Source organism: Parasteatoda tepidariorum, chromosome 5 (genome assembly GCF_982258835.1).
Source record: "Parasteatoda tepidariorum strain Cologne lab strain chromosome 5, Ptep-v5.0, whole genome shotgun sequence".
Lineage (NCBI taxonomy): Eukaryota > Metazoa > Arthropoda > Arachnida > Araneae > Theridiidae > Parasteatoda > Parasteatoda tepidariorum.
Window position 1 is genome coordinate 84,410,810 of NC_141759.1, and position 72,089 is coordinate 84,482,898.

Genomic DNA, 72,089 nt, shown 5'->3' on the forward strand with positions numbered 1-72,089 from the left:
GCTTGATTTAAACCCACTTTTTCTTTACTTTAAATTTAAAAATAAAATTTATTCATGAGCGGTATTTTCGAAGATCTCACGTCTCCTTGAAATAGGTTTGATATTGTTTGAAGAACAAAGGAAAAAAAATACACAGTTCATGCATTTCACAGTTCATGCATGATTCGTATTTCATATAAACAGAAACTCTTAAAGTAAATCTTTCTAGTCAGCTAAATTTTATAAATTTTTAAAGAAAGTTTATGGCCTCTGGGTGTGAATGAAGATTAGTATTGAACCCCATATTTCATTTTTAACCACGCATAGCAACAAATAAGTACATTATTTCGAATGAAATACATTATTTTAAAAGAAATACATTATTTCATCTGAAATATATTGCTTCAAATGAAATACATCTTTTCAAATTAAGTGCAACGTTTTGAAATATGCATTTGTTAATAATTTTTGATTTGTTGAATCGATTAGCTTTTTTATTGGCTTATATACCTTATTAATTGATCTGGCTTTTTTTCTACGTGGAGTAATAAATATAAAATATTTTTCTGATAAAACATTGTTTATTATTACGGAAACATAATTATCCTAGAAAAATAATTTTTTAATTTTAATTTTTAAAATTTTTAGTGTATCTCTTATTATTATTCGATCCTGCATTTCTTAACTGATTTACGTTACTTGAAACATATTCAATTATTAAATTAAAATTGTTAAATTAAATTCATATCAAAAGTGACTTATGGGACACTTACTTTACTTTGAAATTTATTTGTTAATTGTAACTTGATTTAATTTGACGAAAACAATTTCGACTAATAATCAAACAATTATGTGAAGATCTTAATTTTTTTATGAAGTAAAATAATTAGATTATATGTGACTTAACTTATTACAGTTTCGAAAACAAAGAAAAGAAGCAGAAACCAATAGGCTTACCTTAAATGTAAGTATTCTGCGAACTTAATGGTATTTTAATGTCTTTAACTTACACCTTATTATCTCCTAATTTATTTAATTTAATTTCCACAACCTAGTGTGTGAAAAATAAAGTAAATAAGAAATTCAATGCACCACAGTCTTTAAGTGACAGTTACTACCAAACTGGTTTTTCATTGTGTTCACATTCCGTGATGAATCTCAATTATTTTTTGTAATTCCTTTTTAATATTTAAGAAAATGAGTTAGTTGGTGTATAAATTGTTCTCCAATAATTTGATAATAATTACATAATTACATAATAGTACATAATAAAATTATTGATTATTTATATTGGTTAGATTTTGAGAGTTTAAAATTATTATTATTACTATTAAGTACGTAATTATTTCATGAATGCGTTACATGCATTACAAATGCGTTCCATTCCTCATATTTCAGGTAGTGGTAGCTCTGCTTTTGAATATTGCATTGCATTGACTAAATAGATGACTGAAAAATTTAGAAAAAAGTAATAGAAAACTAACAATATTCCAAATACAATGAATGTTTTAAAGATATTGTTATTGTTGGGTGACCGTTTTCCTGTTAATTTCAGCTGCAATTACTTTTTCAGACAGTTATAAGAATCATAGAAATTTTCAAACTGATAATCGATGCAAAATAAAAACTAATAATTATAATACTGCACAATAGAAAACTTTCTTGATTATGTACAATTTGTATACTTTTTGTAAGCTATCATTTCATTATTATTATCCAAGTTTAAATGATCATTATTTTTATATTAGATAAGTATGCATCATTATTCAATACTTTACATTGAAAGAAAATTATAGATTGTATTTATAAAAAACATAGAAACTTTCATATGGATTGAAAAATTATAAAGACTCAAAATCGTAGACTAGAGCAAGTAAAAGTTATACTTTTATAAAATAATAAAAAAGAAGTAGATTTAATTTCACGAAATTACATTTTAATTTCTACGACATCAGCATCGAGTATTTAATCAAAATTGAAAATAAAATTGTCAATATTCAGAGCAAATACTTCAAAAGTTGTTCAAAATACACTCAAGGAATTATCCTAAAAATTCAAAGCTTCAATGCAGCAGCTGGGTTGGTTGTGCAAAACCGTTACATTTTAAATGTAAATTCGTATCCTCAACGGTTCAATCCCTTATCAGGTAGTTTTTTTTACCGTAAAAAAGGAATATAAATCCGAACAAACTTTCACCATATGAGAACAAGTTTTTTTGTTAAACTTATGAAATAAATTTGTACGCCCATGAGATATGAGTATTATGTATCGGTAGAATTTGTATCGATCAATCATCGCTGGGATTTGAACCTCTATCTCTTCATTGAGATTTGCAATCTCTGGCCGCTGAGCCACTGCGGCTCAAATGTTTTATAACGAAAAAAATTGCGAATTCCTTTTTTTGGCAATTTTCAGATAACGTCGAATCACAGTTTTATTTATACGATGTGCAAAGCCTTAAAGAAAAACAAAATATGAGAAAGTATAGAGAATAATCTTAAAATGATTTGAGGAAAGGTAATTACATTACGGAAACCAAAACTGTATGGTAAGAACTAGAATTTCAACAGACGGTTTTAATCCGTTTTTGATTAGGGTAAAAAAAATAGAGAAAAACCGGTTTGTCAATAAAACGGGTTTAAACCGTTAAATATACAGATAAATTCCGAACAACCAGTATTTCTTCCAGCGTAATATAAACTTTGCTGAATTTTTTTGACGTTAGAGTCTATAATACTTTTCATAGCTACTTAGGGATTCATTTTATGGAGAAGAATTCTTAACGTTGAAAAATTTATTTTGATATAAAGTTTCAAAAAATTAGAAATATCATATTTTTCAAAAGTATACTATGGAAAAATGAATTATAAATTGTTGAAATTATAAAATAAAATGTATAAAAATTAAATGTATAATTAAAAAAATTATAAAAAGAATTAAAAGCAAAATGTATAATTATAAAAAACTAAAGCACAAATTAAAATTTTTTAAATACTTCTAAAAATGCTGGTAAGGAAAGTGGAGCTGCAACAGTTAATCATAAATGATGTTTTACTTGTATACCATTAAATAGCTTTGTATTCTGATTTTATAAATAAATGTAACTGAATACAACTGGCTAATATAATGTTTTATTTCGAGAAAGCTTTTAATAATTAAAATTTTTTTAAACGCATCGAATTCTTTTACATTTAATTAATTACCTGATTCGTAAATTTAAGTGAAATCCAAAATTTATTTTCTTTACATATGAAAATAAATCCGTAAGAATTTTATGAGAAATGAATTCAAAATTTCCATAAAAATGATTATAGCAATAAAATAAACTTTAAAATGTAAGGAATCATTCAAACACATTTATGCAGCGAAACTAATTTTAAATATGCAGTTGATGCTTTTGATTACGCTTATAAAAATGAATAGGAAGTAAAATTTTCAAATTAAATCTCAAACTTGGTGACGTATTTATTTTAAACCATATTATTTAGTTGAAATTTTTATAGATTCATTAATTTCTGATAGTATAAAAATGAATATTTGAATCATTATCAGAATCACAATATTTCTTTTTTTTAAATGATATTTTTTTTTATTTTAAAAATTGTAAATAAGAGTACTATATATATTTTTAATACATTTGTGCTTAAAGTTACATATAAAATGAACACCTTAAGAAATTTTGATCTAATTGACGGGTTTTCACATTTTAAAAGCTAATCTTCATGTAGCTAGATTGATTATATAAATGTAGTTTTTTTTTGGTGCTGATGATAATTAATTTGGTGGCAATGAACATTTTTTCAATTGTAAGCTGCAAAGAGTTTTATTCCATTTGAAATACGTGATCTAAAATTTGGTTGAAACTGACGGACTAGTTTGTGTTTTACAGTATAAAAAATGTTTGGTACATACATGCCACCATTGTTGGTTTTAGAGTAAACTACAAATCTATTCTGTGCATTTAGTCACATTTTTTATTTACTTCTTCATTGTTATTTTTTTACTTATTTGTTCATTCATTTTTGATTCTTTATTTACTGACAACTCATACTCTCTCGCGCATTAGAATTAATTTATGACTTCATTGTAAAAACATTTCGTTCAAAAAACAAGCACTTTTTTAGTAATATATTCGGACGAATTCCTTCAAACACTGATTTTTTTGCTAATTTTATATAATTTTATCTATGATAGCAGCATTTCAGTACTTAAAAATGCACTTTACTTCATAATTCATTGTATTTTACTTCAAAAATGGTGACAATTATAAATAAAAAAAATTTTTTTGCAGTGTATTTTTTTTAATTTACATTTAATTCTATCCGAGCAACTTTGATTGAATAAAAAGAATTGCGAATATTTTAAAATCTAAACAAAAACTAAAAACTGTATTTTCCTTCACAATGCACTAAATTCATTTCGGATGATTTCTTTACTATTTATCAAACAGAACTCTTTAGATTCAAAATTAAAATCTATTAAGTTTTATTTGATGATTTGATCTATACTTCCTTCGGCCCGGATGTTCTTGTTGGCAGGGCGCTGTACTCCCGTTCCTGAGAACAGGAGTTCGAATCCAGCCGGCCGTAGACTCTCCGTGTAGTAAATGTTGACTGTCGCACGTTAAATCTGTCGGGTCGCAGGTCCTCCATGTTTTTTTAACAAATTATACCTCTGGGGGTACTAAATTGGAGATTGATTGTTCTCTGGTGCAGGTTTTTTTTGTCCAATGCCCACCTGGATAATGACTTAGGTCATACAGGCACCTGAAGGGCAGATTTGTTGGCCACTCTTTCAGGGGCACCCGATTAGGTGGGCCAACGTTGCTCCCACAGCAACGATAGATAGTACAGAGAAGGAAAGAACATCCATGCCTTGCCCGGGATTCGAACCCAGAACCTTTCTGATGCAAGGGAGGTTCTCTAACCCCTACACAGGCTGTTCGGCATACAGGTCAAAACTACGATTTGAGAATGAATGTAAGAATGGGTGCACCCTATAAGTGGGTATGACGAATGCATGTGACAGAAGTCAAATTCTTGGCAGTAGAGGGCGCAACAGGATAACAAGAACAATAATACCCATCGCCTTCAAGGCCCACGCTAACAGCATTCATATTTTCTTTAAATAAACGATTCATCGTTTGTTCACAATTTCAGTTCTACCCCATTAAAAAGCATTAAGAAAAGATAAATTATTTCTTTCGATACAAGACTTTGATTAAATTCATTTCTAAACTCATCACCAAGAAATTTAAGTAGGTACTGAGCATTTCAGTCATGAGTAAAAGAAAAGAACAAGATAAACAGAGACTAATTTTCCATACATGACACAATTCTTTATTTTTGAAATCACAATAAATTCCGTTTTATGAAATGATACAATCTATAGTTTCTTTGGATAAGTGATGCATCGGATATTCGTGATTCGAAAAAATATAGCTCAGCAACACTTAGTAGTAAGATACCTTAAGAAATGATAAATTAGTTTTATGATCATTTCGAATACATCCAGCACTGCTACTAAACTCATTCCCAGCCACATCACCAAGCAAATTGATAATGAACTGAACATTTCCAACATCTATAAAAGAAAACAAAGCTGATGACTATTATGGGTAAATACTTGAGTGAAAATAGTGCATATGGATGCAAGCTGAGATGTGTGCATAGCCAAGATTTAAATAATTTTAAATCACACACGCAACTTAAATCGGATACATTTCCGAGGTATATAGATTTATATGACTACCTACACCGAGGAAAAAAATTATGATCATAATAACTAGAAAATGGTGAAATTTGCCGTGTTTCTGACTCCATGGAAACTCTAAAAAACACTGTAACTTTTGCCTAAACCGTTGTTGTGAAGTTTGGTAAAATTAATCTTAAAACAATTGTGAGAAAGTTTAATAAATCTGGTAATTTTATTGCGATACCTTAAAACCATTTAGTTGCATTAGCTAACCTTTGATTAATTGTGACATAAGAGTGTACGTTAAATTGGATTTACAACTTATTTTCCAATATATATCGTTTCAGTGTAATTATTTTTTTTTTTTATCTTGCCGAATCTGTAGAACCCAAATATTAAACAGCATTGACTACATAACCAAGTACCATTCTTAAATAACAAAAAAAAAATTGCATTATATAATGTTAAGATTTAATAAAAAAATAAAATTGCAACTACAGTGTTCCATAATTACCATTTTCGATACATATTTTGATAAACCTTTTTAAATTTGCATTAAAAATTATGCATGTAAGGGGCCAAAAAATAATAATTTATTATTTTAAGCAAATGAAACAATAGACATATGTGATACAAAGAATCATTATTAATGATTGCAAGATTCAGAAACATCAAGGGAAAAAAAAGGATTTACCAGGGAAAAAAAAAATTAATGAGAAGATTTTAAAATCAATTCTTCTTCTCAACTTGAATTGATATTTTTGATTTTTCTTTCTTCATTCGTTTTCGCATAAATTATGATGCTTTAATATTTTATTTCTCAATTGCAAGTAGTTTGAGACCTATTTCGAATTTAAATTTGACAAGTTAAATATATGTATAAAGGTTCTGGGATTATGGTACATTTTGTTGTTAAAAAATATCATACTTCTTTATATGCGTAAATAAGGGCTTTTATCTCAAGGTTTAAAAATATATTACACGCTCATAAAATAGGCCGGGTTAGCCTGGTTGGCAAGACACCGCACTTAGGTTCGTGAGAACGAGAGTTCGAGTTCATCTGGTGGAGGACTCTTCGTGTAGTGAATGGTGATTGGTGCTCCTTGAATCTGTCGGGTCACAAAGTCTTCCATATTCCAGTAACAAATTATACCTCTGGGGTCAATGAATCTGATATTGATCGTTCTCTGGTTCAGGACAAAATAACGATTTGTGGATGAATGAATGGATATATGAATGTGTCCACCGTATGGACGGGTGTGTCGTATGAGTGCGGCAGAATTCGAGTTATTGCCCATAGACGGCGCCACTGGAAAACAGAAACAATCGCATCCCTTTCCTTAATAGCCTACGACAACAACAACGCTCATAGCATGCTTTAGGTACCATTGATTAAATTTTTAATTCAGCAAATCATAAGATATATTTCCAGTTTAATATATTATAAAACACACAAATAAAGTGCATTTTAAATTTCATTAACTACTATTATAAAATATGCTTTTTCTGAAAAACCCTTAGAAATGAATTATGAAAAAAGTGACTATTTTTCATGACATACCTGCAGTTTCGGTTGATATGTGTGCCTTTTTACATGAAATCTTTCGAATGAGATAGACAAATCAATAGTGAGTAGCCTAATGAATAAAAAATTTACTTATCAATAATAATTACTCAAATATCTCTGATTACTCGAAAAATTGAAGTAAGGCAATTTTTTTGGACTTTAGCTCTAAAATCGACTTGAGAGCCAGCAGTGAACCATGAAGACAAATATTTTGATGAGAGTGCATACATGGGAGGACGCTCGGTGGCTGAGCGGTAGCGCTTCGCGCTGTCGTGCCACAGGTCCCTGGTTCGATCCTCGGGCCGAGCAAGGTTGACTCAGCCTTTCATCCCTTCAGTGGGTCGCTAAATGAGTACCAAGCATGCTTGGGAACTAAACACAGGGGGTTTCGCGCTCGGCTGACCACCTAACCGGAACATCTGCTCCTACACCCCTGAGCCCAAAGGTCAAGAAAACTGAGATGGGCACAGTAGGCCTTGGCCCTATGTGGGCTGTCTCGCCGCTGATCTTAGTAGTAGCATACATGGGAGAAGTGCCCAAAAAATCTAGTTATGTGCGGGCAACGTTTGGCGTGACCTTAAAATGGGCGCTAAAGAATCATGAAACTGAAATTTGCACTGATTTCAATATCGCTAATTGCAATTCCCAAACTTAAACAAGTATGAAATTTTCTGAAAAAAAGAGCTTTATATTTGCTGCAGATATTAAATAAAGTAATAGGTCTATGATTACTAATTCAAATTTTATATGATATAATTTGAACTGTGATTTCCTTCCCTATGATATAATTTGAACTGTGAATTCCTTCCCTATGATATAATTTGAATCGTGAATTCCTTCCCTATGATATAATTTGAACTATGAATTCCTTCCCTATGATATAATTTGAACTGTGAATTCCTTCCCTATGATATAATTTGAACTGTGAATTCCTTCTCTATGATATAATGATAACTATGCTTCCCATCACTAAGTAATTGAATGTAGAAATAGTTGTGGAGCGAAGTGAATTATGTAAAAATTATTATTTAGAATCAATGTGAATATCTGATGTGAAAGAACCTCCCTCACTTCTTAAAAATGTGGAAAAAAAGTGTTAAACTGAGCTTGTATTAAATTTGACTGATACATATATTATATGCACAAAATATACGCTGTTTTCTAAATATCGAATTATTTTGAGAAATTAATGCTTCTTTTATTGAATTTTCGGAAATCATATTACAGATTATCTGAAACAATTTGTTTATGATGAATACAAAAAACTATCAGCATGGCAAACTTTCTGCAATTTTTGATTATTTTCCATTTTTGGGTAAAAAAACATTTAGCTGCAAGAATGCTGCATGAAAATAAAAAAACAACAACTTTTTTTACATATTTTTAAAGCTTTACACTTCAACTATGAGTTATACTTCCTCCTTTTTGAGAACTGATTCTTCGACACATTATTTATTGAAATATATACTTTTATGGTTCACTGTTGGCACAAGCACACAACGAATAAGAAATGTGGTCAAAGCTATCAGAATATGGTAAAAGTAATCCACCTTCTGGTTCTTTGGAAACACCAAAAAGCATGGTAGTTTTTACCAAAGTGATGACTTTTGATAAAATTTGTGATAAAATATATGATTACCTTACTGTTTAGTAGTAAATGTGGTAAATTTTGGTATGTTTAAACAATAACTTGATAATTTAACAGTACTTGTATAATTTGAAATGACGCAAACATTTTCACTTTCATAATCTTTTTTTTTTGTTTGTTAAATACTTTTCAGTTTTGGTTTTTGTCATTAAATTGTTTAAATAATTAAAATGGCACTTAATTCTCATTCTCTGAAGGGATTTGAATCCCATCCAGATTGGCACGTACTAGTTTGTTTAGATGTACAGGCAGCTTGTGCGCATACCTGAGCTCTGACGATATTATCATTATGCTAGATATGTAGTTAAATTTTATAACTTAAAAAAATTTTCATAACTTATATAATTATATAACTTATATAAATATATTACTTATTTATAAGCTATTGCTTCATAATATTTATTTTCTTATTATTATTAAACTTTATAACTTAAGTATTTTAAAACTGTAAATTTTTTAAACTAAATATATTTATCAAGTTTCAAAAAAACATCTAATAATCTGTATTTAATAAATAAAGAATTAAAGGAAAGAAAACAATGATATTAGCTGAATTCAGTTGGTGAACTACTTACATACAACCTGCTTGGTTTCCCATTGAATATTGACACTGTAAAGTAAAATTACTATAAGTATAGCATTCAATTTTACTTGATAATTATACTCTGATTTTCAACATTTTCACTGATAACAATATTTAAAAAAATTATAATTGTGTATTTTTAGTTTACAAGATTAAAATTTAAAAAAATAAATACATCTACATAATAAATATTTCTTAATTTTAACTTAAATTTTTAAAACAAATGGAAAAAAATTGTTTTGTCTGTTCAAAATCTTTTAATATCTTTAAACATATTTTTTGATTTAAAGGAAAAATAATACTTTTAAAGAAAACTGTTAAAGTCAACGAAAATAGTAAAATGTTCTCTTTATCATTCTTTTATTTTATATTAACAATATTTATTATAGGATTGAACCAATAAATTTAAGTTACACACTTTAAAATCACAATATTTTCTTAATTTTGAATATAGTAATAAGATGTAGAAATAAACTTCAACTATGTAATGTCATATAATCTTACGTTGATAATTTAAAACAAATAGAAAATATCAAATCAAATCAAATAAATATAAAATTTTGCATAATAAGGAAATTTTAATGCTTTTTATTGTTAGTAAAGAAACTGAATTTTGTCGTTAATGTATACGAAAAAAAACACATGTTGCTTAGAAATAACAGACACTCGAGTGTTTTTAAATTTTTAATTTTTTAATTCATAGCAGTTTCTATAATTATCAAATTATCAAACACAAAACAAAAATATATACGTAACTCATAATACAAAGCTCCACGAATCAAAAGTTCCTAACAATTCTTAGCAAATTACCGAACTTAAATTACATATGTTTTATGGTGTATTTTTCCCCATTTATATGTTAAGCAATTTTTATGAGAAAAAAATATCTTTGACGTAACTTTTTAATTACTTTGCGTCTTTATTCTAATAAAAGTAGCCATCTAATTATAAAATAAATATTCATTTGATATCGATTAAAATTCTTTTAAAGTCTGAAAATCTATAAAATGCAAGGAATTGAACAAAATACTTACATTGAGATTCTGCCTACCCACTTTTACATATTTAACTTCATATGTAGATTCACTAAAATTGATTAAGACTTATGATTATTTATGATATGATTATTTGACATTTATGATTATGATGAAAGGTAAATTATGATTGAATTATATTCAATAACTTTAACTGTCATTTTTGTGACATTAAGTGTAAAAAATAATAGAAATGCTTGAAGAATAAGAAAGAGCTATAACCCTTCAAAGGATTTAGTCAGCTAAAAATAATGTTTAGGGCTGGGAATTTAAAAAAATGTTCACCGTGAATAACTTTTGATCAAATGATCGGAGCTGCACTTACTTTCAATGTTTACAGGTCCTAACTTTAAATATACAAATAATTTAGTGCAGGGGATACAAGTTTTGAATTCAGATGCAATAAAAAGAACTTTTCTAGCAATAAAAAGAACTTTTCTCTCCTTTTTTTTCTCGACTGATTTTGATTTTTTTATCTTCAAAACAATAAGGGGGAACCCGTAATCTAAAAATTAATTGTGCCAGTGGTTGCCAATATCGAATGGTTATCAAAAGTTTGAACCCCGTTTTTAATAAACAAAACACATGATCTCTAAACGACAAAGTTTAATTTATATGTTTTAAATCCTTTTAATATTGCTGTCAAAAAAGTACTGAGTAAAAAATTATCATTTAAACTGGCAACTAAACCTAATGACTCAGTAAAGTGAGTGACGGATTTAAAAGCATCGAAACAAGCTGGATTGGCAGAGAAGGAAAAATGAAAAATAAATTGAGATTATCAGAGACACCTTTATAACTCATCAGGAAATCAAATTGGTTTTGACATTTTTTTTATCCCTTTTACACATAATTGTTCCGATACACTTCATTCGCGTTCTCATTTTTTATAGCTTAAATATTGGTTCGGAACTTAACTTACGAAGTGTTTTGTTTAATTTTTTTATAATACTTATAAAGATATCAGATTATCATTATGGAACACTATATTCACTAGTATGATAAATTAATATGAATTATTCGCCATAGGTGGAGCCACTGGAAAACAAGAACAATCGCACCCCTTCTGCCTAAATGGCATACGTCAAGAAACATATATTAATATACTTACTAGCATGCAGAAGGGCACTCTTGGTTGCAAGTGTTAATAACGTCATGTGTCACTGATTCTTCACCTCTATAGTCTAAAACATATTTTTCTATGAAATGTCAAAAAAAACTATTTCACGTTGATAATTGAGATCACTATTATGAGCTGTTACTAAACATTTTCTGTTTATTTACTATTTGTAAGATTATTTTATTATATTATTATTTTTCTTTTATTTAAATATTTATAAAAAATACATTTTAGTAAGTTTAAAAATATTGAAAAATGATGCTTTTACATATAAATAACGTTGATACTAAAAACATGATTACATGATTTATGCAAGAAAATTATGAAAGAATAGTTCCTATATATCAATGAAGATAAGGTAGATGGGTTAGAGTTGACAATTTTCATACATTTGATTAAAAAAGGTTAATCATCATTGTTTTGAAAATATCTTGTATTTTGGATCTATAGTTTCTTATAAACTCTTTGGCTGAGTGGTAGCACTCTTGTACCACAGGTTCTGGGGTCGAGCAAGGGTGACTCATCAGCCTTTCACCCCTTCAATGGGTCGATAAAACGAGTACCAATCATGCTTGGAGACCAGGGACTAATATAGGGGTTATCTAGCCTTTATATCTATGGAGACTAAACACTGGGAGTTCCGCGTGCGACAGACCACCCTACCGGAATATTTGCTCCTTGATTCCAGCGCCCAAGGTGACGAAAACTGAGATGGGCACGGTAGACCCTGGCCCTCTATGGGCTGTCACGCCACTGAGTTTAGTTTTAGTATCTAATAATAAAAATTAATTATTCGATATTCTTCCTATATTTCTTGATTCTCATAAAAATCGAATCAAACCAAAATCAATCTGATTTTAATTTTAATATGCATTTTTCAGTAAATAATTTTAAAACTCTTTATAATAGTTAATGTTTAAACCTATTTAATGCAAAAATTCCAACTTCTCTCAATTTACTGAGAAAATATTCTAAGCAATTGAAAGTGGTAGCGAAAACAACTCTTTACTATTTTCTTTTATTTTTGATGTAAAAAATTGATTACAGCTGTTTGGCAACCACGATGTATAAACAATTAAAAAAAAGTACATGAATCCTAATAATAGGGCCGTGAAGTTTTTAAGTGATATCAACATTAAACGATCATTGCTAGCCTTAAGGATTGATCACCACGTTAAATATTGCTGGAATCTGCAACTTTTGTATTGGTAAATGCGTAAATATTGCATCTGAATTTTTTATATTTTAACAAAAAACGCTAGAGAACAAAACAGAAACAAAACAGAAACACTAGCTAGAAAACAAAATTTCCAACAGTGGCAACCGAAACAAAACAAGGTTCGACATTTTAATAGATTTTTGGAAACCACTATACATAATTTTGTAAAGAAAATACATCTGTTTGAAAGTTGTCTCCTATCAAATATCTGAATGTTATTGTGGTATCATGAAAAAGAAAATCTATGCTAGTTTTGACTTAAATTGTTACCATTAAAAGTCTTTGCTAATACTGACGTGCTCACATTATCTCCAAACTAATGTGTCCCCCACGAGTCATTAGTTTGTTTAAACTCATTGTAGCTTAGTAAAAAAAAGTATTATAAAATGTGACAATAAAAGAAGTAATAAGTATATAATAGCTCCTAATATTAAAAAGGATGAATAAAAATCGGCTAAAGCTGCAATTGAAGTAGAAATTAAGAAAACACTTAACCTTAGAAATGCCTCATTTTTTTTCATTTGGTACTTCATAGTCTAGTATTTTGCCTTGTAACTATTTATAAAAATATAACAATTCGATCAAAATTTACAGGAAATTTATGATAGATAAATAACAGAAACAATTCATTTGTATTCTATAGATTCATGTTCTCCCTATATCTTTCTGCGTGAATATAAACATCAGAATATGTAAGAAAATGTAACTTTAAATAACATTAAATCTACACGTCATAGCTTGCGTACTACGTTTGAATAATTTACCTATTATATATTTAGTATGTTTTTATTACTTTTCTAAATCCTTACTGGATATGAAAATTTATCTTGCTATCGATTGTGGTTAAATTAAGTTTTTTCTTGTTAAGTTTGTTAAGTTGCTTTGTTAAGTTATTTGTTAAGTTGCAATAGCAAATGCGAAACTACATAACAACCTATTTATAAACGTTGTATTATTTACTACAGCAGAAAAAGTAGAAGTAAAGGTGTTTGAAGATGAAAAAAAGAATAATTTAGTTAACTCTAAGAAAAAAGTAGGGTCAAGATTACCAGAATATGATAAAATTTACCATGCTTCCGGCACTAAGGGAGCACTAAAAGCTCGGTAATTTTTACCGAAGATCTTCTGCAATGATTTTGGTAAAATTAACAAAAGAAAAAATGTTTTATAATGTGTAATAAAATTTTGTAAACGAGTTAAAATTTGGTATTTTTAATGAGATATCATAAAGCATGGCAAAAAAATCGTTTATTTTGTAAAATTTAGTTTTCAGCCTTGTAATTTTTACTAAATTTGTGATAATAAGTACGATAATTTTTAAAACCAGGTATCATTAGTATTACTAAGTAATACAAAAAGTAATTGGTGCACTCTTTATAGCAGATTCTTTAATTCTAATACAGCTTGTTTAATTGACCTGGCACGAAAGGTTTTATGAGGGGACGTAGAATTTCTGTTCAAAGTGATGTGTACTTTTACATTTTTAAAAGTCGTGTAGCTATATTTTTGAAAGACGACCAAAATAACTTACTATATTCACACAACCTTAAGGTATGAGGATAGTTTATATGCTGGTCTATGCAATTTTCCTCATTTCTGGATAAGAGCAGCTTACATCGTTCAATACATTCCTGTAAACATACCAAATTATATGAATATCAAAAGGCAATAAGTGAGAACAGCACATTTCTTACAAAACAGGAAGAAAGAGGTAAATAATAGAACTGTAATAAATAGGTTCAAATAGCTTATTTTGATAATGAAAATGTTTATTCTAAAATACGTTGAGAAATGGAACTTGGAACTAATTATGTTCTAATGATCGAATTTAAACCAACAGAGCAGCAATTTCAACAGGGCTTTTCGAAGCTTTTTTCTCCAAACAAAAAGAAAAGCTGTAGTTTAAGAACCTTTCACTTCAGGCAAAACTGTAACTTTAAAAACTTTAAAACTACGCTAATACAATTTTTCCGCAAAGAATTATCTTGGCTTTAGAATGCGCAGATAGCTGAAATAATTCAAATATTATTTTAGTTTTTAAAGTCGTCAGTTTGAAAAGATTTTCCCACCTAAATGAAAAGCCTTAAAATAGATAACCAATTATAAATTTTTTATGAACCCAGAAAATGCAATGTTGGAGTAATTTTTTTAAATGTTAACAGACTAGATCAGAAATGTTTTTCTTTTTCAAATTATGAGGTTTTTTCGCACCATTTTCACGATTAGCATGAGTAGTAATGATTGAAGATTAGCAGAAAGTGACCTAACTGTCATAAAAAACTGTTAAAACCTTACAACTTTTAAAAAAAATTGCAAATTATTCGCGAAAAAGCGTTACTTCATGCAACTCTATAGTCGGAAAAACAATACACGGAAAAACAACCCTAATGATTAAAAGAGGTAAAACCTACATATGCTAATAAATTAGAACAAACAATATTTTAAGATACGGAATACAATGTGAAGCATGCATTCTACAGACAAAAACGAAAAACTTAATAAATATCACTATCGTAATAAACTTTTTTGATCTGAAGAAATTCTCTTCATGTCCGTTCAGAGAAAAAAATACCTAATGATTAAAAGAGGTAAAACCTAAACATATTAGGTAGTTAGAACAAACAATATTTTAAAATTTTAGTGCCAATTTAAAAGAAAATACTATCTATAATTTATTTTAATTAGGTCTGTCAAAACTAGAGTAAAATTGTTTTCTCTATTTTCTGTTACTCGAGAATTAAAAATTATAACATTTGTTTTCTCTGTTTTGCTTTACACGAGAATTGAAAGTTATAACATTTGTTTTCTCTGTTTTCCGTTACTCGAGAATTAAAAATTATAACATTTGTTTTCTCTGTTTTGCTTTACACGAGAATTGAAAATTATAACATTTGTTTTCTTTGTTTTCCGTTACTCGAGAATTAAAAATTATAACATTTGTTTTCTCTGTTTTGCTTTACACGAGAATTGAAAATTATAACATTTGTTTTCTTTGTTTTCCGTTACTCGAGAATTAAAAATTATAACATTTGTTTTCTCTGTTTTGCTTTACACGAGAATTGAAAATTATAACATTTGTTTTCTTTGTTTTCCGTTACTCGAGAATTAAAAATTATAACATTTGTTTTCTCTGTTTTGCTTTACACGAGAATTGAAAATTATAAAATTTGTTTTCTCTGTTTTCCGTTACTCGAGAATTAAAAATTATAACATTTGTTTTCTCTGTTTTGCTTTACACGAGAATTGAAAATTATAACATTTGTTTTCTCTGTTTTACACGAGAATTGAAGATTATAATATTTGTTTTTTCTATTTTCCGTTACTCGAGAATTAAAAATTATAACATTTGTTTTCTCTGTTTTGCTTTACACGAGAATTGAAAATTATAACATTTGTTTTCTCTGTTTTGCTTTACACGAGAATTGAAAATTATAACATTTGTTTTCCCTGTTTTGCTTTACACGAGAATTGAAAATTATAACATTTGTTTTCTCTGTTTCGCTTTACACGAGAATTGAAAATTGTAACATTTGTTTTCTCTGTTTTCCTTACTCGAGAATTAAAAATTATAACATTTGTTTTCTTTGTTTTGCTTTACACGAGAATTGAAAATTATAAAATTTTGTTCCCAATTTGATTTTTCTCGAGAGTTGAAAATTGAAAAAACTATTTTCCCTGTTTTGTTTTAATTGAGAATTAAAAATTATAAAATTTTTATTCACTTTCTCTATTGTTTCAAATCGTTTAATCATATAAAAATAGACTGTTTCAGTCAGAGAAAAAAATTATAAATTTATAGAAATCCTTAAAAAAAAATTTCTACTTACATATCTAGTTAGAGGTCCATTACCACTATTTTTTCTCCATAAACTTATATAATCTCTACAGTTACTGTTATGTGGACTGGCTAGCCTTAATACTTCAGTCTAAAAATAAACAGAAAACTAAGTTTATCTTTTCTTTTATTTATTCATATGTCTATCAAATTAAAATACATCATTGGAAAAATCAAAATACTCAATTATAACCAGAGAACGATCAATCTCCAATTAAGTATGCCCAAAATTTGTGATGAGAACATGGAGGATTTTGTGATCCGGCAGATATGCACCAGTCACTATTTATTACACGGGCAATCAGCCCGCTGGATTCGTTCACACGAGCGAGAGTCTAGCGTCCTGCCAACCAGGCTATTCCGGCCTTTTTTTTCACACATGTCTTTCTGAGCTTATCTTTTTTAACATGTAGTTATTTGGAAGCTCATATAAATCACTAACTTAATGCTTTATATTATTTGATGGTAGTTTATTTGCTAAAAAAAAAGAAATTGCAATTTCTGTGTCATTTTGCTATGTATAGCAGTTTTATTTAACGCTTCTTTTACTGTAAAATTAAATCTGCAGTATTTGTTTCTCAGAAGAAACTAACAAAAACTATTCTAATTGATTATATCTAAATGTATACATTTATCTAAAATTTTTAGAAAAATTTTCACTGTTAGAAATATCCCGCAGAGGACTGATCGTTAAGACTTGATCCCAGCAGATCATCGAAGTCAAGCATCATTGACTGCGGTCAATGAGCGGGTGGATGACCACTTAGATCAGTGTGCAAAGGATCAGAAACTTCAGACCTATTAGCCTACTTATTATCTATGATCTCCAAAATTCTTGAAAAATTATCCAACTTCGCATAAACTCAAGTCTTCACATCCTATCTAACCAACAATACAGACTCCGTGAAAATTTAATCCCGCAATGGTCTGATTGTAAGGACACGATTCCCACCAGATCTCCGAAGTTAAGCATCGCTGACTACGGTCATTGTGAGAGTGGGTGACCACCTGGATCAATCTACGATGAGTCCGAAGGTTTGCGGTATTTGTCTTTATTAAATTGTTCGACCGTAAAGAGCTCAACTTCACGCGCATGTCGTTATGCTACCGAAGCGAGGTGTCATCTCCACTGCAGAGAATAAAAATTGTGATGGCTTGTCTTCCTATCATCTCCAGGGACGTTTCCCAGACCATCAACAATAGCCTATTGTGCTGCTCTAGCTTGACGTAAATCAATTGCAACAACAACAATATTGTAAGAAATACATAAATCGTTTATAAGATTTATGTGCGATTAGCAAAGCATGTGCCTAAACTGACCAACTATGCTCGGCAATGCTCTAATACTGTCACCAAATTTTATGACATTGAAGTTATTTTTTGCAGGTAAAAGAGAAAACAAGCCAAAGTGCAGCTGCTTGGCAGATTTAAAGTCGTAAATCATAAATAGCGTACGATATATAGGTTTAATTCTATCTTAGGGATCTCTGTATGATTTATCATTTTTTTAAAATATTTTTCTGAATTTTAGAAGAATTTGTAACTTTTGGATAGTTCTTATCTTATGAAGGGAGCACAAAATCTGCCTTCGACAAATTCGAGGTACAGATTGAAGTTTCTGAATATTTATAACTTAATGAGTACTTTGCTATAGACTGAATAAATTTCATATATAACTTCACAACTAAAAAATCTATTTGTAAAAAATGGAAAAAAAAATCCCTTCCTAATTATTGAGTAATGTTCAGAGTACTTTACTAGCTAGACTTCATTAGAAAAAGAATTACTTTATTATTTACAAAATATATAAATTGTATTTGTGTAATGGAAATAAAAATCAATTTAGAAAAATACAGTAGGTGTTTAATATACTTTACAGCATACTTACCATTGTCACAAAAGCTTTATATTTAAAGCCCCCGTGAAGAGCAACTCCGTCACTCAACGGGTTAGAAAACTGTTTGCTGTCATGAACGCCAACATATATTAGCACAGGGTCATCCAGATCGAAATATTCCTCTTGGAGAGTGTTCAAAACGAATTGGTAATCTAAATGTTCAAACATCAGAAATTACATTACAAAGCTGTGATTTAAATCTAACGTTAAATATTCAATGTATGGAGTTAAGGAAAAATATTGATAAATATTTTTAGAGTATATGTACAGCGCGAAAAAATATGGAGACAACCCTAATTGACTTTTGATCTAATGATCAGATCGTCACGTACTAGGACTCAATCTTAATGGTTCTAGGGATTGACCACAAATATGATAATTAATTAGTGCAGGTGATATTTTAAGTTACGAAATCACATACAAAAACATATAACTGTACTTTGACTATTATTAAATAAGATAATAAATATTTATTAAAAGCTGTTTTTCGCATTGGATTATCTTTGGATAAACGAATTTTATTACCGTGAAAAAAAAATTCAAATCGTTTATAAAGTTAAGGCAAAATTCGCAAAAAGTAAACCTATCATTAAGGGTCCAAACTTTGGACCGCTCTCCTGATCAAACTACTGGGACCATATTTCCCAGATTTTCACTATCCCTTATATTTCGAAGATCAGAAATCCAAATCCGTCGAGAAAAAGGTATGTTTATTCATAGAAAGTATTCCTTTGTGTATGATTTCGATGCCTAATAACTTAATTTATCTTTTGCATTAGTTATTTATCACAGTTCGTAATTAATTAGTTAATTATCAAGGTCATTCCAAGCAAACCATGAAAATTCTGTCAAAGAACGTGAAGATCCGATCATTTCATCCAACAGTCACTCAAACTAGTCCACTTTTTTCCTTCTTATGTTTGCATTTTGCGCGTACAATTATAAAATTGTGTAAATTATCGTCACCTTTAGTGCATGGTAAATTAAGTCATATTATTCTAATAAAATTTTGCACTCAGTCGCACCATATTACTTTAATTAAAAATTTATTATGAGTTTTTCTAACCGTTTTTAAGTTTGAGCCAATATGCTTAAAAACGTAATGGGCTTAAACATCCTTCATATGTATAAATGAGTCAAAATTTCTCAAGTGTAAGAAATAACATGTAATCTGTTATGGAATTATATGCATTAAATATGATTGTATGTGTTATTATTTATACTATGTTCAAAACCATAAAATGATTTCTGAAAAGTTAACGGAAGTATAGATAATTATCATAAAATCATTTGGAGAAATATAAAGTTGTCTTACGGTAAGCGAAGCTGCATGGTAAAAAATAGAATTTAAATTGACGGTTTAAATCCATTGATGATTAGTTTAAAACACAGAAAAAAAGTTTCCAGCGAAAAATAGCTGCGAACCACTAAATATACGAAGAAAATCTAAAAAAAAAAGGAACGGGAATTTTTCGCGGGGAATAGTCGTCCTTCAAAAATATAGCTGCATGACTTTTAAAAATGTACAAGTACACATCACTTTGAACAGAAATTCTACCTCCCCTCAAAACAATTAAGAAAAAAAAATTGAATTTCCTCTATTTTCACATTGTAAATAAAAATTTTGATACATGAAATTTGGTTAAAAAGCATTAAGTTGCCCCAATGTTTACAAATCTTAATATCTTGTACAAACTAAGAAAATTAAATCTAAGAAAAATGTAAAATTACTTAAATAATTTGGATTAAACTCAGCTCTAGAATCAGGTTTTCCGATTTGTGATCCAACGGAAAAGCAATAAGCAGGGAAATTTTCCACAGTTGTAACTGCAACTCCTTTAACGTCATTGCTATCAAATAGAACAAAGAGAAAAAATCTAAATTATACTTTTCTTTCGTTTAGAAACAAACTCACCATTTATTACAAATACAAAACATTTAAAACGAACACAACATTTTTAACGAATACAACATAAACAATATAATTTTTTTTTTACACCTAAGGCAGAAAAAATACTTTTTTTAAAACTGTTCTACCCAAGATAAAATTCTATATTTAAGTAAACTTTTTCTCAAACGTGACAATATTTCTGAAATCGTTTTTTTCCCATGTGATTCCGTCGACTGCTCTGCTGAATTTTTTTCTTCAGATTTCTGACCCTTAAAGGCATTTTTTTATTGCTAAAAATTAATGTATATTCTATCCTTACTTCGAAAATGCAAAATGTTTTTGCCAGCAAGCAGTTGTTTTTGCTTGGCGGCTATTGGTGGTGAAATATGTGACGTCTCGTCCAATCATTATATATATATATATATATATATATATATATATATATATATATATATATATATATATATATATATATATATATATATATATATATAGTACAATAAAAACAAAAAGAAACGAGAGAAAAACAAAGAAAATTAATAAGTTCTATAAACTGCGCATAAGCTGCAAGTATAAATTAAGTTAAAATATTGAAAAAATATGGAAAATAATAAAAAATAATTATTTTTTATTATTTTCCATATTTTCTCCATATTTCAACTTTATATTTCTAAAATAGTAAATAAAGGTCTCGAAATATACTCACCTGCAATTAAATGTTACCTGGCCTATAACTTTAAAGCACTTGTAAACTACTCCCGCAGAAGATGAGAATTCAAAAGTTTCATTCCATGACAGCTTCTCTTTTTTAATGTGATCTTCGTAATCTTCATTTTTAACCTGAAATTATCTTTATTCTTAAAGGTTTCTCAAACGACAGGAAAATGTATGGCAAGGACTATAGTCTCTAAAATTTTGGATACGAAAGTTTAACGGTATGTAGTTGAGACTAAACTACGATCACTTCCAAGTATATAGTAGTAAAATGTATTTATATATATTTCAATTCGTATCGGTTTTCTGAAAGACTTGCGTATTAAGTGAAACGCTTGAAGCAATATAGTGATAAGGGCTACATTTTTTATAGATGCTGTAGCAAATTTTTACTTCGCACTATTCACATTTAAATAAAAACTTCTGCAATATTTCACCAACCCATTAGTTTATTACCAATCCATTAAACAGAACTCAATTTTGTTTTCATGGAACTCACAAAGTGTTTCACTAAAATCCCTTTCGATAAACGCTCTTCCAAACAATTTATAAATTTTATTTATCATTATGTAGTTCTGAAATCCAAATACAATTGCACAATACAATTTAATGAGAATTTGTTAGGTTTTGCAAAAATTTCAAGCATGTTTTACCAAACTAACATTAAAACTAAATAATGCGTTGATTACAAATGATTTTTGTAATTTTTTTTTAAATGATTCCTGATTGATCAAAAACTTTTATGAGATTTAAAAAAATAATTAATAAATACCCGTGTATCTTCCATTGATTTCATATTATCAATATTTATTTATTAAAGTGCCACCATTTGCTGGTATAATAGGTTTAAAAATGTAAAATATTAAAGAGTTAACGTACATTTGTAGTTATATAAGGGATTTTTTCTTCACATAAATTTATATTTATAACCGGCGTTAAAAAACCGAGCCATAGTCTTAGCTTTTTTATACGGTATTTTCAAGCAACCAAAGCTCCCAATATTATCTGGATAAAATTTTTAATGTTATCAAAGAGAGCCGTGCTATATCAGGGGATAGAGCGCTTGCCTTCCAAAGAGGTGAATCGGGTTCGAATCCCAGCGATAGCTGGTTGACATAAATTTTGCAATCGGCTCGCTCAGTGCGGACGTTAGATATCCTCAGTGGTAGACGTATCATGGTTTAGAATTCCTTTGAAATTAGGCTGACCGCGTGGAAAAGTTTCGTGGTTTTCCTCTCCATATTACGCAAATACGGATAAGTTCCATCAAAACGTCTTCCAAGAGAACGCACACCAAACGTCCTCAAGCCTCCAATGCTCCCAATGCTTGATCCAGGAGTTCCCTTTTCTTCTGGAATGGGTTCAAAGTTACAAGGCTACGGAGTTGAACATTAGTAGCCTTAAACTACGGTTACTAGCTATAAAATTTTGGTTATAGAATAAAATGTTATCAAAGCCATTAGTAGTTGCAAACCCATAATTGAGATGGCTATTCAACTATGGCTATATAATTAAATGTTAGCAAAGAAATTAGGAGTTGCAAACCCAAAATTGGGTCTGCGATTCAAATATGGTCAAAGATTGAAATGTTATCAAAACCATTAGTAGTTGCAAACCCAAAATTTGGCGCGCTGTTTAACGACGGTTAGAAAATAAAATGAAATGTTAGCAAAGCATACTTGAACTCTTTTAATTTTTTTCACTGTATTCAAAAGCTGTTTACTGTTAGTTAAGTTTAAAAGTTATGTATTTTACTGTATTGTGGAAAAAATTGTAAAAGTTGTCATTTTACTATTAGTGATTATTAAATCTTCAATGAATTTCTTTTTATAGATAAATGTTTTGTCCTTTTTTTGTACCATTTCAATATTTTTTTCAAATTTTAATGAAAGTTCAATTTTTACTTACTTTATTAAGTGTTTTATATGGTGGAAAACAGTAGCGGGGATACTTCTCACAATAGTCCTCGTCATTATAAGGCTTACAGTACCAATTATATTTTTCACACAGTTTGTGTATGCTTATTCTAGAATCATGGATTATAACACAATCAGATTAAATTCTTGGACAGGTTTTAATCAAGCACAAGAATAATACAAGACAGAAAGCATTTGTCATAAATAATAACAAACAGTAAATTATCACTAGAAAGACTGAACATTGAGGTGCATCTAGAAATATTAAAGGAATCAGTCTGGCCCTTGTTTGTAATTTGACTTCCAAAATTTTAAAATACAATCATAATTAATATGTCCATGAAATATATTCAAGACTCAGTCATAAAAAATTCTATGACACTTTATCCAATTTAATTAAAGGAAATATTTGATCAATTGGAAAAATGATATTTCAGTTATAATTATTCATAATTAGCAGGAAAATTGTCATCCTACAAAACGATGGCTTTAAAATATTCAATGTATTTGGGATAGCTTCAGTTGTTCATAACTTTATTATACTGTAATTTGACAAGTGAGTTTCCGTTTTTCCGGGAAAATAATGATTGAAAATACCTTGAAATATTTTTGGTTTTTAATGAAACTAGGATAGGAAACTAGGAAACTAGGATACCTTCCGCTTACTAACGGGTATCTTATACTACTTATACCTACCTGGTGTATTGGGGTGCCTAGCAAAATTTCTTTGGGGCAACTCTGGTTCGTTCTACCATTCTGGGTATTAGGCACTATACATGCTTTCCTATGAGGCTAACACTTGAATGATTAAATAGTTACTTGAATTGAAGCAAACTATGAGATACCCAAAACTTTCAGTAAGTTATTATTTAAATTAAAAAGTAATAAAATACAAGAGTGGTCAAAGTATTCAAATTATGAGAAGTCAGAAATACCAAATATTTTCAGTAAGTTATGCTTTGAATTAAAGAGTAATAAAATACAAGAGAGGCTAAAGTAGCCCCAGCTGTCTTTCTAGTGCTAAATGTTAACTTCATATCTAACAAACTTAATGAAGACTTTTAAATGACTGATTGGTAACTTTAAGTCTAAACTTTCTTCATTTTTCTCTTATTATACTTCCCACAGTGTTGTTATTTTATTGTTGATACTATATTTTAACAATTTTAGACAACACACACAATTAATGATATTTCTAATAAGGTTTTACCTATTGTTTTAAGTTAATCGAATACTCAAAATACTATTGTATTGGAAATTCACTTCTCCAATTTTAATGAGAATTCAAGGCAAAGCCACTATTGAAAATTAAATTGATCAGAGTTTGCCTAAGACGTTCTTTCCATCATTTCAATCCACTAAATATCCTTCAACAAAAACACATATTTAAAGTTCCTAACGAACGAACAGTCTAACTATATTATATCCAAGATATTTGTAGACAGTGTGTTTAATTTTATTTTATTCTTCTAAAAAGGTAACCTCAAAATGGTAACCTTATTTTAAAAATGTAATGTAAATGGCAAGGAAAATATTTAATAATTAGTAAAATAAAAATTAGAAATTAATAATAGTTTGTACTATTTGTATGCAGAAAAAAATATAATTAAAAAAATAAGAGAAAAGAAATTAATATTGCGTGAATAACTCCAAATTTTCGTGAGCTGTTTAAGTTCCAATGCGAATTTTCTCCTAAGTATATTGCTGAAAAGTATTAAACTGTTATCATATTTTGATAACTGGTAAGCTAAAGAAGAGCTAAAAAAACTGTTCTCTCTCTGAAATATGACTAACTTTCAACGAATCAGGCAATATTTTGTTAATTTTTCGAATCATTTCCTGATCGCGAACTTCCAAACATTTGAAAATGTTTCCTCAACTTGTAACTTTATCGCGGTGCATTGTGGGAGATTGTTAACTAGAATGACGAAACTAGAACAAAGACAATACAATCTAAATTAAAGCGACGTGCTAAATCGACTAACTCGTATGGTGGTCAAGGAATCGGTCTCATAAAACGAAGATGCGGGATTTGAATCCCGCTTTGGAAATAGGTGTAATTTATCTCTTTGTTCTATCTGGCCTTGTGTAGTGCTACCTATATGGCTCCTACTTAAAAGTGATTATCAGAAAAGTATGCGTTAGGAACTACGAGGTTTTTTAAATTTATTTATTTTTCGCTTTGAAAAAGTAGAACGAGGGAGTATATCTTTAATTTTAACGAAATTCGTTTCCTGGAAGAAGTGACAATAGTTATTCGGTCCCTTTGGCAAAATTTTTCCTCGAAGCAAATTCCAGAAAACGGTTTCGTCAAAAATGAAAAAAAGTTTCGTGATAGCAAATTGTGTTTTGGTAAACTATAAAGAGCGTTGGATGGTAGACAGATAGCGCCATAGCGCAGACAGATAGCGCCAATTTAGAACATCTGTTACCATTTTTAAACTCGCCTTCACCTTATAGCAACATCACAAAAATTTAAACGGCCCTAAAATAAATTTTTAATGAAATTTAATACTTACCAAAATATAAACTTACCTGTTATTACTACAGAATGTTACAGCTGGTAAGACTATATGAGTAGGATAATATTCATCAAACTCTATAGTGGTTGGATAGCGAAAATAATAGCTGAAATATTCCACTGCCTGATAAATGAATCCTAGTGAACATAGAACCACCAACAATATTTTCCATAGCTTTTCTTTCCATGTGTTGGCTCTGGATATAGCAACTACGCTTGGTATTAATGATTTCGTAAATACTTTTTTTGCACATCTTGTAAGACTATTGCTTTTAAATTCATCACTTGTGCGGTTCTGAAAAACTTTAAAATCCTAGAAAACAAATTATATATGCGCAAATTATTAATGTGTGTTTTGTTTTGAAGGAAAAAACCACTGACATTTTGTTAAAATAGGCGTTCTATCGAAGCATTAACAGAATAAATTTGAAAACTTATTATTTATTTGTTTGCTTTGAACTAAAGTAAATTTCAAATCTAGCATTTGTTATCGTCCATTTTAATAGCTATTGTTCGAAATAGCATTTTAAAGTTTTAAACAGAAAAAATCATTTTTCTAAAATTAGATTCAACATTTATTTCAATAAAACATTTCCCTCGCCTTTAAAATTTCTCTCTTTTAAGAAAAGTACGATTGCGTCACAAAAATAAATTTTTGAGTATTTTTGTAAAGAATTGAAAGTTTTCTCAGATCTACGTGTGGTAGGTATGTCTTAATCATTTAGAACGTGCGAAACGAAATTCAGGTAAAATTACCGTACATGCATAATAATGACATCTCAGCTTTTTCTTTTAAATGGAATTTAGATGACAAAAACTATTTTAATCATGCATTTTGTAATTTTTCAGAAATTCTGGTTTTCAAATTTTTTTTTCATTTTACCACGTAAAAATAGAGAACTAAAAGAAATTTTTACCCAATAAATAGATATACAAACCGAGTTCTCTCTTACAGCACAGAGGATAAAAGCGAAAAGAAAAAATACACAACTCAACTCAATAAATATATAAATACATTGAAAAAATGTATACATACTTTTTCTTTCACAATCGTCTCAGGGCTAATTGCAGTTCTCCCAGCCATTCTTATAATTACAAAAGATACTGAAATAGAACATAATTAATAACTAGAGAAGAAACTCAAAAAATAAAAAAGAAATTTAAAACTTGCATTTTAAATATTAGGTACATGATATGAGATGCACGAAATATTTTATTTCATGAAATCTCACAATACTTTGCAGAAAGAGTCGGGTTGTTTATTAGGCAAATAAAATTCGAATTACCTGCACAGGAGGAGGAGAAAAAATTCTGGTGAAATTACAGTACTATGATGACATTTCTGGTCATTATTCGGGTTAATAAAACCAAAATATATGGCATTTAAACTATTAATTTTCTGTTCATTTAATAATGATATATTGGAAATTCCGGTTTTCAAAATTATAGTTTTTATTACGACGCATGTAGAAAAAAATATAAAAATGAAACGTAAATTTTAACTACATAAATGGCTTTTATGCCATGCTCTAAAGTGCCAAATTTACCAAATTTTACCACATTTACCTAACTTTATCACATATTATTAAACCATATTTAATTTTACTAAATTCATTACCTAAGTGAATCTTCTAAAATTATTAAACTTTTTAATGTTTTCAAAGAGCCAGAAAACTGATACATTTTACCATTTTCTGGTAGTTTTGACCATAATTTATTCTTACTGTTTGAACTTACGATGAATATATTCCTTATAACACCATAATGAATAATACCAATTCCTTACTAAGTAACCAACTCTTTCTTTGAGAAATTTATTGTTTAATTTATTCATTGACGTGTCCTGAATTTAACCTAGACTCAAATTAAAAAGTGTATACTTTAAAAAACTCAGAAAAATGAAAAAGCTTTAAAAACTGTTTACAATAATGGTTTGAAAGTTAAAAAAATGGTAACTAAGTTTCTTAGAACATATAACAACGTTTAAGTACAACGTTTTGAAATATACATTTGTTAAGAACTTTTGAACTGTTGAATTGATTATTTTTTTATTGGTTTATATACATTATTGGTTGATCCTGCATTTTATCTACGTGGGGCAATTAATACAAAATATTTATCGGATAAAACATTGTTCATTATTACCGAAACTATATTAGAATAATCATTTTGCAATTTTAATTTTGAACATTTTTAGTGCATTTCCTTAGTATTATTTTTGTCTACATTTCTTAACTGATTTACGTTACTTGAAACATATTAATTTAAATAAGTTCTATTAAATTCATATCAAAAGTAAGTTACTCTACTTAGAAATTTATTGATTAATTGTAACTTAATTTAATTTGTCGTTAATAATTTCGACTAATAATCAAACTATTATGCAAACATTTGAATTTGTTATGAACTCAAATAATGACGAATCCAGCTTATATATAACTAAACTGATTACACTTTCTAAAACAAAGAAAACAAACAGAAATCAATAGGCTTACCTTAAATATAAGTATTCTGCAAACTTATGGTATTTTCATGTCTTGAGATTTCACCATATTATTTCATGATTTATTTTATTTAATTTCCTAAAATTAGTGTGTGAAAAATCAAGTAAATATGAAATTCAATGCACCGTAGTCTTTAAGTGTCAGTTACTACCAAACTGGTATTTCATTGTGTTTAAATTCCGTGACATATCGCAATCATTTTCGATAATTGGTGTTTAAAATATTTAGGAAAAATACGTAAATTGATGTATAATTTGTTTTTCAATATTTTGATAATAATTACATAATTACATTACATAATAACATTATTGATTATTTACAATTGGTTAGATTTTGAGAGTATTAATTTATTATTATTGATATAAGGTACGTAATTATTTCATGAATATGATACAAATGTGCTCCATTCCTCATATTTCAAGTGGTGGTGGCTGTGCTTTTGAATACTGCATTGCATTAACTAAGTAGATGGCTGAAAAATTTTAAAAAGTAATAGAAAACTAAAGATGTCCCAAATACAATGAATGTTTTAAAGATATCGTTATTGTAGGCATTCATTTTATTGTTAATTTCAGATACAATTACTTTTCTAGAAATACAGAAATTTCCAAATAAATAATCGATGCAAAATAAAAACCAATAATTATAATAATGCACAATAGAAAACTTTATTGATCATGTACATTTTGTATACTTTTTGTAAGCTATTGTTCCATAATTATTATCCATTCTGAAATTATAAATTTTCTTATATTAGATAAATATGCGCCATTGTTCAATACTTTACATTGGAAGTAAATTATAGATAGTTATAAAAAAGCATAGAAAATTTCAAATGGATTGAGACATGAGAAAAAGTCCACAGCGTTAAGCCACTAGCCATTAAAAAGAAGCAGATTTTATTTCACGCAATTGTATTTCATTTTCTACGATATCAGTATTGAATATTAAAGCAAGATTGAAAATAAAACTGTCAATATTCAGAGCGAATACTACAAATCGAAATGCACTGAAAAAATTATCCCGAAAATTTACGGTTCCCATCCGACAGCTAGGTTGGTTGTGCAAAACCGTAAAATTTACAAAGTTAGTTTGTTGCCTCAACGGTTCAATCCATAATCAAGCAGTTTTTTTTACCGTATGAAAACAAGTTTTTACAAGGAATATAAATCTCAGCAAACTTTTAATACGCCCATGACATGTGAGAATTATGTCTTGGTAAAATTTGCTTCGACCAATCTTCGCTGGGATTCGAATCCGTATCACTTTGTTGAGAGGCTCAAGTCAAATTCAGTCACTGTCAGGAAACTGTCAATAAACTGTCAATATTCAGAGCAAATACTACAAATGTTTATCAAAATGCACTGAAAAAATTATCCCGAAAATTTACGGTTCTCATCCGACAGAAAACTGTCAATATTCAGGGAAAATACTACAAATGTTTATCAAAATGCACTGAAAAAATTATCCCGAAAATTTACGGTTCTCTTCCGACAGCTAGGTTGGTTGTGCAAAACCGTAAAACTTACAAACTAAGTTTGTAGCCTCAACGGTTCAATCCATAATCAAGCAGTTTTTTTTAAAGTAAGAAAGCAAATTTTTACAAGGAATATAAATCTCAACAAACTTTTAGTACACCCATGACATATGAGAATTATGTCTTGATAAAATTTGTTTCGACCAATCTTCGCAGGGATTCGAACACGTATCACTTCATTGAGTGGCACAAGCTCTGCTCGCTGCGGCTCAAATGTTTTATTATGAAAAAAATTGCGTAAGTGAGAATTTTGATTTCATTTTCTAGCAATTTTAAAATAACGTCGAATCGCAGTTTCTTTTATATGATGTTCAAAGCCTTAAAGCAATTGCTAAAAAAATTATGAGAAAGTATAGAGAATAATCGTAAAATGATTTTGTGAAAAGGTAATTCTATTGTGGAAAACAAAACTACATGGTAAAAACTAGAATTTCGACTGACGGTTTGAATCCGTTTTTGATTAGGGTAAAAGAATGGAGAAAAGCCGTTTTGCCAGTAAAATGGCTTTAATTATGCAGCGAAATTCCAAACAACTCGTATTTTTTTCCAGTGCAATATCAACTTTGCAGAATTCTTTTACAGTTAGAGTCTATAATATTTCTCGTAGCTACTTAAGGATTTATTTTATGCAGAAGAATTCTTAATGTTGAAAAAAGTGATTTTATTGTTTCAAAATATTATATTGTTTCAAAAGCACACTATGTAAAAAGCAAATATAAATTGTTAAAATTATAAAGTCAAATATAGCGATAAAAGTGATTGTGTGTGTATAACAACTCATTCGAACTTTTTATCCTACGGGTTTAGATACGATTCATCTATTAATTTCCACTACTGTTCCTGCGTATATTATTTAAAATACATACTCATTTTGCGTTTTGAAGTATCATTCACCAGAATGGAATTGTAAAAGTTTCAGAAAAAATTAATAAGAATTGAATTGAATTCTGAATCGAATCACAAGTCGATAGAACTTATAGTTTTACTGTTCATATTATTGTAAAAATAGCAAAATATCTATCTTGTAAAAATAGAGTACACAATTTAAGCTTCTGATATTGTTATCAAGACAAAAAGGACTTTGTTCCTTGTGAATTTTTTAGTCAGAATTAAACGAGAACAAACCCGAATTGGTAGAATTTACTCATTTAAAATTTTAGATAATTTCTTTTATTAAAACTATAACTGCAACTTTTATGCATAAAAGTTGTAAGACATATATATATATATATATATATATATATATATATATATATAAAGTAGATTACTTTTACGGTGATGTTAAATTCCTTTGAGCACCCATTCAGGTAACAAATTTAAAGTTCTATTGCAACGATCATGATATTTTTAATACCCTACAAAAGCAACTTTTTAATTGCTTCTACCGGTTTTTTTACAACTTTCATAAACTAAAAACATTTACAATTGCTTAAGAAATATTCTTTTAAAAATAAACCTTTTGTCCCTTATTTTTAATCACTGCAAATTTTTTTTGAGAAAAAAAAGTTTTAGGGATGAAATATTTTTTCTCAGTTCTTACTGTAGAATTTAAAAAGTTCATTTGTGTATTGTGCTGCCATCTACTTAGCCTTCAATGAACTATAAAATATACTTCAAAAATTAGTTCTTTGCATCCATAATACGTCACAATATTAAAAATTTCAAACTTTCTGTCATGCTGTGTCAGAACTTATTTTCATAAAATTTAAATTCACATCATATTCATTTTCAAAAAATCCAAATCGATATAATATCGAGTAGCCTGAGCTTAATGAATGACTTTCACTTTCTAAAAGTGATTTTTATTTATTTTCCTTCATTTTCAAATTGAATAATTTAAAATTTTGCATGAATGTTTTCTGTCTATATGGCTGGGGTATAAACTTCGAATTAAGTGATTAAATTATTACTTTACATTTCACAGCTAAAAAAAATAACTAATCGCGATTTTTAACTTTTTTAGCCAAATAAATTTCAATAGTTACTGTAAAGTTTCTATATATTAATATCATGTCTAATGTGTTGTCTATTTACAAAGGTGAGTTTTCACGAGTATTTTATAAAGCAAGAATAATGACTTAATAATAAATTTCAACAAAGCTATGTGATTTTGAGAACTTTTTTAGCCAGTTTTTCCTACATTAAAGAAAAAAAAATTCACAGATTTTTTTGTATTTATACCATGCTATAGGGAATAACAGACACGTAATTCCAAATAAAAAAAAATAATAAATTGAAATTTTCAAAGTTTTGCCTCTGAAGGTCTTTGGTTAACTCTACTAATCACTACCAACACAGATTCGTCATTAGAACACATAGACATATAAGAATTGATTTAGAGAAGAAATTTCAATAAATTACGCCTTATTAAGCTCACTGGTTAAAATTAATTGGAAAATAATGATAATGACCAGTTAGGGAAATTAAAATGCATGAATCATCACAGTTAACAAAAAACATAGTTATTATTAATAATAACAAGATTTATTACTTTAACCGGAATACACTCATGTTAATTCTGGTTAAAGCAGCGAGCAAAAAAAAAATTACCTTGAATAATTCTTAATTTTTTGATCTAATAATTGGATTTTCGTGGACTAGTGTTCAGTGTTAATGATTCTAAAGGGTGACTTTAAATATGCTATTTATTTAGTATTCACGATATTTTAAGTTACGAAATCAAACTCAAAAATGTGCTTTCTCTGAATAAACACGCTTTTTTTCGATGGATTTAATTTCCTTACTCTTGAAATATTAGGGGTAGTCGCAATATGGAAAATATGATCTCAATCGTTTGATCTGGAAAGCGGTCCAAAGTAAAACTTATGCGTAAGTAATTTTTTGCGTAATTCACTTTTGCGGGATTTTATACTTTTTTCATATTTCTCTATATCTCGTGAACTTTTCAAGTGAAATGTTCACGAAAATTTTTTAAAACACACTATTATTATTATTATTAAGACATACTATTATACACACACTATTATTATTTATTTTTTTAAGAAGAAAAATTTCAAGGATGAAATATTTTTTCTCAGTTATCAACTTTAAATTTCAAAGTTAATTTGTGTATCGTGCTGTCATCTACTAACTTTCCAATGAACTATAACGTATTCTTCAGAAATGAGTTTTTTGCATTCATAATACTATTAAAAATTTCAACTTTACATCATTAAGTATTATTATTCGTTGTTGTAAAATTTAAATTCATATCACATTAAATCTTCCTTTATTTTCATAAAATCAAAATCAAAATTATTCGTAATCTTTACCAGAGCGTAATGAATGATTTTTTTTTTCTGAAATAATTTGAGTTTCGTTTCCACAGTATGAACAAAAGTTATGATGATTTCAAAAATCATTCATTTTAGTCATTATATTGATAATTGTGCCTTTTTTGTCCTTTACCTCAAAAATCATTTTCGGTAATTTTTCTACGTTTTAAAGACAATACTTTGGTTCGAATTATTTTTGGTTCGAAAATTTTGCATGAATGTTTTCTAGATATATGTCTGGGGAATAGACCACTAATTAGGTGATTAAACTATTACTTCATATTTTACAACTAAAAAAAATAACTAATTGCAATTTTTGTTTGTTTTGCAGCCAAATAGGTTTCAATATTTGTTGTAAAATTTCTGAATATTAATATTATATCAAATGCGTAATCTATTCACAAAATTGAGTTTTAATGTGTATTATAAAGCAAGAATAATGACAAAATAATAAATTTCAACAAAGCTCTGTGATTTTGAAAACTTTTTTAGCCAGTTTCTTCTTTATATTTCACAATCTGAGAAATATGGTCTCAACAGTTTGATCAGAGAGCTGTTAAACGGAAGAACTTCTCACGTTTTGCGTATTTCTCTTTCGCGTGATTTTACACTTTTTGCGTATTTCTTTAGATCTCAAGAACTTTTCAAGAGAAATGTTCTCGAATTTTTTTAAAAACAATTTTTTGCACACATTTTTTAAAAAATTGCTTGCACCCATTTTTTAGAAAAATTGTTTGCACACATTTTTTAAAAAAGTGATTTGCACATAAATTTTTGAGTCCCCCTAAGTATCTGAAAATCCGATCTTCGGATCAAAATTTATTTAGAGGGATTTTTTTGCGGACTTTGTTTACATTTTGTAAATATATTTTGAAACAAATGTTTGGTTATTAGTTCTAGACAAAATAGTAAAAAGTAAAGATTATTAAATGATTTAGATTTCATAGAATTTTGCAAATATATTTTTTATAAAGTATCACTTTTTAACTTTCCAGCCCATATCCTTTTTTTTTCCTGCAGTTTCTTAGCCAAGGGGAAATTCTCATCTAAGATTAAACTAAACGTTTTGGGACAAAATAGTGTTAAGCCACTTTTTTTCCCAAGTGTAAGAATTTACAATAAATTTTATAATACAATTTACTCAAAGAAACTTACAAAGGTGTCATGATTTTCACTGCACAATATGGATGATGTAAGAGTAAAAATTACAGAAACATTTTATTGCATGGAAATTTTCACCAGATAAACAGCTCTTCTAAAATATTTGAACACGTACCGTCAGATGGGGTGATTTTGTGCAACGAGGGGTGACTTTGTGAAAATTGTCATTTTTTCAATTACTAACATTATAATAATTAAAAGCAAAAAATTATACATGATTTGTTATCTCAATTGATAAGACTTTTAAAGTATAACCTACCTTCCTTTCCAGGATAACTTGAACTTTTTCAACCGAGCAGACTTCCCAGCCTCCGATTTTGCGATGTTAAAAAAATTGAAACTGTTTGTAACTTGTGCCCACAATTTTCCAAGAACGATGTTTACATTGCCAGTTCTTGGTAAACCATTAGTTCGTTATATCAACAACTCAAATCAGTTGATACCGAGCTTAAAAAATTACCCCTAGATGCCACAATGCAAAAATTCAAAAAAATGACAGTTTGCACTAAGTCACCCCTCGTTGCACAAAGTCAGTACGGTAGTTTATTATTGTATCATGGTATTCATTCAATTATTTTCCTCCTAACTCAATTTGTTCTATATATTGGTTTTTATTCCGTGTTTTAACACTGAATATGATTCTGTTTTAATGAATGGAAACATTTACTACTCTAAATCTTTCGAATATTTCCATTTTGTTCAAAATCGCTCAATACACAAAAAAGTTGGCAAGGCAATCAAAATTTAAATTTTTTAACATACTTTGAGAAATTAGTTTCTTGATTGTAAAAGTGTATGCTGTTACATATTTTAATGAATAGGAATGCAATTTCTGCAATTAACTTGCTTATTTTAATTTATAAAGTGACATTAGGTCTGTGTGAAAAAGACTGTGTGTTTCGTGATCTCGTATAGCTAAACAAATAATTCTGGAAATCTATGAACTTATATCTATATAATTTTACAGCTATTATTAAAAGATTTTGCCTTCAGAAAATTTTGATAAACCTTCCTCGCATTAGGTAAGCGTATATAATTTCACTCTTAATTATTGGCACACCCGTAGCAAAAATTATATTTTTCTCTCTACGGAAAATTTAATTTTCTGAGTGTCTTTCAGTGTTTTGAAATTTTATATTAAATGAGAAGTTTACAAAGATACTATGAATAAAGGAGAAAAGAAAATAATATTTTAATCATATTGTAGTTACTAAGCGTTGCAAGCGTGACATTTAATTTAAGTCACAGCCCCAGCATGTGATCTAAATTAGTAAACTTATGTAATATACTGTAAAACATGTTGATGGCAGGAGGAACTATATCCTTTGTAAACATATGTATAAACCGCGTGAATTAATAAATCAAAACTGACATTATTTCAGTTTATTTATTCAGTTTTGATTGATACACTGTTACTTCTACTGTAAAATATTTTTGTAAATGAAACATGATTGGAAAATTAAATTTAAAGGTAAAATATCCATTGAAATTTAAACAAACTAAGCAATTTTTTTGGCAATTCTTTTTAATATACATGTTCTTTGGAGAGAAATTTTTAATTAATTTATTGGGAACAATTTTTTTTCTTTTTTGAAAACAATTTTAAAGTAAGAAGATGGATTGATAAGATACGAAAATAAGAATAAAATAAGAATATAACTTAAAACGTAGATACTTTGAGTTTCTTAAATAAAGAAAAAATAAACCTAATTAATTTTATTTAAGATTAAAAGTTTCAATTATAAAAAAAATTAAAATTTGTTAAATATGTATTTTTGAGTGCGGTATTTTTAATTTATAATTCAGTAATCATTATTCATAGATTAATTATCAATCATATATTGTTCATTAATTATTATTTTTTGAAAAAGGAGGAATAGTACAGAAAAATCACGAAATCATCGGAAAACCCCTTAATAATAATATCAACCCCTTTAAATATACTTTTTATCATCAAAAATACCCACAAAAAGAGAGGAAGAGAAAAAAAAAGCATAGAGGAAAAAATAAACAGCGTCAATAGACAAGAATTAAAAACATTTACAACGACAAAAGCAGAATGGCACATGGAAAATCAAAAGCACATGGAAAATCGATATTATTACCTTTTGATATTATTACTGTTTCATTCATTAATATGCTATAAAAGGAAATCTGTTTTGAAAATATTTGTGAATTTCATTATTTTATTGGCGATAAAAGACACACCCGCAACGAAAATTTTAAATATTTCCCACACAAGCAAGAATTTAGAGAATAATATAATTTTTACATAAAATACTTATTTAAATATTATTGTCTATCGTAAAGAAAACATAGTTCACACAGTAGTTATAAACCGTTATAAGTAATTATAATATTTAGTTTTATATACTGAAAGATGAAAATGCATGTCAGGTAACTTGCAGATTTGTATTAAAGTCAAGTGGTCTACTATGAAATCCGTTAAAACTTTGTTTTAAAGTAATTTAGATTAGGATTAATTCAGTTCATGTAAATACCACACTCGCAATTTTTGATTGCGTCTAGCTTCGCTTTTAATTAGCTTCGAAATATATTTACAATTCTCACATAGGGTAAATCATATTTTTTTAACTAAACAAGTTTTAGCGGACTCACGTAATTACTAGCTAATAGTATAAATAACACTAATTTAGTTCATTATTTTTCGTACTGTCGTGTCTAGACAGAGAATTTCCCAATTAATTAGTCTTTTTTAATTTGCCATCAGTTGCAATCTTCATTATTTTCATTTTAAGAAGCTTTATTTTCCTAGTCTTTTGGGCTAATTGAATAAGTTATTTTAAAAGCCCCATATGACTTCGTAGGGGAGCTATTAAAGATTCAAAGAAAACTGTTTCTCATTCAAATCTAATTTAATATAAATGTTAATATAGTCACATTTTCCTTTGAGTCCTTTATTCATTTCAATCTTAGAGCTGTCCCATGTCATTCAATTAGTTTTTAAATGGATTTTAATTTTTAATTCTTGACTCAATGGATTTTTTGTATTATGCAAATTGAAATAAATGTGTGCTAATTAAGTTATAGCAAAATAAAATTTAGTAAAATGTAGCTTCCTTACAAACAAATTAACAATAGTTTGAAAAAAAAATAATGAATCCATTTTTGTTTCCGATCGAATTTGCTTTTTAGCTTCGGGTTATAAAGATTTCTTGAGTTGCCTCATAGCCATTAAAATGTATTTTTTGTAAAATTTAATATATGTTGATATTATTTTTTCTGTATTTATAAAATTCAACTTAGATTTTGAAAAAAAATTGGATGTTACGGCACAAAGTACCGCCATTTTGGGTACATCATCCATAAAATCCATTTTACAGTGAAACATGGTATCATTTTCACGGTAATATTTTTTCTATGAGTGTGATTTTACGGAAATTATTGCTGAAAAATTACGGTTTATCCGATTTTTTTCTTTCCGTAACATGTTTCGGTAAAAATTGGTTTCACGTTAAGATCCAAGTTTCGGTTAAAAAAAAATATGCGTTAAAATCACGGTAAAAAGTAAATTACCAGGTTAAATAAAAGTAAAAGTTTTTGGTACGGAATTTTTTACAGTATACTAGCGAAGCTAATTCTCTTAAAAATACTTAATATTGATTTTTCCTGGTGAATGAGAAGAATACTTTATCGCGAAACAGCACACTTTCAGGTTTATTAAAAAAATATTTTTTTTTACGAAAATTGATTTTTAGCGTTCAAAAAATGTTTTTTTTTTCATATGGGAACATACTATCCTTATCTGTACATTTCGTAAATCAGATGCAATACAGTCACATAAAAACAAATTGCAAAATAAATAAATCAGAGATGAAAAAATATTAATTTTTGGTAATCAGTATAAAGAGAAATTACTGGTCAGTTTAATATTTATTTATTTATTTAAGTTTAAAATCTCGTATGTTCTCCTATGAAGACATTTAATTAATTTAAACAAAACATTAACATTTTAAAGGGTCACAAAAATGGAAATTTCTTAAATCACATCAAAACTATTTGATAAAATTTGCATATATTTTTTTCTGCTATCTTACAAATTTCTTCAATTTTATTTCACAATCTTCCAAATGCAATTACAAAACTAAACATGATCTACTTTCTACAACTCACATATTTGGTTGATATTATGAAAAAAGCTGATTTATTTAAAAAAAATTACCCTTTTAATTTAAAGATTTTCGTTAATATTCTAATCAGTGCTCTAAAAGTAAAATAGATTAGATTTAAGATCACCTTGTCTAATGGACTTCTCATGAAATCTATCAGACAAATTTTATTCCCAAATTAATGCTCAATACTAAGGATAGAGGGCGTAACAGTACAGAAAATTCGTGCTTGGAACGGCCACATTTATAATTCTGAACTAAGTTGTTAAATATAGGAAAACATGCTTTTATAATGATTAAAAAAAATAGAGGCACATTTGTAGCAACCTTAAGTAAATTATTTCTTAGCAATTTTTAATAGAAATTTTTAAAAAAGAGTGCATTTATTTTTAATAAAAAGATGTAAAATAAATATCTTTTTTTCCATTATTATGAATTTAGGCATTTTTTACTGCCATGTATCTCTAATTAAAATCAAATCTTTTGTTTTATGAGATTTTTTAATTCAAATTTTTATTAAAGTACACTTCAGTCAAATATTTAAATTGACTCGAACAGAAATTTTGAAATTATTGTTTAAGAATTCTGTCATAACTGAGCATAATTTAAATCATTTTTTTTTTAAAAAACAAATCTTAATTTCTTTCGGAAAAAGGACCAACATATTTTCAAAGGAATTTTAAATCAGAATAGTTATTAAAGTTCGTATAGTTTTGATTCAAGTAATTCTTTGAATAATCATAATAATTTTAAAACTACTATTTAAATTAAGAGAAAAAAAATCCATCGAAAATTTTACGCTTTTGTCAGAGGGGTCAGAGTCTTAATAAGTTCCTCGAAAGGCTGAAAAAACTGTATTAGTATCCATAACACTATGGAAATTAAATAGATTTTGTTATCAATTTCAAGATTTAAATTTTAATATATATTCGAATTCCTCTTATGGTTTTGAAATGTTTTTTTTTTTCGGATAAGATTCTTAGCTGTAATATGTTTTTAATCGCAAAAGTAGTACGATTAATTTTGTGTTATCCTTCATTTATTTGTGTTTAGACATTTAAAAAGAAATGAGTCATATAAATCTTTCATCAAACTAACTATGGATTTAAAGCATAGGATATGCCATTGCATAATGGTAATTTTTTAATTAAAATGAATTATTCTATAAATTATGAATAGCTGAAAGTAATTTAATAAAGGCAAATCAAGGGTGGTGAGCTCTTTAAATATATTGCAGGAGCTCCTCAAGTTGTTAGTATTGTTACTGAATCAAATAAAAAGTTTTTTTTTAATGTCCAGAAGTAGAAACGGTGATTGAAAGGCAATGTAATGGATATGATTACTTCAAATTAAGGTTGATAAAGATTTTTCTTCAAATAGGGTTATACACTCTATAACAAAAAAATCGACTCACCAAGAAGGAGTTGCCCGATTGAAATGAAAATTGGTGGATAGAAAGACAATGTACAGAATAGTAAATGATTAAAATTTCAGAACAATTGAATAATTTATAGCAGAGTTACAGTAACAAGTTCAATAAGGTGTTGACCCGCCTCTAGCCTGGATACAAGCCGCCACACAACGTTGCATAGACCGATAAAGCTCCCGGATGGTATCTTGCGGTATTTCCTGCCAAATTCGATTCAATTGTCGAACGTGGTCATCAACATTCCGTGCCAGATGCAATCGCCTTCCCATCATATCCCAGACATGCTCGATGGGAGAGAGATCTGGCTATCTGGCAGGCCAAGGAAGAGTTTGACAAGCTTGCAGACAGTTCATAGCAACACTTGTCGTATGTGGTCCGGCATTGTCTTGCTGAAAAACCAGCCCAGGGCGCTGCAAAAGGAACGGTAGCAAAACAGGTCTTAGGATGTCGTCGACGTACCGTTGTGCAGTAAGTGTACCTCTAATGAAGACCAAAGGGGTCCGGGTGTCAAAGGAAATGACACCCAGACCATAATGCCCTGTTGAGGGCCGGTGTGGCGTGCAATAGTGAAGGCAGGATCCCCCCTCTGCCCTGTGCGTCTCCAAACACGTCTTCGATGATCGTCAGGACGCAGTTGGAAGCGGGATTTGTCGCTAAAGACTGTACGTCCCCAGTCGGCATCATTCCAGCCATATCTGTTCAAAACATTCATGCATACAAAAATTCAAAGCAATCGGATGATTGCTTCTTGGTGCGTCGATTTTTTTGTTGAAATTGCAAACTGGCATTTTACTGTTTAAACATTAGTTCTTCGTAATTCATTTCAACTGCATAGCAGGCATTAAAATAGGTATATCTAAATACTATACTTAAAATGGTTTTATATATTCTTAGTTCGAAATGTTTAAGTTTCTTAAACACTGGGAAAAAGAATGGTCAAAACTATCAGAATATGGTAAAATCTACCTGTTTTTGGCTCTATTGCACCACCAAAAAGCTTGACAATGTTTACCGAAGTGCCTTGGTAAAGATGTTGGTAAAATTATCAATGAAATGTGGTTTTATATGTTTTAAAATACGGTAAATATGATAAAATGTGGTAATTTTATCATGATACCTTAGAACACGGCAGAAAAACTATTTATTCGGTTAAATTCACTTTTTAATTTTGTATTTTGTACTAGATGACTGGTGATAAATATTATAATTTTCAAAATCAGAATTACCAGTAAATCGTTATCATATGAACAGAAAAATTACCAAATTAACGGTTTAAACACCGTATATATTGGCTTTTATCAGAATTATGACTTTTTATTACCCGAAGTGTCAAAACCACATAGTACGGTAATTTTACCAGAAATATTCTCTTCTTGAGCATTGACTAATAGAATTGCTACTTATAATTAAGGATTATGTTTATACTTAAGAATTTTAAGTGTTATCTTTAATATAGATAATATACTTATGTAAAGCATAGTGTAGAAAGCTGCCCTTTACTGTGCTGTGCTATACTGTATATTTTATGGTTGGACAATTATTTAAAACTTAATAAATATTTAGCACTTACAAATATGAATGAGGTCAAAAATCAATTTACAATGCTGAATATTTTCATTACACAGCTATTTATTGCTTCAACTTACACAAATCCCGATTTCAAATACCAACTCAATAGAAGTGACACTTAAATATTTGACAACAACTGTTAAATATTCATTCGATTACTCTTCCATGTTCAGAGGTTACCAAAGAGCAAATACATATCTGTCACCAACTGCTGATGCCGTTCTTCAGAGCTTATAGAAAGTGTGTCATGTCAGTAAATTCGAAAGTGAAGTCTGCCGTACAATGGACATGTACAATATAAGAGAATAATGTATGGTAGGTGCTGCATCTCATGATGATTCTGTTATTTTTGTAATACATTATTTTACCTATAAGTAACCGTTTTGTCAGATAGCTATAAATAATTGTCAGATAGCTAAAATATTGCAGCACCAGTGAGAATAGTAATGAATTATACCGAAATTTGCTTAGATAATTAGATTAATATTAAAAAAAACAGGTATCAATATCACATTAAATGCATTAATTCAAAGTGAAAGCACTGAAAGAATTTTGTTAAGACATTATTAATAAATGCAATAAGTATTACGCTTCAAAGTTTAAATTTAACAATTAATAATTCAAAATTCATCCAAAATATGTAAGGGGAAGTTAGCATTTATTTGTGGATGATCTTCATTAGTTGTCGTAAATACAGTGGCTTGGCCAAAGGATACTCTGAGGATACGTGCTCTTTGTTCGCCAAGTACAGTGGTAAGCATTTGAGACGAAGTTGCAACATGAAAAGGTACTAAAAAAACAGTGCTTGAAACTATATCAAGAATCTGCTCGCTAAATTTAATAAGAACATTGAATTGAATTGAATAAAGAATGTATTGACTTTTCATTGAATAGCACTTCTATGTCTCATTTTGTAAATTGCTATTTAATAGATTTTTTAAATACGTAAAATTTGTCCATGTAAAAAAAATAAAATATAGTATTAATTTTTTTAAACTCCAAAATAAAGGTTTAAATATAGGGTACGTCTAGGATAGATAGAGATTGCTCTTTTTCAAATCAAAATTACTCAACTATCATGTTCCTCTGCTTTTTACTCAAGAAAGAAGATGGGACATTGGACTATGTATAAGGGACCATCTAGTTTAGAAACATATAACCAATGAATTGAAAAACAACAAAATAATTCTAAAAAGAATATTTTACTCCTAAATATTTTCACATACAAAATAAATAGTATATTGATACAAAATATTTTCAGGGCTTTCAGCTTATTTTTAATATTTTCATACTCAGTTTAGAAGTAGATCATTTTGTTCGCCATAAAGAGTTTTGAGATAAACAAAAGGAGAGTATTTTACCTTTAGTAGACACTGATTACCTTTTCAGAAAATAACAATTTGCGAAAATAATGTCCCTGTTTGTGATGTTCACCAGGATATTTTCAGCAATGGTAAAATCGATTTTAGTTTTATGAATAAAGTTTTTGTCTCTTCAATTTTAAATAATTTATTTCCCCTCTTTCTTTAGTTTTAAATTTTTTTTCCGAAATGCACTGAAAAAAATTTTTTTGAGTTATGGATAGCTTATAAAAATTTTTGAGATCTGCAGTTTTGTGTAAATAAAACGTTAAATAGATTACTAGATTATACGCTATTAGATTATACGCTATTAGATTATTAGATTATGCGCTATTAGATTATTAGATTATACGCTATTAGATTATTAGATTATACGCTATTAGATTATTAGATTTGATTCATGAACGATTTTTAATGAGCTATTATTATGATTTTAATTAAACATAAATGTTTATTTAAAAACAAAATGCTGGATGAATTTAATATTTGTACTCGGAGGCAAAAAATAAGGTAAACTTATCGTACTCTCAAGATATCTGTTAAAAAGGAAGCATAATTATGTTTAATGAAAACCAAAATATACTGTATTTAAACCATTCATTTGGTAATTTTTTTCTCTTATATGGTAATGATTTACTGAAAATTCCGGCTTTGAAAGTTTTTATTACCACACATTTAGAAAAATCATCTATAAAACAGAAAAGTAAATTTTCTTGAATCATGATAAAATTACAAATTTTTCCACAATTATCACATTTCATAAAACCATATTTAATCGTTAATTTTACCAAAGCGTTTTGGTAAAATTTACCGAACATTTTGGTATTCACCCAGAGCCAGTAAAACCACAATTTTGATCATATTTTTAATATAAATATTGTGTAATATCGTAATATTGTATAAATAATGTTCGATCTATTCCATTAGCTCAATTCTACTTAATAAATTGACCTGAATTAGGGTTTATACATTACTAAAATCCCTTTTATTTATTCAAATTAATTTTAAAAGCAGTGAGTTGCATATCAACTAATTACATTTCAAAGTTTTTTACCCCTTATGAAACAATTCTTCGTCTGTGAGGATTTCAGGAACAACATTTGAAGTCTTCTTATGAAATTTTATTTAATATTTTGTCTCTTAGACTTAGACCTTCTTTCTTTGGCAAATATTTCATTTTCTTAAAACAAAAATGACAACAAAAAAAGAAATTCATCATAAGAGTACATGATTCGTTTACACAATTTCTGAACCCGAAAGATTTGCTAAGGAAAGGTTTATGAAGTCCCAAAGTTAGAATAAAAGATAAACAAAAGTCAGAATAAGCGATACTTTTTTCGAACGTGAAATTTAAATGTTGTTTTTGAGAGTGTAACATTTAAGGGAAATTATCTTTTATTTCCAAAGCCACAGTAACAAACGCTGTTGTAAAACCATTAGTTTTAATCAAATAGTGGAATGTATTACGCTTCAACTATTATGCAGGCTAGAAATTGTATGTAAACATATTGAATCGCATGAACTCAGTTATTATACAACAAAGGCTCTAATTTAAATTTCATAAACATCGTGAGCTCTTCACTAATTCTCCATGAGAATCTATAAGAGAATAATTCATAGGTAGAACCCATTAGTGTATTTAATAAACCATTATTTAAGCAATATAACACATATCCTTCTGAAATGGGTTTGGCAGATTTGCTTGAATTAATAATCAGCAATATGATAATGTTATAATTTATATGATAAATAAATTTCTTTTCTTAAATTTTCTTGATCACGTTAGCTAGTTTGTAAAATAAATTTGATTAATACACAGCTTGATTATATTTTTACTACGTTTATTTATAATAATAATTTACTACATAATATATGTTGTAACAATCTATTAAAAATATGTGATAAAACTTTAATATAAATCTTTGATTGAGATGAAAAATTCCGTACTCAAAAATTAAATGGTTTTAAATGCTAAGTTGAATTTTTATAAAAATGTGTGATCAAATTTAATCTATAAATTTAAGAAGAAATATAGATTTCCATTTTTTCTAAGATTCTAGTGTATAACTATTAAAGTTTAAAAAAAAATTTTTTTTCCAAAAATATTACTTCATAATTTTTAACAACGGAAAAAAATTTGAAAAAAAAAAAATTGAGGTTTGCATTAAAAAGATTACCATAAAAAAACTTTTGAAATTTTCAGATTTCATCCCCTTAATTGTCAAAATTCGTTTTAAAATGGGATGTGATGTATTTTTTTAGAGTTTAAGAAAATGATGTCATTCAAATATTATCTAGAGCTAAAATAAATACAATAAATTAATTCCTACACAATGAAAAGGATCAGAACTGTTATTTTATATGATACATTTGACGCGCAAATTCATTTAGGGATAAACTTAAATATTATGTAACTAATTATGTCATTTCATTAATAAGATCAAAGCAAATGTTTCAGATATAAACAATAAGAATAAAATATCATCGTAAATATTTAACAAATATTTTCCGTGAGTCTTTGTGAATGCTTTAATGTTTCTAATCATGAAACTAGATATTTAAAAACGTTTATTTTCTGAGCATTCCATGAAAAAAAAAGTGATTTTTAAATCAATAAGAATCAGTGTCGATTTATATAATAAAAAATTATAAGATAATTTACTTAATTAAAAATATAAGATAAATAACTAAGATATTTTAAGATATTTTCTAAATTCTTAAAGTTATTTTAATTCATATGTGATGAATATACAAGCAAAGTTAACGCTATAAACAATGTTAATCCTTAAAGAGAAATTCAATAAAGAAAGCTATATTTTCGATTGTTTTTGACGCATTTTATTATTTTGGCTTTCTCCTTTGTCAATTGGTCACTTTCTATTTAAAACACGAAGCGTTTTAAAATGATTTATAAACCGTATTAAAAATTAAATTAAATATTGCGTAATTGTTGAGTTTAAGAGTGTGTTTAATCTTAAACTACTTTTTTTCAAATTATTATTATTTTTTGGAATATATAAGTAGTTTAAAAGTTACAGAAAACAGCTGAAACACAAAGGGAATATAGGAAATATAACAAATAAGAATATATTTTATTTTATACCTTATTTTTAATCAATAATAAGGTCATTCTCATTAGTTAATTTTCAATCAAAAACGTCGATTCACTACTTGAACAAATTGTAGCGTATCTACCACTACAAAATTACAACTACAATTCACTAGTATATAAGACATGTTAACTCGACTCTATGTCGGGGTACCTTTTCATAGATGAAGGTTGACATGGTCTGTAACTACTCTCCCCACATTGGTGACCTTCGGACGTGATGTGAACACGCCTACCTTGGCAAAAACGCCCACTTTGATCTGGATACGCCTACATCGGCAGTAACGCCTACTTCGTTGGATGGTCCACATTGAACAGTTGACTTGCTACTTGTGACTGCATCATTATCCACCTCCTCACGCAGTTGCTACTCAGTCTCATCTCGATCACACACAATGTCGGCTTGCATACTTGTGATTACTCGACTGCTAACGGCAACAGAGGAGCGACTACGACCGTGAAGTTAATACACCTCTCACATTCAGCACTCAAAAAATACAGTGATCTTAATACAGCTCTCCCGGCTTCGCACAAAACAGCAATGAATCAACTAGTGGCATCCATTCATCGAATTCTATCATAGCTATAATTCTGGTGGGGGAGTACTGTAGCGTATCTACCACTACAAAATTACAACTACAATTCACTAGTATATAAGACATGTTAACTCGACTCTATGTCGGGGTACCTTTTCATAGATGACGGTTGACATGGTCGAATATTCCTCTCCCCACAAAATTAATTCTAAAGTTTTTTGTTAAACACAATATCTCCATTGTAAGCTGGTTTTACATCGAAAACAACTAATATGTACCCCAACCTATATTCGAGAGGAAAAGTAACAGAAACACTGAAATACATTGCAAACATAGTAAAATTTCAAATACGTATCTTGTTCCCTTGTTTTTCTTATTTTTAATCAATAATAAGGTCATTCTTAATTATTAATTTTCTATCAAAATATTAGATTAACTATTTGAACAAATTAGTTCAAAAACTTATTGTTAATCACGGTATAGCATGAAAGCTCAGTATGCATTGTATAGCAAGAGGGAGAAAAAGTTTTACTCCAAAACAACCAGTATGTACTCTGGCTATAACTCGGGAGCAACAATAAGGAGTTTATAAAAAAGTATAATACATAATTTCGTCCAAAAAGTAGAATAGTTTATTTTCATTTCATTATTAATTCATTCATTAATAGCACATTTCATCATTATTGTGAGCATTTTTACATACTTTGTAATGAAGGTTTTAATTTAAATAAACTTAATTATTTTTTTTAAATGTCGAACATATACATGTAAACGTGCGAGTGTAAATATGCTCGAACTAGTTATATCTTTTACTCAGTGGTCCTGTAGACCAGTGACATATTTTTACTAATTTCTACTTTATTTATCCGTTTTTATTTTGAATATTCATTTATTTCATACATAGTATATAATTTATTTCTAAACTTCATCCCCTAAATAATTATTTTTAACATGCTTATTTTTGCAGTATGTGTCATTGACGTTTTAAATGTAAATTATAATTAAATTATTAAAATTCTGTATTTTTTCATTAATGTATTTTTAAACATATTGAGGAAAGCAATTTCGTTAATTATTTAAGACAAATATTATGCTCGTAGAAAACGAAAGAAAATATTCATGCAAACACTAAGACTAAATAAGAATTTTAATATGATTTATATTAAAATTCTTATTTACTTTGAAAGACAGTTAAAAAATTAAAAAACTAAATATTCTGTCTAGACAAGTAATTTAATTAAAACTCTGTAAGAAATAGCTAAATTAGAATATTTAGAAACGATTAATAAATTACTTTTATTTGAAAGTTTATTTTGGAATGCTTAAAAATCACATAAATTAAAGTAATTATTTAATTTAGTGTATTTTTTGTAGAGTTTGATGTTATAACCAATCCGCACATCATCTAAAATTATTTTGTTTTTTAAACTTGGTTTACTGTTTAGATTCTATAAGTCAAATTTTTTGAATGGAAGTAAAATAAGCTATTAAAATATTATTCTAAATGTATAATAATAAGGTAATATATAATATATAAGGTATAATAAGAATTCTAATTTTAAAATCATGTGTTTTGGCACAAATACACTACGTGTAATGGAAGTCATAAAAGGATGTTTTAATCATTTAAGTGAATTTTCAAACGTTAAAGTACGTTATTAGAATCTTTTACCTACACGAAATATCTTTTCAATATTGAAGTGTATTTAAATGAAATGATCAAGTTATTTTAGTCCAATTTTTAGTGTGGGGTATGAAGAGCAATTATGACGATTAGAGTGCTATCACCTTACATGAAAGAACAAAATGACCTTGAGTGTCATTTTATGCGTTTTTGTACTGTGCTCAAAGCCCTGAGCGAATATCCATTGATATTTATCGTTATTCATGATTTAAAGGAACATTAGAAATATAGGTAAGTATATAAGTAATGCAATAAAATAATTTATATTGTTTTCAAAAAAAGTAAATATACCTTATTTTAACACTGAAATTGACGAAATCACTTCTCTCAAAAAACTGCGTTATGAAACCGCATTTAGCGAATTATTACATATTACCCATTACACTTCTGTAGGCCTGAAGTAATTACCAACTTTTTTGACATTATCAACTACAAAATATGACTACCACAATCACTACTTTTGGTAAATCACTAACGAGGTAAGAGAGGAGATACATCAGTATTAAATACCAATTTATTTTATATAGCTGATATTTAATGGGATATAACCAAATAATCAATTCAATCCGTTATTATTCACTAGAACACTCCATGTAAACAAACCGTCATCTTGCCTGCCCTACTGTCACTAACTTGAAATTGCACAGTTTGAATATTGAGCAATAAATTACGCAATACGAATTGGTTAATATAATAGTCTAATCAAATTAAACAAAAATTAGTATTTTAGATCAACAAACTTCTAAAATAGTATCTTAAACTGTACTTGAGGAGTCTAAATGCATCCAGAAATATTTTAATTTTAATATTCTTAAAACTTTGCTCATATCTGTATTATACACACAAAATCTGTTCTCCAATCACAAAATAAATCAAATTTATAATTGAAAAAAAAAAGTTCATTTCGTAGGCAAATTTTTAGGAGGTGAAAAAAATGTTTTAACTGCAATAACTTAAAATTTAATACCTAATGAAGAAAAAATCTGAATTTTGGTAAACCATACCAAAATCCAATACCAAAATTTCATATAGATTATAAGGTAATTTTGATTTTAATAGAGAAACATCTGTACTACAAATCAATTGAATGTCTAAAAATTTTAAAGAGAAACTTTAAAAGTGGGGACATATTCTTAACATTAATTAGCTAATATCACTATATCGTATAAAATTTTCATAAGAATGGGAACCAAAACACCATTTTTGGAAGAAAAAATAAACATCACATGATCTTAATTTATTAATGTTGAAAAAATTTATTAATTTCAGTCGGTAGGATACATACCAACAATTCTAAAACTGACCTTTTTCGTTGTACCTTTTCTCCGCATGTAAATAAGATATTGTTTCAGTTTTCTTTTTCACAGAATGTTTATATATACATGTTTACGCAGTGATAACTGTTGATATATATAGTTGGCACAAAGGTTTTTAAAAAATTATGACATGAACGCAGTGATAATTGTTGATATATATAGTTGGCACAAAGATTTTAATAAAATTATGACATGAACGCAGTGATAACTGTTGATATATATAATTGGCACAAAGGTTGTTAAAAATTTATGACATGAACGCAGTGATAACTGTTGATATATATAGTTGGCACAAAGGTTTTTAAAAAATTATGACATGAACGCAGTGATAACTGTTGATATATATAGTTGGCACAAAAGTTTTTAAAAAATTATGAACTGAAAAATTTTACATTTTTTAAATAGTTTCAGCAAAAATCTTTTATAACTCAAAAAGTATTCTACTTAACGCTAAAACATCATCACAGCATGTTCTCAATTATCCCCAAAAATTTCAAAGCGATATCATAAGTAGTTTCTTAAAAAAGGTACATCAAAAAAAGGCCAGTTTTATCATAATTTATATATGCTCTAACGACTCCCTTTAAAATGATCTATGATGATATAAGAAATTTTACGTGGTAATTAAAACAATAATCTGAAATCGAACTTTTCCAACAAGTCATCAGTACGTATTTATATATCTTTTCTGATCTGCGGCTTTTCATTGTTTCACTACTGGTCCTCTCCATATTATGTTGTAAATACGCTTAAATTTGAAATTATTCAATGAGCAGTTTCAAGCTCTTTAAACGGTAACTCTAATCAGTGTTGAGAAATAAAATTTATTCTTCAAATAAATTCATCGAAGAGAAAAAAATACTTTAAGGCATACCGTCAAAGCAGATTATGGATAAGTGAGATGATTTTAACGAAGTAAAAAAAAAGTATGCCCTCTTCCGTCATTAATCCTTTTCTAAAGTAATTTGTCCTCTGGATTGGAAAAGATTCTCTTATCACTTAAGACATCAGAACACCAGCACTGTTTCTTTCTTAATAGAAAGTTAGATTTTCGCTCCACTGGATCCCTAATCATGACGAAGGACAGACAAAAATAAATACTTCAGTTTAGGTTCGTGAAATGCAGGAAAGTAAGTAAAAACTGTCTTATCACGGTTTAATCGGAGAAAACTTTTTTTTTGTTGTCAAAATAGTAGTTACTGTTTTTTATTTTTATTTGTAGTTTATTTCTTTTCTCTTCATTGATAAATAAAGTAATATCTAATTACTTTCAGTTTCCTCTTCAATATCCTTTGATATTAAAGGTAAGATGGAGTCTTAAATTTGTTTAAAAAATGAGTGTATACAAATCTGATTTCCTGCGAAACGTAAATTAACTGCATTTAAGAATATAGTTCAATTTAGCTAAAAATTATTTGATATCAAATTAAGAAATGAAGATCTTTTATTTTACCTATTCCATATTTTCTAACAAAAGATGAATTCATATACATAGATGAAATGACGAATGATTATTGTCATTGTCTTCATAATGGTATAAATTAGTTTACAATGGTATTAGTTTTGTTTAAATTTTCATGGTGTCTAATACATAAGTTTTAAAAAGCTGAGAAACAGATTGTTACAGATAAAACTTTAACGAAAGCAAAGATTAATCACAGTGTGAACGTCGCATACTAAGATTTTCTTATTCTAAAATACTTTTTTTCATACAAAACATATAAAAAACGTTTTCTTTAATTTTAAAGTCCAATGTATTTTTATGGTTTTTCTTGTTTATTATTAAGTTTAATAAAATTAAAATAAATTTAACTAGCAATCTTAACATAATTTTATTAAAAAAAAAGAGAACACTGTGCATGAAATACTACTACCATTGTAAATAATGCTACTCACTATTTTTTAAATTTGGTTTAACATTTGAATTGATATTGGTGTACTTTTATAACATATTTTAGTGTAAAAAGAGTATAATTTATTTGAAATATGTTGCGCATATCCAAAAAATGAAATTATTATATAGCTAATAAATTACCAATAAAAAGGCTGCGTCCTTTGTGATTAGTCACTCAATGGTTATTGTCAAATGAAATTCAATTCGATTCAAATGCCATACAAGAGAAAGTTTTAGAAATTGGTTTATGCGCTGTTTCAAGTATTGTTTAAATTTTAAACATAAAATCGTCAGAACTTGCTCCAGTGTGTAGAAAAGTGTTAAAATTAATCAAATTACCATCCAAATTTACTTACACTACTAGTTATTTTAGATACCGAGTTTCAACTGGAACGGATACATGGTTTTAAGTAGACAGGTAACTAGTTTACTAGTTTATATTTTGAATTGTTCAAAGCACGCAACAAATAATTTAGTGGAAAGTTTGAAGCAGTCAGTAAAAGTCAATGAAATTTTTAGAAAAAATAAACATCATCCATCAGATAAAGTTTATCATATTATTGTGATATTAGTTCCAGTAATGTTTAATTATCGCTAATTCAGTTTTACTTAAGCATTTGGCAATTCCATACAAATCCAATTAGATGTACACTCACAATGTTTTAAAGCAATATTCTATTAGACCTCATCATTTGAAAATGATTGCGGTATAGTCATTTAAAACATAAAACTTTGGCAAACATTAGGGAAAATCTGTTCATTCTCTTTCCATTCCCCATGTTTTGATGACAACTACCTCAATGCGAAGGCCTTCCGGAGATATGTAACACACAAAATTCTATATTTAATTACGATCGTGTATCGAAAGTTAACGAGACAGAAGTTACAGAATTCATAATGTGGCATTTATCAACTCTTAAAGTTCAGTTAATTAAACAAATCAAAATGTTTTACAAACTAGTTAATCCCTTGCTAGTACTTTATTTTGAGTTTTACCAGCAACTGTTCGTGTAATTCGCTTCATTCTCATATCTGTTACAATGTTTGCCCTTAATTTTGAAACATTTCAACTGTTGGTAATGAAATTTATTATGAATCTGTAATCTTATCCTGTTATTTAGAATTTACAATAATTTGCATGCATTTGTTATGTCTGTTATCCGTTTTAAACTGTTGGTTTTAATTCAATATTCTTCATCCTATTTGTTTTAAATTTTTTGCAGATTGTATTGTTTTTTTTTGACCGACTACCACTTATATGGGATATTTGTTTGCATATTCTAAAATATTCTTTAGTAATTGTATATTAAAATATTGCATATTAAAATATTCTCTTATACTGAGTGAAATTATTTCGGAATATTTTCATTTCAGAAATTAAATTATGATCTATTTACATTAACTGTTAATGAATTTAAAAATACAAAAAAAGTTTTTGACTGCATAGTATGAATAAAAGCATTTGATAAACAAATAGTATTAAAAATATTTTTTTGTTGAAAAAATATTCACTTAGTAATACTTTATAACAAATAATAACTAGAGGCTACGGTTAGCTTATAATTTTTAACATCTGTGCAGACCCATAACTGCGGTGAAATTAAGTAGGAATCTCATAACTGTGGGAATTATGTAACAGGGAGTGCAAGAGTTTTTGCATGTAAAGAGTTCTAGATTATTAGTACTGGAAAAATATTGAATAAATACCACAGGTTATTAAATGTGCATTGAAAATTCGAAAAGTCTGCGGAAAAATATTTATGTGCTATCCTTTTTGCATCACATATATGTGTGACGTTAATTATTTATATTTTCTATCAAACTGCTTCTATAATGTATTCTTGAAAATATAACCTTATTTATATCAAGCTCCCGCATGTTAATATACAAGTAATTTATTTATAAAAGCTAGCAGCACAAACTTTTATGGCTTATGCACTTTTGGAAAAATTGTAATAATTAGGAAATTTTTATGATACAATCCAGAATGGAAAATTTAAGAAAAAAAAAAATATTTTAATAGATCTTGTAATAAGGATTCCTCGGAGAATAGCATAAAAACCATTTGCTTGATTGAATTTACTTTTCAGTTTTTATTTTTATTTTTATAAAGTGTTTGGCAGTAAGAACTATAATCTTGAACTGTATTGTGTTAATTTGAAAATAGGGTTTAGAAGTTTAAGATTAATTTTCACCTTTTACATTGCATATGAAATTCGATTTACTGTTAACCGAAAAAAACTGTTCAGTCACACAACTTTCAGGGTCGTTCAAAATCAACATTTGTGTTGAAGAATTCCGATTGTGTCTAAAATTTTATCGTGCTATGTGTAAACACTTGTTATTCCTTTTTAAAAAAGTAAGTTCTATTAATTACTTTTTTTGTGTTTTTTTAAAAAGTTTTTATCGTAATATTTTTATTTTAAATTGCGTACATGTTTTATGAAAATAATTACAAATTTACTCCATTAAAATGCGAATTTTATATTAAATTAGAATTAAGTTAGCTTAATAACTTATCAAACACTAAGAATTGTATTTTAAGTGTAAATATTTCTTAGTATTTAAGTGTAAATATTTCTTTCTTTTAAGTGTAAATATTCTTTTCTACTGCTATCTAACAAATCTAGTGGTTTTTGACAGAAACTACACATTTTGTATGAGATACTTTTTAATATAAGAAAAAAAGGAAGCATTTTTTCACAATAAAAACGTTTTATTAACACTAATATTTTGTTTTTACATACTATCAAGCTTTACTATTCTCAATAACATGATCTGACATGCAGTGTAAAAACTGTAGAGCACTGTATTTCAGAATTAGACGTTGAACAAAACGATACATTGTGTAACTGGACACTTTTTTAGGTTAATAAATCGAATTTCATGTACACAATGTAAAGGCTGAAAACAAATCTTAAACTCTGATAATGGGAAACGTTTACACCAATCTAATATTTTTGCTTCCGATGTAGGCGTGCTTTAGACATCGGCTGTCGAATGTCTAAATTTGAATACAAGATCGCAAGAGTTTTTTGTTTTGTTTAATGGTGCTATACATTTACTCGAAAAAAAATTCGTAGTTAAATTGAGTATATATGATTTTCGTTATGTAATTAGGATATTTGTATATTAGGTCTTAAGTTTCTGTAAACTGTATTGGATAATTGTAAAATATGTAATTTCACTCCGCTCTGATTTTATTCAGCCTAGTTCAAATTAGTATTTATATTCTCACTGTACTGTGATTTACAAACTAGTTTTATTGTAAGAATTAGTATATACATGAATTCAAATTATTGATTCTTACTTTATATTGCTTCGTAAAAATAACTTTTCTAACTCTTGTTTTTTTCTTACCTTAATTTTTAAATATTTGTATTTTTAAAGAATTGAAAAAGGTGGAAGATACTTCACACCAAGTAGTGTAAAGAACATTATTGGTGCCTTACTACTTCAGGAAAGGTCTTTGGTTCTACACCATCTTGGTAAAAAATAGTTGTCAACATTTTAATGATAGGATATTCTACATTTACAGTGTACTTGGTTACCTTACATGCCCCCTAACTAACCTTCAGTTGTAACTTACGTCAAATAGATTCATTTTATATCTTGAGTTTGAGTGATTCTGAATTCCCTATGCAAGACTCGCAAATCACAAGATCATGAATCGGGATCTGTGATTCGCAAATGACTTTAAATACGAATCAATGTGTTATTTTTAAGGTCATGAAATCAAATCATGCATATCATGAACATGAATCTAAATGTTAAACAAACAAACCTCATGATTACATACCACTTTGTGCGACATGCAAACCATTAAAATAATTAATTATAAAGATGACAAGCAAAAACCTTTTAAACAACAAAATACGATGGCACTTAACATCAGTATCTTAATATAAAAAAATTACAGACGTTGTTATCTTTGTTATTTTGATTCAAACACTATGAGACATAAAAATAGGTTAAAATGCATTTTTATCAATGATAGTAACTAGTTTTTATTCATACGATGTCATCTAACTGTTATCAATAACCGTTAATAATAATTACACTTAGAAAATTTTGATACAAAAGAACCTCAATTATTAATTGATTTTGATTTTATGGCTGGTCCAGTAAGTTCGATAATGTTTTATACATTTTATAGTATAAAACATTATAGAACTTACACTTAGTTTTTTTTTTATTTTTATGAGTGGCTAAATACTATTAAATAACTTCTTATTCTTTGCATACTTCTACAACTTACGTGTTTTATAAAAAATTAATAAAGATGTCTCAAACTTTGAATACGATTTACGACTTCTAATTTGTTTCCTAATTCTGCAAATAATATACACACTATTTCAGAAACTTCTTAATGCTAAATTTATACTGTAATTGCTTTCTATTTTCCTTTCTATGAATTTGCTTGTTTTATTGCATTTTTTATTTTATTCGTATATAACTCAGGTTTCGAAAAAATATACAACACTTTGCTATCTAATTCAAGTTGTGTTCGTGGACACTTTTACTCGTACAAAATGTTTTTCATTAAATAGCGAAAGGTTGCATCGTGAAGTTCAGTTTCGTAAAAAGAAAAATTCTAGAGTTTCCTGCAGAAGCTAAGCCCATTAACTGCATCATTTATTTTGACAAATTCCCTAATAAGATACATTCTATTACGTATGATTACGGAATTTCTCTTTACGCATTAGAATACTCAAGGAAATAAATATGTGTGGATGAGTAAAACGATAGACGATTTAGTGAAATGTTTTTTTCGAAAAACCCTAGGAGCTTAGACGGTTAATAATTATTAATCTTAAAAAATAGATCGAAGTAGACATTTATAGGCGTAAAAACTGCGCATGGGAATATAATGCTTTTGTATATCTGATTATCCGATTCTTTTGTTACTTTAAAAAAAATATCTATCCGTTAAGTATCTAACAGAATTTTAAGAAAAAAATTTTCTCATGAATTTCAGCTATGCATTTGTTCATGTTGAACTTTGATTCTTTATTGCATTAAGAAAAATATTTCTTCGGTTTTAACAAGTTAAAACTATCTCGATGAAGTATGATCGATAAAGTAAATGTTTTTTTTGTTTAAATAGGTCAGATAATTTTATTTTTAGGAAACTCATAAAACAAAATTTTTAAATTTTGACATCAATAACAAATAGATGATTTACTGTCTTAAACAAACTAAAGTTATTTATTTGAGTAAATTTTTAACAACATATTTTTGCAAGTTAAATTAAGCATGTGATTTTCAGCTTAGACCGAAAAGAAAAGAAACAGTCAGAAACCCTTTTGGCCGTCAGATTTACACGTACTAATACGGTCAGATTTACACGTACTAATACGGTCAGATTTACACGTACTAATACGGTCAGATTTACACGTACTAAATTTGTGTGCATACGATATTTTTTTTACAAAATCAGACACAAAAGTAATATTTTCTCCGAAGAAATATACCTTTTTTTGGTAAAATCAGATTTCGATCGTAAAATTTGGAGGGGGGGTAGCCTCAATCTGGGAAATATGATCCAAATTGTTTGGTCAGGAGAGCTGCGAAAGTTTGGAACTCTCAATGTTAATTTCACTTTTTGTGTATTTTGAGATATGCCGAGAATTTTTGCTAATATCTCTTTTAAAGTTAAACGAAAAAGGTTGCTACTGCTATCCAATTCATTTATAAAAAAGTTTTATTATCATTCATCTAATCTAGAAATAATTGATTTCTGTTTTGAAATATTTCATTAAATAATAATCGAAAAATTCTGAGTTGCAGAGAATATATAAATAGATTTTTATTATGTTAAAAATTTAGGTGGCAAAATGCTAAGTTTTAGCACTTTAATTTTAGTAATCTATCGAATAATCCTTGAGAAATAATTTTTTCTCTTAAAAAAAGTCATATAATTGAAATTTGAAGTCCTTGAACCATTACGATTGAATATTCTTAGCATGTACACAAGGGAACAAAAAATTAGAAATTTACCGTAGTGTATAATAATGACTTTTCTAGTAAAAAAAAACAACATAATTTTTATTTAAAAAATTAAAATACAAGGCATTTAAATCTTTTATTTGATAATTTTTCTATTTATATGGTTATAGTATTTTTTGAAATTTTGGTTTTTAAAATTTTGTTCTGATCCCCACGCATTTAATAAAAAATTAAAAAATTGAAAACCAAATTTAACTTGAAAACTGTTTTATTGCCATGCTCTAAGATACTACGATAAAATTAATAAAATTTACTACCTTTTACTTTTTTTATCACTTGGTACAAAACGCATTCTATTTCAAATTTGCCCTAAATTATAACCAAAGTTGATTCGGCAAAAGTTACCCAGCTTTTTGGTGTTCCCAATAGAGATAGAAGTACTGTAACCTACCATATTCCGTTAGTTTTGTTTATACTTCTTTTCTCAGTGTAAAAACCTGATAAATAAAATAACAAAAAATCCGATAACATTATTTTATGTGCTCCCGTTTTCTTTCCTTTTTCTATACTGCATATCGAATTCGGGTTTTTAATAAAAATATATTTTTGATGCATTTCAAACAAATACGGAATTTATAATCCGTATACGGAATACGGAATGTTATTTAACTAATTTTAGACATCGCCTATTAAACATATTCGACTTATTTAAATATTTTACATAGTAAATTCACGCACACATTTGTCATGATGTGTTTATGTTAACGAAATTTGAAAATCCTCAGAGATGATGAGTGCATAAATCATATCTGAACATTTAAAAATAGAAACGAAAAAAAGCAAGAACAATGTATAAAAAATTGATTTTTATAACAGATCTTGATTTTAACATTTAATCGATTCATTTTAGAAATAATGTAAGGAACAGCGCAGTGAATGAATTGTGCATAATATGGCAGTATTTATACTGTACAAAACAATGAGATATATCACATTATTAATAGCAATGACAGAAATTAGTGATATATTTTATCTGACAAATATCTCAAATTATTTCGTAATACAACGAATTCTCAATATTTACTTTTTTTTAAGTAATGATAACCTAATGTTTTAAGTTATTTATGAAATACTTCTTTTAAAAACTGCGCAATAAAAAAACACACGTTATTCAATTGTTATAAATATATCTTAAATCATGTTTTTTTCCTTTAATCTTTATTTACTACTTACATTAAAATCATTATTTTTTCCACTATGCCATACGCCCTTAGGGAATATAAAATAAAATATAAAAGCAAGATAATCCTCGGAAATATTTGTCAACTAAACAAAAAAACTTTATTCAGTATTTAATATAACTGAAATGAAAAAAGTCAATGCGTAGGATTTATTACATTTCTCTGAGAAAAAGCGAATAATAAAATTTCAAAACTTATAAACCTTTATCAAAAGTTCCAGAAACAACAGTACAAACAATGCAGTTCACTTTTCCCCCTATTGTTTTGTTTTATTAGATTTTTTTGATTTGAGTACAACGCTCCCGTTAGTTATATTAATAAAAAATTGCTTGATCTCCTCCTTGCTTCGATTTACATAATCTATTATTTCACTATTTAATAAAATTTGCCAGAATTTCTTATAAACTACAAAAAATTTACATAAATTTACAGTAATTAAGTTTAACAAAAAAGATTGATGTCGTGCTGAGCATTATTCATTTATGTATTATTTATTTTCTTTAATCAACATAATTTACCGATTCATGATTTGTCCTTCTGTGTAATAAATTTTTAAATTCCCGCATTGGTTTTGGAAAAAGCTTGTAACATTTCTTATTATAATGCTTTTTCTTAATAATTACATAATAACTTAAATTTAGATGGTTTGAAAACTATAAAATTATAAAGGTGTTTTTAATATTACAATTAATAATTCTTAAATGTCAGGAGACTTTTAATTTAGTATTGTGAAATATAGTGAAAATGTAATTAAACTCTTATTAAGAACTTAACTCTATTATACATTTAATTTGTGCTTTAATTAAAAAAAATTTTAAGGAAAATTTTGAGAGTTTAGCTTAAAAATTAACAGATTTTGAATTCAGAATGTGAGGTGTAATGCTATTATAAGGATTTGGAATATTATATCGTATGGATATGTACGAATGTATATACAAGATTTGGACAAAATAATGGAAACGCTTCTATACTAACTAATTTTTTCATATCTCTTAAGAACTTTACATACTTGAAGTAACTTTTAATTAATTATTGCGCAAGATATGAGTATTTAAAGTAATCCTTTCATAAATGCATGAAAAACATTAAAAACATTATTTTTTCATAATTTTGTTTTGAATCGTATTTCGTAACTTACGAAACAAATCAGATTTGAATACCTTGAAATCTAGCAAATTTTAAGCAGTGCTAGTAAAGTTGGAAAGGAAGCTCTGATGATAAGGGGTTTTCTAAATGTTTTATTTTGAACTATTAAAAAATATTTATTAAAATTTATTTGCATCGGCATTGTATAGAACTGCCCCATTTTAAATTATGTTTTCTTTCACGCGTTTTCTTTCTAATAGAATCGCATTTCGTTGTCCGGACTATCATTTTAGAGTATTATCATTTGTTATAAAATTTATTTATACGATACAAAATGAAATTTTTGGAAAACCCCTAATCTCTTAGAGCCTTCTTTCCAAATTTACAAAAACTGCATACTTTCAAGATATTCAAACCGAACTTTTTTTCATAAGTAGCAAAAATCTATTCAAAATAATAGGAAATGCGCGGTATGAAAGGATTAATTCAAATACTCATATCTTGCGATATTTTTAACTTTTTTTTTTCAAATATTAAAATGTTGTTTTTAAAATTAATTAAAATTATTCTGAAATGTTTCTTAACTATTATTGAATATGCAGTAATAGTAAGAAAAAGTAATACAAAAAGATTAATTTCTGTATGAGTATTTAAATATAGGAACAATCACGTTCAATCGAACAGTAAAAAAAAAAACGTTACAAATATCGCAAGATATGAGTATTTAAATTCATCCTTTCATACTGCGCGTTTCCTATTATTTTGAATAGAATTTTCATTTCTGTATGAATATTTAAATATAGGAAATTATGTGCAGTTATTGCATATGATACCCAAAGTAATTAATATAATTGTAAGCTTATCGTTATAATCTTTAACAAAGGGTGGTCAAAAACATCTTTTTTCGTTCTTAATTTATTATCGTTCCCTCAAATCTTTAAACGTTCGAAATTTTCTGATATGTTTGAGAAATAAAAACTCCTAAGCACTTCTAAAAAGGTGATTGTTATGAACTTATGATTTAAATATTTTAAATCAGCACATTTCAATTGTCTCATGAAATACATTGGATATCAAAATGATGTGAGCAGCCAAAAAAATTTGTTTATGAATTTTATTTAATAAAATATTGACATTTTGAAACGATTTTGTGCAAAAATACTTTTTAATAGTTTTGTTCAGAATGACATAGTGTTTTAAATTGAAGTATTTCAAAAAGGCATATAGTATATAGTCAATGTATATTTTTTATTTTTAAAAACAAACACATTATTTATTATGTTTATTTTTGCGTATAACAGCCTCTCTAATCCTTTTTTTATTTTTCATTGCCATTATAAATTTATTCAAACGCTTTTTTCACAACAATTTAAAATTACTTTCTTTCTTTCACTGTTATTTAACTTTAATTGACATGAACTGTATTTCAAATGAATTTTTTTAATTTCTGAAAGGATTGCGCGAAAAGTACATATTTAATAGTTTTGTTTAAAAAGATATGGTGTTTTAAATTGAGGAATTTCAAAAAGCATATAGTAAGAGTCAATGCGTTTTTTTTTTCATTTTTCAAAACGAAATTTTCGGTTCTGCACGTAAAAAGTCGCATTTTAATCTGCAATCTTCTCTGCATAGTAAAACCGGTTTTTCCATGTTAATAGATAGCTGTATAGGGGAGAAATATTCTCCCAATTTTACCCATTTGCTTAACTGCCAGTGGGTTAAAAGAATTATTCTCCGAAGCAAAAAAAATTATTATGTTTATTTTTACACACAACAGCCTCTGTGGTCTTTTTTCTCAGCGTCATTATAAATTAATTCACACTTCTCTTTCACAACAATTTTTAATTATCTTCTTTCTTTCGCTGTTATTAAACTTTAGTTGACATGAACTGTATTTCGAAATAAATTGTCTAATTTCAGAAGGGATTAACTACTAAGCTAAAAGAAAGGAAAATGTCTCATAACAACAACTTATATTGCAATTTGCTCAAAAGAGATAAAAAGTGGGATTTTCTTTCTTTCAATAGTATTATGTGCCGGCTAAACAATATAAAAACGCTGACATAATAATGTGAGCGTTTTTTTTTATTAAAAAATGTTTAAAAAAGGTAAATAACAAGATAGAATGAATAATTAATTTATTAGTTGTATTAGTTAATTTTTTACTATGTTGAATAAATCACTTAAATAAAGAAGAGTTATACTTGCAAAAAATACACTATCATGAAAATGAAAAACATAAACAGTTAAAAAATATAAATGTGTGATAGCAGAAGTGTGTGTTTTTAAATGTGTAATGCTTAAAAAAAAGATTTCTGGAGTAAATTTCCTATTTTAATTTCATTTAATTATATAATATTGATTTATATTGCTAAATCTATTAATTCCGAAGATTTTTGGTGAAAGAAGGAAGTAAGTCACTTCTACTTGATGATAGTCAAGTAGAAGTGTGTTTTTTAAACGTGTGATATTTAAAAAAAAGATTTCAGGAGAAAATTTTCTTATTTTTCTTTATTTAATTGTGTTATATTGATTTATGTTGCTAAATTTATTAATTCCAAAGATTTTGGTGAAAAAAGGAGGTAAGTGTCACTCTATGAGTATTTTTTTCTAATTGAATAACCTATAAGTGCACCTGGAAACAAATAGTAAAATAACCATTCCAGAAAATTACTTGCTAAGCATCAAATGGTAATTTGTGGGTAAAAATGGAAGACTTGAAACAGCAACTTCCATGTGCTTATGAGAAATATATATTCATTCACGAATCCGTAATTAAACAAACAGAAAAACTAGCCTTTAAATAGTTTCAGCATTTCTGATATTTAGTTCATAATGTTCAAACTCTCAGACACACACCTCTGTCTATCTACTTAATCGTTCTCTGAGCATGGTCATATTGAAAATAAATAATATATTGTGTTTATGCAACTGTTTCAGTATATTATTGTCGTTACTAGTTGAATACTCGTTTTTTGCAAGGGTGAAAAATAAAACAAAATAATCAACAAATCGGTAATGATCAACACTTTGTTATCATATACAAAACTGAAAAAGATATCCTGAGGAAAAGATTGCAGTTTATTTATTTATTATTATTTGTATAAATTCCTAATGGCTTTAGGTTATTAGATTCAGCAAAAACCCGTTTTCAGAAATTCATCCTATCAGAGCAAAGATTAACAATATTCGAATCATTTCGTATAATGTTATTGCTCGAATTCAACCAACAATTCCTAAAGGAGAGAAGTCTCCCGCGTGGATCAATTTAGTTGTCTGACGTAATGAAAATAAACTGCTCAGTGGGGGTTAATAAGAAAGATTTTCCAGCATTCGGGCTACGACTAAACTGGGCAGAGTAGAGAAATACAAGAGATGTCACAATGTTCAAATTGTTAATAGATTTTATTTTTTTATTGAGGCCTTCTTTCATCTAACAGCTATCGGCCCAACCTCTGACAGTCGAAAATTACCATAATAAACAATTATCTCTGTTACTTTTCCCGTTCGGTGGAAGTAAAAACCCTATTTTGACGATAGCTATATCATGATACCTACATTAGTGTGTATAGAGCGTACTAAATTAGCACCAAATACCATAATATATTTGTAATACCTATAACCAAATTTTTTTTCCTTCGGATTATTATGTTTAAATTAAAAATAACAAGGTGCTCATAAACAACTAATAAATAGATCTAGATTGCAACTAATCAACAAATTTCAAAAACTATATTCGGAAAAAACTATCTTAATCGTTGAAAAAACATGAACTAAAAATCAACATATTGTGATAGAAAACGTAAGATAATGAGTTTCTTCATAAAAATGAAATGCAAGTAGTTATTCTATATTATAACAATGCGATAAGCTCAAAAAACTATATTTAGAAATAAAACTCTTAATCGCTGGAAAAAAGCATTACTTCACTTTGCCTTATATATCTAAACTGAGGCAAGTAATTGTCGAAATAAAAGATCTTGATTGCAGTAAGTAGCACAATTTGCTTAACCTCTTGTCTCATGAATATTTAGTGAGTTTGAGAAAACTACTCAAAGTTAATATCCGTCAGTTTTTCTTTTAGATTTGTATTTCGACCGTGAAATCGAAGCAAATATTTCAAAGTTGTTTCAGCTGAGTCTTTAGTTGCTAAGATGAAGCTGATGTAGCAGATACAGTTTAAGATGCTTAGAATTCTTTAATAATAACACAAGTTTTAAAAACAAATTATGTAGCAATGATGCAGAAGGTAGTTTGATACGTGATGCAATGTTTGTGGTTTATTACTTTAAGATGCACATGATTTTGCTAATAAAGATATTCTTATTTACAAAGAAAATTGAAACGTATTTTTTTAAAGTTAGTTATTAAAATCGAATAATACATATGTCTAATAATATCCAACTCATTTATCACAACCTCTAGCTTCAGAATATTAAATAAAGACGAGAAAACTCTACTGTAAAAAATTCGGTATCAATTTAAAGTATAAAACACGGTGCATCATCCATAAAATCCACTTTGCCGTAAAATATTATACAGCAATTTGTGCAACCACATTTATTTAATTAGCGTGATTAAGTAATTTTGTTTTAATTATTACTATAAAAATTACGGTTTATCATTTTTTTTGTTCCTTGTATAGTAAAAATGGAATTTGCGGTAAAACTTACGGGTAGCCTGAAAGCAATTACTTTTTTTTTTGTCGTATGCCTGTTTAGGCAGTGGGGGTGCGATTGCTCCTGCTCTTCCGTGGCGCCATCTATGACCAGGAATTTGACTTCTGCCTCGCCATTCACTCAGCCACAACCCGTTTATAAAGCGGGTCGCATTCACACACAAAGGAGATTGACATAGAACACACAGGGAGAGAAAGAAACATCCATGCCTTGCCCGGGATTCGAACCAAGGACCTTTCTGATGCGAGGACAGTTCACTGTCCCCTACTCAGCCCGGTTGGCAAGCAATTACTTGGTTGCTGAGATAAAACTTGCGTAACAGATATGGTTTAAAATGCAAAGAATTCTATTTGATAACAAAAGCTATAGAACACAGAAATATGACTATGTTGTTAAATAAAACTTGGAATGTTTTGTTTATATAATTGTCAAATAACTGTTTTATGCTTCTTGTTTTGAAATGAAATCTATCCTTGTTTTAAAAAATTAGAAACATACTATTCTAGCTTGATTAACTACAAATCAATATAATATAATGTATTCCCCTCTACCCTCTCAAATAACCCTCCACCATTTATAAAACAAATTGGAATGAATTTATAAGTTCATTTTAAGTAAAATAACAAATTGGATGATGGAAATTAAAATGCATTGAAGTAAATCATGATTAAAATAAATTAATTAACGTGTCTCAAAATCTTTCTTTGCAGTTAAGACTATATAAATAGTGGTTCTTAATGATATTATAGACATGATACAATAGTATGCTTTGTAATTTTTGAAAAACTGCAAGTGGAAAAAAAATCAAAAATGCAATTGCTTGAAGTAAAATGTAATAAATATTCTAACTACCAGTAATTTGTAATTAAGGAATTAAAAATATATTTAAATTACAAGTGCAAGAAAGCATCAACTTGATTGAGATTAAATATTAATTTGAGAATTACAAAATATAAACCATTACATTATTTTTATGAACAACAATAAATAAATTTTATAAGTACCTAAATTAAATATTCTTGGTAATCACATAAAGTAAATTTATTTAACTACGCAATTCTCGAGGTTTTAAAACAAGGCATTAATAAAAAAGTTTAACAACATGTAATATTAATTATTTTATTATTACTATATTACTATTATTATAATTATTTTAAGAATCTAAAACTTTAAAAACAAATTCATGTAAATAATTTTTCGAGGGTAATTCTCACAAGAAACAAATACTTACATTTTAACAATTAAATTCTTGCTATCCAAATTATTTCGAAAAATTATTTTCTTGCTATATCATATCCACATTTCCAAATATATTCAGATTTAGTTCTCCATTATCAAAAGTCTTCATAGTTTTAAAAGTTTGATTAGTTTATCTTGTTAAAAACAATTAAAATTGCTTTGAAACACTTCATTATTATATTTGACTCTTTAAAATTTCATATTTTCCTGTATTCTGAATAGAGTTTATATTTGAGATTACAGGGCAATCCATCCTAGAACTGACATTCCGCGTTAAATAGAGCAACGGATCACAAAGGTTTACGAACTGAATTCAGGAAATGTGTTCCAAAGTTTTAGAGGCATCCGCTTCTCTGTGAAAAATTTAAAACGTATGTCAGAACTTGAAGCAGAGCCTTTCCATTTTGAATATTCATAGTTTTCAAATATTTATCAGAAATTCTCTTTCAATGAAGTAAATCTGAAATAACATTTTTTTATTTGATTCAATTCAAGTTGAACGGAATTATCTTGTTATAATTTCTGAATTAAAAAAAATTTTTTTTTATTGCACTATGAAATTGAATTATAATTTATGTTCTTTTTAAAAACGAAAAAAATAAGTAATTTTCGAATAATAAATCTTAAAGGTTAGACAAATTTATTTTTGAGGAAAATCTAAACACAAAATACACAATTTTTAATCATTAGAATTAATAAATAGCTCCCAAAAATATGAAAAATATTGAATAAGCGTAAAATTTAGATTAAATATATTTAATGTACCTATTTATGTATTGAAAAATAATGTTTCTAAATTCTCTATACAAGATGTTTAGAAGTTCACTTGGTATATATATATATATATATATATATATATATATATATATATATATATATATATATATATATATATATATATATATATATATATATATATATGTATGTATATTAATTAAAATAATTAAAATACGAAGGTAGCTATCATTGAGTCGCTTAAACAAATTATCCTTAAAAGTGTTTCATTTGGCAATTTCCTAATATTGCAGTCCTAATATGTCAAATCTCCAATATGTCAAATTAATTATTACTTTCTAGAAGATGCTTAGGTAATACAATTATAGAAAGATAGATATAAGTAATAATATTATGGAAAAATCTTGGCCATTAACCCTATGGTGCTATTGACTCTATTTTCTTCATTGAGCGGGAAAATTACCATGATTACAATTTAAGGGAAGTCAACTATAATGAACATAATCTATGCAGAGAAAATGAACTAACGCATTCTTCGGAAAATATATTGTGTTGTGAGGTGGGTCAAAAAAAAAAAGGAAAAAGAACGTATCACTCTCTATAGCCTTTGATTTAATGATCTGATCTGGGACTCATTCTTAATAGTTCGAGGGAATGATCTCAAATATGCTAAGTAATTATTTGAGATCATCCCCTCAAATATGTTTAGTGCAGACAATATTTTACGTTACGAAATCAGGAACAAAAACATACTTTCTCTAAATATACGTGCCTTTTTTCAGCCCCCAAATTATATGGGGTAGCAGCTCTCTTAGAAATGTGGCCCCCATAGTGTTACGGCCCCCGTTACACTTTAATGTTAATTTTACTTTTTGCATATTTCTCCATATTTCGAGACAATTGAAAAATTCGTTTACCCAAAGACAATTCCATAGAAAATAAATTTCAGTAAGCATTTATTATTTTTTATTATTTTATAAAATAATAGTAAAAAAATTGAATTGTAATGTATACAATTTCTTACATCAATTTAAAGTATACAATTTTACATGGCAAAATACAAAATTTCAGCGAAATTAGTTCGATTTTGTCCTAGAGCCTGAAGGTCATTTCTAGGTTCCGTTTATTAGATTCAAAACTCATTCAGGGTTATCCTTTTTTCTTGGCGCATTTTACATTGTCTATATATAAGAAATAAATTATACTTTGAAGTTAATTTAATTATCCCTGATAGTTTTTTTCTAAATCAGATAAAACGTCATTTTATAACATCAATATATCGAGAAAAAAATTGGTGTAAAAAATTTGTATTTTTATGATTTTTATCGTTAGGTTGGTTGATTCCCTGTAAAAGGCAAATTAGGCAATAATTAAGCAATCTAATTAAGCAAATTCTATGAAGCAGCTAGCAATATTTATAAAATACATATTTGTATTCGTATTCTAGATTCGTATTCGATATTAATGAGTCTATAAGAATTATACAAAACTTGTCTGCAAAAATTTACAATTGTTACTATAAACATTTGCTATTAGCATTTTCTAACATATATAACTAATTTAAAAGTTGAATACACAAATGATTTTCACTCGAAGCATTGTTTTACAAACCAGTGTAACTTGTAGAATCATTCCAGAATCATTATTTTTTATTCTTTGGCAAATTTGTTAAATATTACCTATAAATAACTTTCTACATATTTCCGTATTTAAAATTATAAATGAACATAAGAGTTTCTGAGGTATTCAAGCTTTAACTTGCATGAAATGGAATTTTTCTTCATCATAACATTTATAAAATTTAATTCAAATTTTGAATTCAGAAAAACTTTAAAATAAGTAAAATAAAAATATATCTCAGCATCTTTTAAGGAATTTCACTTTTTCTCTTTACTCTCTTCTTCTTTTATTTATAAGGTAGATTAATATATTTTTTCCTTTATCACACCTGTTTTTAACATGAAATAAAACAGTTTTAAGAGACAAAAATGAAGAAAAAAAATAAGCTAATAAAATTTAGACAAGCACACGTTTTGTTATTACACTTTTATTCGTCTGTTAGTTGGGTCGAATAAAGTCAGAATTTTTTTCAGCTTTTTTTGTTGGATAAAACTCTAAAGAAAGAACAAATCACGTTCACATTTTACTCACCTTTTTTTAACCTCAGTTTAAGTCATCAGTCAGAACACGTTTTTGCTAACGAATAGGGAAAAAAAAGAAAGCATTACACTGGAATTGTCGAACATGGTGAGAAAATGAAAGGTTTTCGGAATAAAATGTTTTTATAAAATGTGTGTTTTGGGTTCTGGAAGTAGAAAAGGTTAGGAGAAGATTAAAGATATATTTTTTTTTGTATTTTCTTAGGAAAAAGCAAATAATTTAATACAAACACGAGTAAAAACTACTAAACTCAAATGAAAAAGAAACCTTGATATGGCATATTTATTATAATTCCTTTTTGATTAATTTTTGTAATATTATTTAATTGCTATTTAAATTATTTTACAGATATTATCAAAAATATTTTTAAATGACAATTTCAAAAGAAACTATTAATAAAAGAAAATTTATTCATTTATTCCATGATATACACGGTAATTTTAAAAGATTTATCGAAATTAATTCATTTGTATTCCTTAAAATATGAATTTAATTAAATTTATATTATATTTTTTATAATTAAATACATTTAATATTGTAGTATTTGGCCCAGTTAAAGAAGCTGATCGATGGATAATTTTGTTTAATCATGAAATCTATATAAAATACAAACAACCTAATATTTTCTGAGTATTCAAATCCTATTATATCAAACACTTTTATCGCATTTAGGTTTTAGTTTTTATAGATTATTTATTCTTTACAGTATTTAGTTTTTATAGTATTAAATTTTTATAGTATATTTATTTTTCAGTTTTTCATACTTAATATAACATTTGTTTTAGATCTGACAACTAGAGCCCTCGTGCAAAGCTCACATTTGCAGAAGTACATGGTACCAAAAAAGAGAAATTCATTGCACAAGATGGATGGATTGTGTAGAGGCAGACGTTAAGAAATTCAAGTTCAATAGTTGCCGAACCATGGAGTTTAATTTGATCTATTCGAGAAAGCGTACTAAAACTCCTTTTAATTGTAGTGGGCTGTAGTGCATTTGAAGAAGAAGTTATCTATAAGCAGTGGCGGATCTACTTAAGGGCTTTTTGGGCTACAGCCCAGGGGCCCTTTGTATACAAAGGGCCCCAGTCGCCTCTGAAAACAATAGGTGATATTTTGTTCTCGTCGTCAAAGTGACAAACTTGTTTAGTCTACTAATAAATGATAACTAAAAAGTTATAAATACCGGACCTTCCTCGTATTTTACTTATAATTGAAAGTACATAATCAGTATAAGAAAAGATTTCCTGCTCTTAGTTGGTAAGTAAAAGGAATTATAAATCCTTTTTTTTTCTTTTAATGTATTTATTCAATACTAAATGAACTTTTTAATCGACTTTTAATAATAATTTCAGAATTACTGCACTCATTACAATATATTAAAATGTGACGTGAAGAACAATATTACATCGATTATCTCGTCCCCTGTTTGTTTATTACCAGAAAATTATTAAGTTCATTGTTTATTTTTAAAAAAATATTAAAGTCTTATTTTACAATATGTCTGGTAGAAAATATGAAAGTGGAGCTGAGAAACGGAAATTACAGCTAGATCGGGAAAAAGAAGAAAAAAATGTACAAAAACTGAAGCTTTTTTCAAATTAGAATATAAAAACGAGAATGAAATAGCGACAAATTTTCAAAATAAAGATCCGAAAAATATATATTCAGCTTCAATAAAGAAATGCAAAGAACAAAACAGAACATTTTCGAATAGGTATTTCATTAAGAAAATGAAAAATGGTCAATCACTGGAAAGATCTTGGTTATGTTTATTCAACCAGGGTTGGTACTGTTTTTTGTTTGACTGGCAAACTTTTTTCTAAAATCCCTTCTCAATACACAACCAGATTTTCTGATTGGAAATACATAGGAACTTGTTTAGAAAATCATGAAAATTCTAATGAACATAAGAAATCAATGTTAGTGTGGTTGACACGAAAGGAAAATAGATCTGTTTTAGACAAGCAGTTTCAGAAGCAATTAAGAAAAGAAACAGAATATTATCACAATGCCCTAAAACGGGTTATCGTAGTGGTCAAATTTTTAAGTATAAGGGGCTTAGCATTTAGAGGTTCCAAGGAAGTATTTGGTCTCCACATAATGGTAATTTAATAGGTGCTCTGGAGCTGTTGGCAGAATTCGATCCATTCATTCGTGAACACATTGAACAACCAGAGCTGCGACCAAAACCGATAATATCGTACCTATCAAAAACAATATATGAGGAAATAATTAAGATTATGGGCCGACAGATAATTAAACAAATTATAACTCAAATAAGTAACGACGACACAAACTATTATTCAATTGTGATGGATTCTACTCCAGATCTATCTCACAATGATCAACTTGCTATTGTACTCGATACTGTTTTTGGGGGAAAGTGTACGAAGGATGTGTATCCTTCATTAAAATTAGTAATCATACTGGCTTACATTTATTTAATATTCTACAAGATTTTTTTAGAAACAAATGGACTACTACTGATAATTAATTGTAGGGAACAATCTTATGACAACGCTGCTAATATGGCGGGTCACTACAATGGTGGCACTACTAAAACAAAAAAATAAATCCGCGGATTATGTGCCATGTGCTGCTCATTCCCTTAACGCAGTTGGTGAAGAATCTGTTAAGGTTGCAACCGAAATTGTGAACTTTTTTGGAGTAGTGCAAAAAATATACGTTTTCTTTTCTACTTCGACCCATAGGTCGGAACTGTTAAATCGTGAAACAAAACTCATATTTACGTTAAAAAGTTTAAGCCAGACCAGATGGTCTTGTCACTATGATGCTGTCAAAGCTTTGAAAAATAATTATGATGACATTATGAAAATTTTTCAGCGAAAATGAGGATGAGAAAGTTGATTTCCGGAAAGAGGCACGAAATTTATTCAATAGAATGGCGAAACTCGATATTGCAATTTTGATTGTTTTTTGGGAAGAAATTTTGGGGAGATTTAATTTAGTTAATAAAAAAACAGAGCTCTGGTTTAGATATTTGGGAAGGCAACAAGTTAATTGTGTCATTAAAAGACTTCGTGAACAACATAAGGCACCAATCAGATCAGAAGCTAAAGGAATGCGAAGGGAATGCTAAAAAATTAAGTACTAGTGTGGGAATAGACTATAATGACATAAACAAAAGACGCATTACTCCAAAATTTTCAGATAAGTCTACAGATAAATTCTCAGTATATGGAGCAGAAAAATTTAAAAAAGACACGCTAAACGTTGCGTTGGATAAGCTGATTATGGATTTAATTAAAAGGAGCCAAGTCTATGAGATGTATAGCAAGAAATTCAAATTTTTAATGGATTTGCAAGACAAAAATATGGAAAACATTGATCTGAAAAACATAGATCTGGAAAGTGTACGTAATATTGTTGATAATTATCCAGATGACGTAGACGAGCATTTAGTGAATGAGTGCATTCAGTTAAAATCTTATTTACTTCAGTCTAAGCCAGAGTCTTACACCTCTTGCAGTGAAATTTTTATGCTAATTTATGAAAAGAAACTTGTTGATGTTTTCCCAAATTGCTATACTATCTTAAAGATTTTTTAACTTTGCCAATCACTAACTGTGAAGCGGAGGGCTCTTTCTCCGGGATGTCATATGTAGAAAACAAATATAGGACAACAATATCGAACCATCGACTAAATCATTTATCAGTTCTTTCCATAAATTGTGATTTAACGAAGGACTTACAATGTGATGAGCAAATAAAGGAATTTGCTGCACAAAAATGCAGAAAGGTTGCTTTATAATTTATATAACATAACTACACATAACCTGTCAATTTCTTTTGCAATAATGTTGTGCAGTTGCTGTTTGTATGCACAAATAAAAAGAAAGAAAGAAAAAATAAATAA

General features: G+C 27.9%; 2 long non-coding RNA genes across 2 annotated transcripts; both read right to left on the reverse strand.

Annotated features, from left to right (window-relative positions):
- Positions 1–5,295: 5,295 nt before the first annotated feature.
- On the reverse strand, positions 5,296–7,313 carry LOC147809620 (uncharacterized). Its single transcript, XR_015433540.1, has 2 exons — positions 7,235–7,313; positions 5,296–5,562 (listed from the first exon to the last, which is right to left on the reverse strand). It is a non-coding gene; the product is annotated as an uncharacterized LOC147809620 (long non-coding RNA).
- A 3,192-nt stretch (positions 7,314–10,505) lies between these two features.
- Positions 10,506–14,475, reverse strand: LOC139426465 (uncharacterized). The gene is made up of 3 exons (XR_015433541.1): positions 14,376–14,475; positions 11,617–11,689; positions 10,506–10,557 (listed from the first exon to the last, which is right to left on the reverse strand). It is a non-coding gene; the product is annotated as an uncharacterized LOC139426465 (long non-coding RNA).
- Between the last annotated feature and the right edge of the window lie 57,614 nt (positions 14,476–72,089).